This window comes from Symphalangus syndactylus, chromosome 20 (assembly GCF_028878055.3).
Source record: "Symphalangus syndactylus isolate Jambi chromosome 20, NHGRI_mSymSyn1-v2.1_pri, whole genome shotgun sequence".
In the NCBI taxonomy this organism is placed as follows: Eukaryota; Metazoa; Chordata; class Mammalia; order Primates; family Hylobatidae; genus Symphalangus; species Symphalangus syndactylus.
Genome location: NC_072442.2, coordinates 61,291,304 through 61,359,908, shown reverse-complemented (window position 1 = coordinate 61,359,908; position 68,605 = coordinate 61,291,304). Strand labels below are relative to the sequence as shown.

General features: G+C 48.4%; 4 protein-coding genes and 2 long non-coding RNA genes across 15 annotated transcripts; 4 read left to right on the top strand and 2 right to left on the bottom strand.

The window, feature by feature from the left end:
• Positions 1–32,433: 32,433 nt before the first annotated feature.
• On the bottom strand, positions 32,434–49,835 carry LOC129470768 (uncharacterized). The gene is made up of 3 exons (XR_010118270.1): positions 49,717–49,835; positions 47,329–47,422; positions 32,434–32,840 (listed from the first exon to the last, which is right to left on the bottom strand). It is a non-coding gene; the product is annotated as an uncharacterized lncRNA (long non-coding RNA).
• On the top strand, positions 33,776–48,835 carry ALOX12 (arachidonate 12-lipoxygenase, 12S type). Its single transcript, XM_055258912.2, has 14 exons — positions 33,776–34,074; positions 34,646–34,847; positions 36,330–36,411; positions 36,524–36,646; positions 36,762–36,865; positions 37,115–37,275; positions 38,142–38,285; positions 39,413–39,622; positions 42,521–42,607; positions 43,094–43,263; positions 43,707–43,828; positions 47,280–47,380; positions 47,489–47,659; positions 47,777–48,835. The coding sequence occupies exons 1-14, from the start codon at positions 33,940–33,942 to the stop codon at positions 47,954–47,956; spliced, it is 1,992 nt and encodes a 663-aa protein (XP_055114887.2). The 5' UTR covers positions 33,776–33,939; the 3' UTR covers positions 47,957–48,835.
• A 68-nt stretch (positions 49,836–49,903) lies between the features above and the next one.
• RNASEK (ribonuclease K) lies at positions 49,904–52,043 on the top strand. Of its 3 annotated transcripts, none has more exons than XM_055258918.2 (3): positions 49,904–50,278; positions 51,176–51,252; positions 51,656–52,043. In XM_055258918.2, the coding sequence occupies exons 1-3, from the start codon at positions 50,093–50,095 to the stop codon at positions 51,795–51,797; spliced, it is 405 nt and encodes a 134-aa protein (XP_055114893.1). In that variant the 5' UTR covers positions 49,904–50,092; the 3' UTR covers positions 51,798–52,043. The 3 variants fall into 3 exon arrangements, with proteins under 3 accessions (XP_055114893.1, XP_055114891.1, XP_055114892.1); XM_055258916.2 differs by having other exon boundaries at positions 49,906–50,282; XM_055258917.2 differs by lacking the exon at positions 49,904–50,278 and adding an exon at positions 50,635–51,045.
• Positions 52,044–52,146: 103 nt separating this feature from the next.
• Positions 52,147–55,035, top strand: C20H17orf49 (chromosome 20 C17orf49 homolog). Of its 7 annotated transcripts, none has more exons than XM_055258920.2 (6): positions 52,167–52,389; positions 52,573–52,667; positions 53,286–53,387; positions 54,007–54,197; positions 54,423–54,527; positions 54,774–55,035. In XM_055258920.2, the coding sequence occupies exons 1-6, from the start codon at positions 52,369–52,371 to the stop codon at positions 54,776–54,778; spliced, it is 519 nt and encodes a 172-aa protein (XP_055114895.1). In that variant the 5' UTR covers positions 52,167–52,368; the 3' UTR covers positions 54,779–55,035. The 7 variants fall into 7 exon arrangements, with proteins under 7 accessions (XP_063485637.1, XP_055114897.1, XP_055114895.1 ...); XM_055258919.2 differs by having other exon boundaries at positions 52,180–52,389; positions 54,770–55,035; XM_063629566.1 differs by having other exon boundaries at positions 52,226–52,389; positions 54,423–54,677; positions 54,770–55,035.
• On the bottom strand, positions 53,330–57,194 carry LOC129470769 (uncharacterized). 2 transcript variants are annotated; one of them, XR_008653310.2, is made up of 3 exons: positions 56,893–57,194; positions 54,582–54,902; positions 53,330–53,843 (listed from the first exon to the last, which is right to left on the bottom strand). It is a non-coding gene; the product is annotated as an uncharacterized lncRNA (long non-coding RNA). The 2 variants fall into 2 exon arrangements; XR_008653309.2 differs by having other exon boundaries at positions 53,330–53,526; positions 56,893–57,191.
• A 3,353-nt stretch (positions 57,195–60,547) lies between these two features.
• On the top strand, positions 60,548–68,402 carry BCL6B (BCL6B transcription repressor). Its single transcript, XM_055257776.2, has 9 exons — positions 60,548–60,597; positions 61,164–61,354; positions 61,587–61,808; positions 61,905–62,270; positions 62,591–62,715; positions 64,272–64,436; positions 64,520–64,650; positions 64,765–64,902; positions 65,322–68,402. Exons 2-9 carry the CDS (start codon positions 61,176–61,178, stop codon positions 65,436–65,438), a joined length of 1,443 nt encoding a protein of 480 aa, XP_055113751.2. The 5' UTR covers positions 60,548–60,597; positions 61,164–61,175; the 3' UTR covers positions 65,439–68,402.
• The last annotated feature ends 203 nt before the right edge of the window (positions 68,403–68,605 follow it).

The following is a 68,605-nucleotide window of genomic DNA, read 5'->3' as shown; positions in this document are numbered from 1 at the left end:
AGCCAGGGCAGTCTGCTTTTTTTGAGGAGGTCCCTCAGCTGCAATGCAGGTGGAGCATGAACATATGACACTGCATCCACCACAAGCAGCTTTCCAGAGACTCGGAGAATGCTTGCAATATACACTGGGCTTCTGTTGTCCCTTGCTGCCTATCTGTAGGTAATAAATCCACTGTATTTAATTTGTTGCGTATGAGTATGTTCAGTCTTACTGGACTCAGGGAAGTTGGTAACCAGTGCACAGTAAACCTATTCCACAAAATCCCATGTCCGTGAATAGGAAAAATCAATATTGTCAAAATGTCTCTACTACCCAAAGCGATCTAAAGATTCGCTGCAACCCCTTTCAAAATTCCAATGGCATTTTTCACTGAAATAGAAAAAAAAAATCCTAAAACTTGTATTGAGCTACAAAAGACCTCTAATATCTAAAGAAATTGTGAGCAAAAACAAAAGAGCTGAACATAAGCATTAAAAAAATGAAATTAGACCTTATTTATACCATACACAAAAGTCAACTCAAAATGGATTAAAGACTTAAATGTAAGACCTGAAATCATAAAAATGTTATAAGAAAACATACAGGAACGCTCTATGACATTGGTTTTGACAATAATTTGGGGAGGGTCCATCAAAATCCATATCCATTTTTAGATAAGATACCAAAAGCACAAGCAACAACAGCAAAAATAAATAGGATTGTATCAAACTAAAAAGTTTCTACACAGCAAAGAAAACAATCAACAAAATGAAAAGGCAACCACAGAATGGGAGAAGACATTTGCATACCATGTATCTGATAAGGGGTTAACATTCCAAATGTATAAGGAACTCATACAACTCAACAGCAAAAAAAAAAAAAAAAAAAAAAACCTGATTTTTAAAGTGGGCAAAATACCTGAGTAAACATTTTTCCAAAGGAGACATACAAATGCCCAACAGGTATATAAAAAGGTGCTGAACATCAGTCATCATCAAGGAAATGCAAGTCAAAATCACAGTGAGACATAATCTCATGCCTGTTAGCATGAGTATTGTCAAAAATTCAAAAATAACAAGTGTCGGTGAGGATGTGGAGAAAAGGGAACTCCTATATATTGTTGGTGGAAATATATATTGGTACAACTCTTAGGGAAAATAGTGTGATGGTTCCTCAAAAAATTAAAAATAGAACTATCATATGATTCAGCAACTCACTTCTGGGTATATATCTGAAGGAAACAAATCAGTGTCTCTGGATGTGTGCACTCCCACAATCACTGCAGCATTCCTTGCAATATTCAAGGTGTGAAAACAAATGTCCACTGATGGATGAATAGACAACAAAATTGTGGTATATATATATATATGATGGGATACTATTCAGCATTTTTAAAAATGAAATGATTCCATTTGTGATCATCGTATGGACCTAGAGGGCACTAAGTTAAATAAGGCAAGCACAGAAAGACAAGTATGGTAAGACCTCACCTATATGTGAAATCTAAAATGGTCAAATTCAGGCTGAGTGCGGTGGCTCACGCCTGTAATCCCAACACTCTGGGAGAACAAGGCGGGCTAATTACCTGAGGTCAGGAGTTCGAGACCAGCCTGGCCAACATGGTGAAACCCAGTCTCTACTAAAAATACAAAAATTAACTGGGCATGGTGGCGGGCACCTGTAATCCCAGCTACTTGGGAGGCTGAGACAGGAGAATCGCTTGAACCCAGGAGGCGGAGGTTGCAGTGAGCCAAGATCGCGCCATTGCGCTCCAACCTGGGCAACAGAGTGAGACTCAGTCTAAAAAACAAAAACAAGGGATTCAAGGAGGGGGAAATGGGGAAGTGGTAATTACAGAGCACAAACCTTCAGTTATGCAAGATAAGTAAGTTCTGGCAATCTACTATATGGTGTACTGCTTGTAGCTAACCATATTGTATTTCGCTAACTTCAAATTGCTAAAAAAGTAGATTTTATGTTAAGCGTTCTTGCAAAAAGAAAAAAAAGGTGCCACACATCATCATCATTATCACAGAAGGGGACAGGAGGAAACTTTGGGAGATGACAATGGGTTTGGTGGTAGTGTTGGTTTCACAGGTATATATTTATTTGCAAATTCACTGAGATGTATACGTTAAATATGAATAGCTTTTTATGTCAATCATACCTCAGTAAAAGTGGTTTTAAACTTTTTTTTAAGACTTCAGTATTAACTTCTCATTGAAAACTCCCCCCGACCCTTCCAATCTCTGTGCTCCTAGGCTTCAGTCAGGATTCTTACACATTTTATTTGTGTTTTCACTGCAAGGCTTCTTTTCCCAGTAGACAGTGGGTCATAATAATAATAGTATTATCATACATTAATCCAGGGCTTACTAGTTACTAATCTGATCATTTCACTTATATTGACCTTTAATTTTCACAAAAATCATTCAGTGTAGGTACTTTTTTTCACAATTTACAAATAAGAAACTGAGGCACAAAGGAGATGAAATAACTTTCCCAAGATGACACATCTAGTAATAACAGAGACAGAATTGCAAACACAGGTGGCCTGGATCCGCGGTCTGTGCTCTCAACAACTATTCTACACACAACAGCTTCTCCACACAAAGTGCCGGGTGCTTGGCTGCAACCTCTGCCTAACGTCATTTTAAGGTTTGCCAAGTGTATTTGTCTAAAGAATGCATTTTAAGTTGTAATAAATCGATGAAAAGTCAACAAGGATTCAAGATAAGTACTACATGGCTGAATTTTATGAGGAAAAAAGAATGAAAAACTATAGAAAGAAGGGAAAGAGAGAGGGAAGGAAGAAGGGAAAAGAAGGATAGAGGGATAGAGAGAGGAAGATAGAAAGAAAAAAAACTGGTTTCAAAGTCACCAGAAATGACCGAAATTGAAAAAATTATACAAAATACTGAGAAACGTTAACACATAAATAAATAATAAAGAAGTACACCATGCCCATGGAGCAGAAGACTCAATATAGTTGAGACACCGATTTTCAGCCAAGCATGGTGGCTCATGCCTGTAATCTCAGCACTTTGGGAGGCCGAGGCGGGCGGATCACCTGAGATCAGGAGTTCAAGACCAGCCTGGCCAACATGGTGAAACCCCGTCTCTACAAAAATACAAAAATTAGCCAGGCATGATGGTGGGTGCCTGTAATCCCAGCTACTCCAGAGGCTGAGGTGGAAGAACTGCTTGAACCCGGGAGGTGGAGGTTGCAGTGAGCTGAGATCACACCATTGCACTCTAGCCTGGGAAACAGAGCAAGACTGCATCACAAAAAAAAAAGAAAAAAAAAGATATAGATTCTCCCTAGATTGATCTAGGCATCAGTAAAAATCAAAACTTCAGACAGCTATTTTATAGAAGGGGACAAGCAGAATCTCAAGCTTAAATGGAAAAGCAAAAGATGTAGAACATCCAAAATAATCTAGAAAAATAAGAACAAAGTTGGAAGACTGATACTATCTGACTTTCAAGACTTAGCTAACTATAAAGCTAGCTCAGTAATAGATATTAATATATGAAACAGTAATATATATTATTAGCAAGAGTGTTGGCATCAGGATAGACATATAGATCAATGGGACAGAGTCCAGAAATAGACCTACATGTATATAATCAATTGATTTTCAACAAAGGTATCAAGATAATAGAGGATAATCTTCACAAAAGGTGCTGGAATAATCAGATATCCATATGCAAAACAATGGAGCTCAACTTTATCTCACACCACATAAAAATAATTCAAAATAAATAATAAACCTCAGTATACGAATTGAAGCTATAAAACTTTTTTTTTTTCGGAGACAGAGTCTCACCCTCTCGCTCAGGCTGGAGTGCAACGGTGTGATCTCGACTCACTGCAACCTCCACCTCCTGGGTTCAAATGATTCTCCTCCCTCAGCCTCCCGAGTAGCTAGGATTACAGGCACCTGCCATCGTGCCCAGCTAATTTTTGTATTTTTAGTAGAGACGGGGGTTTCACCATGTTGGCCAGGCTGGTCTCAAACTCCCGACCTCGTGATCTGCCCACCTTGGCCTCCCAAAGCTATAAAACTTTTAGACAGAAAACACAGGAGAGAAATGTTGTGACTTTGGCTCAAGCAAAGTTTTCTTAAATAAGACACAAAAATACAAGCTACAAAAGAAAAAAAGAACAAACTTCATCAAAATTTAAAACTTGTTGTCTTCAAAAGACACAGTTAAGACAATGAAAATTTCAAGTCCAACAAAGCTTCCTTTTTAAAAAGACTACAAAAATGCAAGGCACAGACTGAGAGAAAAAGATTTGTAAAACAATTATCTAATGAAAGATTGTATTCAGAATATATAAAGAACTTCTACAACTTCATAACAAGAAGGCAACCCAATTAAAAAAAAGAGGCCAAATTTGTTAACAGACACTTCACTGAATAAGACATATGAATAGCAAATACATACATGAAAAGATGGTCAACATCATCAGTCACCAGAGAAATGCAAATTAAAACTAGAATGACTAAAACTTAAAAGACTATTAAAACCAAACATTGGTGAGGTTGTAGAGCAACTGGAACATTGCTGGTAGGAAAGTAAAATGGTACAACTCCTGTGAAAAACAGTTTGACAATTTCTCATAAAGTTACACACACAATTACCATGACTCAGCAATTCCACTCCTAGGTGTTTACCCAAGAGAAGTGAAAACAGTCCACACAAAGACCAGACAACATATATTCATAACAGCATTAAATTACGTTCAAAGCAGCACTGTTTCCTAAAGCCAAAAGCTGGAAATAATCCAAATGTTCGTCAACAGGTTGATGAAATGGATGATCAAATTGTGACATTTCTATACAATGAAATATTGCTCAGCTATAAAAAGGAATGAACTTAAGATTAAATAGAGGCACTTCTTCCTATACTTCCCACTAAGTATAGCTAAAACCATGGATATTATAGATAAAACAAACACTAAAAGGCTCTTGAAGGTGGAGAGAAGACAGAACAGTTGGAAGCCTTGGGACCTCGGGAATGGCATGGCAGTGAGTTCCCTGGGTTTTCTTTTCTTCCTCATGTATCTGGAACTGGATGGTGGAGAAACCACTGGAAAGACCAATGGGCACAAACCAAAAACAAATCCCCAAGAAAGCCTGGTCTCTCTGGCCAAAAGACCAGGAAAGGACTAATTTGGCAAGACAGAAAACTTTTAGACAAAAATCACACCATCCTGGCCAAACATCATGCAAAGAACCACAACCCTGTTGCCATCCCATTAGCAAATGCTGAGTGGCAGCCTGGATTTCTACCCTTACCTGGCTGGGACAAGGCACACTTAAAATTCCCCTGCTGGGCCAGGCGTGGTGGCTTACGCCTGTAATCCCAGCACTTTGGGAGGCTGAGGGGGGTGGATCACTTGAGGTCAGGAGTTCAAGACCAGCCTGGCCAACATGGTGAAACCCCGTCTCTACTAAAAGTACAAAAAAATTAACCGAGCTAATTTTTTACGGGTTGTAATCCCAGCTACAAAGGAGGCTGAGGCAGCAGAATCGCTTGAACTTGGAAGGCGGAGGTTTCAGCGAGCTGAGATTACGCTACTGCACTCCAGCCTGGGTGACAGACTGAGACTTTGTCTCAAAAAAGAAGTTTCAGTGAGCAATTATAAACACACTTGAAACAAACAGAAAATGAAAATATCAGCTGAGAAATAAAAAATTTAGGCCAGGCGCGGTGGCTCACGCTTGTAATCCCAGCACTTTGGGAGGCCGAGACGGGCAGATCACGAGGTCAGGAGATCGAGACCACGGTGAAACCCCGTCTCTACTAAAAATACAAAAAATTAGCTGAGCGTGGTGGCAGGCGCCTGTAGTCCCAGCTACTCGGAGAGGCTGAGGCAGGAGAATGGCGTGAACCCGGGAGGCAGAGCTTGCAGTGAGCCGAGATCGCGCCACTGCACTCCAGCGTGGGTGACAGAGCAAGACTCCATCTCAAAAAAAAAATAAAAATAAAAATAAAAAATAAAAAATTTAAAAAGAACCAAATGGAAATTTTAGAACTGGAAAATAGAATAACTAAGATAAAAAGCTCAGTGTATGGGCTTAATAGCAGAATGGGGAAACAAAGGAAAAATTAATGAAATGCAAGACAGAATAGAAATTATCCAATCTGAACAACAGAAAGAAAATAGGCAGAAAAAAAATAAAATAAAATAAAAAGAATCTCAGGGACCTGAGGAGTTACAACAGAGGATCCAGCAATCACATCACTTTAGTCACAAAAGGAAAGGAAACGGGGTGGAGCTGAAAAAATATTCAAAAAAAAAAATAGATGAAATTTCCCCAAATTTGGCAAAAGATCTAAACCTACCTTAGCAAACCCCAAACAGAGTAAACTCAAAGAAATCTATGCCAAAGACACATCATAATCAAATTTCTGAAAACTAAAGACAAAGAAAAAAATTCTGAAAACAATGGGAGAGACAGACAACATTATACCTTCAGGAAGAAACAATTTGAGTGACAGCAGATTTCTCATCAGCAATCACGGAGGCCAGAAGGAAGTACAACAGCCTTTTTTAAATACAGTCACACATCACTTAACCACAGGGATACATTCTGAGATGTACATCACTCTGAGAAATGCATCACTAGCCAATTTCAGCATTGTGCATACATTATTGAGTGCACTTAAACCTACATGGTATAACCCACTACACACCTAGACTATATAGTATAGTCCATTGCTCAAAAAACCTGCACAGCATGTTACTATACTGAATATTGTAGGCAATTGCAACACAATTGTAAGTATTTGTGTATCTCAACACAGAAAAGGTACAGTAAAAGTATGGTGTTAAAGATTCAAAATGGCACACCTGTACAGGGCACTGACCACGAATGGAATGTGCAAAACTGGAAGTTGCTGCAGGTGGGTCAGTGAGTGAGTGGTGAGGGAACGTGAAGACCTAGGGCATTGCTGGACACTCCTGTAGACTTTATAAACATTGTACATCTCCCCTACTAAATTTATCTTTAAAAACTTCTTTCGGCCAGGCACGGTGGCTCACACCGTAATCCCAGCACTTTGGGAGCCCGAGGCGGGCAGATCACGAGGTCAGGAGTTCGAGACCAGCCTGACCAACATGCTGAAACCCCGCCTCTACTAAAAATACAAAAATTAGCTGGGCGTGGTGGTGCGCACCTGTAATCCCAGCTACTCAGAGGCTGAGGCAGGAGAATCACTTGAACCCGGGAGGCGGAGATTGCAGTGAGTCGAGATCGCGCCACTGCACTCCAGCCTGGGTGACAGAGTGAGACTCTGTCTCAAAAAAAAAAAAAAAAAAAAACTTCTTTCTTCAATAATAAATTAACTTTAGCTTACTATAACTTTTTACTTTATAAACTCTTTAATTCTTTTTAACTTTTTGACTCATTTGTAGTAATGCTTAGCTTAAAACACAAACATATTTTACACTTGTACGAATTTTTTCTTTATATCCTAATTTCAAAAGCTTTTTTCTATTTAAAATTTCTTTTTACTTTTATTTATTTATTTATTTATTTAGTTTTGAGACAGAGTCTCACTCTGTCGCCCAGGCTTGAGTGCAGTGGCGCGATCTCGGCTCACCACAACCTCCGCCTCCCAGGGTCAAGCGATTCTCCTGCCTCAGCCTCCCAAGTAGCTGGGATTACAGGCGCCCTCCACCACACCCAGCTCATTTTTGTATTTTTAGTAGAGACAGGGTTTTACCATGTTGGCCAGGCTGGTCTCAAACTCCTGACTTCAGGTGATCCACAAGCCCTGGCCTCCCAAAGTCCTGGGATTACAGGAGTGAGCTACTGCATCCACTGCACCCAGCCCTTTTTTTTTTTTTTTTTTTTCAATTTTTATTTTAGATTTGGGGATACATATGCAGGTTTCTTTCTTTTTTTTTTTTTTTTTTTTTTGAGACGGAGTCTCACTGTCGCCCAGGCTGGAGTGCAGTGGCGCGATCTCAGCTCACTGCAAGCTCTGCCTCCCGGGTTCACACCATTCTCCTGCCTCAGCCTCCCGAGTAGCTGGACTACAGGCGCCCGCCAACACACCTGGCTACTTTTTTTTTGTATTTTTAGTAGAAACGGGGTTTCACCATGTTAGCCAGGATGGTCTCGATCTCCTGACCTCGTGATCCACCCGCCTCGGCCTCCCAAAGTGCTTTTTTTTTTTTTTTTTTTGAGACAGAGTCTGGCTCTGTCGCCAGGCTGGAGTGCAGTTGCCCATTCTCAGCCTCAGCTCAATGCAACCTCCGCCTCCCGGGTTCAATCAATTCTGCTGCCTCAGCCTCCTGAGTACCTGAGATTACAGGCGACTGTCACCATGCCCGGCTAATTTTTGTATTTTTAGTAGAGACGGGGTTTCACCATGTTGGCCAGGCTAGTCTCGAACTAGTGACCTCAGGTGATCCACCTGCCTTGGCCTCTGAAAGTGTTGGGATTACAGGTATGAGCCACCGCACCCAGCCTACATATGCAGGTTTCTTACAAAGGTAGATTATATGATGCTGAGGTTTGGAGTATAATTGAACCCGTAGCATAGTACCAAATAGGTAGTTTTTCAACCCCTGCCCCGTGCCCTCCCTCCCCACTCTTGTATTCCCCAGTGTCTATTGTTCCTGGTTTTATGTCCATGTGCACCCAATGTTTAGCTCCCACTTGTGAGAACATGTAGTATTTGGCTTTCTGTTTATGCATGAGTTTGCTTTGGATAATGCTCCACCTGTATCCATGTTGCTGCAAAGGACATGATTTTGTTCTTTTGATGGCTGCACAGTATTCCATGGTATAGATGTACCATGTTTTCCTTATCCAGTCCACCATTGATGGGCACCTGGGTTGATTCCACGTCTTTGCTATTGTGAATGGTGCTGCGATGAATGTATGGATGCATGTTTTATTGCTGGAATGATTTATTGTCCTTTGGGTATATAACCAGTAATAGAGTGGCTGGGTGAAATGGTTGCTTAACTCTTAGTTTTTTGAGAAATCTCCAAACTGCTCTCCACAGGGCCTGAACTGATTTACATTCCCCCAACAGTGTACGAGCATTCCTTTTTCACTGCAGCCCCACCAACATCTGTTATTTTTTTTGCTTTTTAACGAAGCCCATTCTGACTGGTGTGAGATGGTATCTCATTGCGGTTTTGATTTGCATTTCCCTAATCATTAGTGATTATGAGCATTTTTTTCATATGTTTGTTGGCTGCTTTTATATTGTCTTTTGAGAAATGTCTGTTCATGACCTTTGTCCGCTTTTTAATGGGGTTATTTGGTTTTTGCTTGTTGGTTTAAGTTCCTTATAAATTCTGGATATTAGGCCTTTTTTGGATGCATGGTTTGCAAATATTTTCTCCCATTCTGTAGGTTTTCTGTTTACTCTGTTGATGGCTTCTCTTGCTGTGCAAAAGCTTTTTAATCAGGTCCCACTTGTCAGTTTTTATTTTTCTTGCAATTATTTTTGAGGAAGTAGCCATAAGTTATTTGCCAAGGCCAATGTCGAGAAGATTATTTCATTTTCTTCTAGGGTTTTTATAGTTTAAGGTCTCACATTTAAGTCTTTAATCCGTCTTGAGTTAATTTTTATTTATGGTGATAGGTAGGAGTCCAGTTTCAATCTTCTGCATATGGATAGCCAGTTATCCCAGCACCATTTATTGAATGGGAAGTCCTTTTCCCACTGCTTGTTTTTGTTGGCTGTGTCGAAGATCAGACAGTTGTATGTGCAGGCTTATTTCTGAGTTCTCTATTCTGTTCCATTGGTCTATGTCTCTGTTTTTGTACCACTAACCACTACCATGTTGCTTTGGTTACTGTAGTCTTATAGTATAGTTTGAAATAAACTGGTGTGATGCCTCTGGCTTTGTTCTTTTTGCTTAGGATTGCTTTGGCTATTTGGGCTTTGTTGTTGTTCCATACGAATTTTAGAAATTTTTTTTCTAATTCCATGAAGAATGACATTGGTAGTTTGATAGGAATAGCACTGAATCTGTAAATTGCTTTGGGCAGTATAGCCATTTTAATGATATTGATTCTTCCAAACCATGAGCATGTTTTTCCATTTATTTGTGTCATCTATAATTTATTTCAGGAGTGTTTTGTAGCTCTCCTTATAGAGATCTTTCCCTTTCTTGGTTAGCTGTATTTCTATGTATTTCATTTTCTTTGTGGCTGTTGGAAACGGATTGTGCTCTTGACTTGACTTTCAATCTAGATTCCAGATGTTATTGGTGTATGGAAATGCAACTGACTTTTGTACACTGATTTTGTATCCTGAGACCTTGCTAAAATCATTTATCAGATCTAGCAGGCTTTTGGCAGATTCTTTAGGGCTTTCTAAGTATAAAATCATATTGTCAGTGAAGAGACATAGTTTAACTTCTTCTTTTCCTATTTGGATGCCTTTTATTTCTTTCTCTTGCCTGACTGCTGTGGCCAGGACTTCTAATACATTATGTTGAATAGGAGTTGTGAGAGTGGGCATCCTTGCCTTGCTCCAATTCTCAAGAGAAATTTCTTCCAGCTTTTGCCCATTCAGTATGATGTTGGCTGTGGGTTTGTCATCGATGGCTTGTATTATTTTGAGGTATATTCCTTCAATGCCTAGTTTGCTGAGGGTTTTTATCAGGAAGGAATGTTAGATTTTATCGAAAACTTTTTCTGCATCTATTGAGATGACCATATGAGTTTTGTTTTTAATTTTGTCTATGTGGTGAATCACATTTATTGATTTGTGCATATTGAACCAACCTTGCATCCCAGGAATAAAGCCTACCTGATCATGGTGAATTAACCTTTTGATGTGCTGTTAGATTCCGTTTGCTGGTATTTTGTTGAGGATTTTTGTATCTGTGCTCATCAGGAATATTGACCTAAAGTTTTCTTTTTTCATTGTGTCTCTGCCAGATTTTGGGATCACGATGATGCTGGCTTTGTAGAATAAGTTAGAGAGGAGTCCCTTCTCCGTGATTTTGGGGAATATTTTCAGTAGAATTGGTAACAGCTCTTCTTTGTACACCTGATAGAATTTGGCTGTGAATCCATATGGTCTGGGGGTTTTTTGGTTGGTAGGTTTTTTTTAATTACTGATTCCATTTCAGAACTCATTATTGGTCTGTTCAGGGTTTTAATTTCTTCCTGGTTTGATCTCGGAAGGTTGTGTATTTCCAAGAATTTACCCATTTCTTCTAGATTTTCTAGTTTGTGTGCACAGAGGTGTTCATAATAGTCTCTGGAGGTCTTTTGTATTTCTGTGGGGTCAGCTGTAATGTCATCTTTGTAATTTCTGATTGTGCTTATTTGAATCTTCTTTCTTTTTCTTTGTTAATCTAGCTAGCAGTTTATTAATCTTGTTTATCCTTTCAAAGAACCAACTTTTGGTTTCATTGATCGTTTGTATGGATTTTATGCTTTTCTATTTCATTCAGTTCTGCTCTGATTTTGGCTATTTCTTTCCTTCTGCTAGCTTTGGCGTTAGTTTTTTCTTGTTTTTCTAGTTCCTTTAGGTATAACGATAGATTGTTTGTTTGAGATCTTCCTAACTTCTTGATGTGTTTAGTGCTATAAACCTTCCTCTTAACACTGCTTTGGTTCTTTCTTTCTTCCTTCCTTTCTTTCTTCCTTTCTTTCTCTCTTTCTCTTTCTCTCTCTCTCTCTCCTTCCTTCCTTCCTTCCTTCTTTCCTTCCTTCCTTCTTCCTTCCTTCCTTCCTTTCTTTCTTTTCCTTTCTTTCTTCTGAGACGGAATTTCACTCTGCCACCCAGGCTGGAGTGCAGTGGCACGACCTCAGCTCACTGCAACCTCTGTCTCCCGGGTTCAAGCAATTCTCCTACCTCAGTCTCCCAGGTACCTGGAATTACAGATGCACACCACCACGCCTGGCTAATTTTTGTATTTTTAGTAGAGACAGGGTCTCACCATGCTGGCCAAGCTGGTCTCGAACTCTGGACCTCAAATGATCCACCCGCCTTGGCCTCCCAAAGTGCTAGGATTACAGGCATGAGCCACTGCACCCGACCTTAACGCTGCTTTTGCTGTATCCCAGAGATTTTGGTATGTTGTGTCTCTGCTTTCATTAATTCCAAACAATTTTTTGATTTCTGCCTTAATTTTGTTGTGTGCCTAAAAGACATTCAGGAGCAAGTTGTTTAATTTGCATATAATTGTGTGGTTTTGATCTTCTTGGTAATTTTTTTCTTTTTAAACTTTTTTTGTTAAAAACTGGCCAGGCACAGTGGCTCACTTCTGTAATCTCGGTTACTGAGGAGGCTAAGGCAGGAGGATCACTTGAGGCCAGGAGTTCAAAACCAGCCTGGGCAACATAGTGGGACCCCATCTCTACAAAAAAACGACAAAAGATGTACATGGGACCTCTTAGTCCTATCTTTGCAATTTCCTATGAATCTAGAATGATTTCAAAATAAAAAAGGTTTTAAAAATGAATGAGCTACATACGCCCCTCAGAAATGAGATATTTTGTATATGATTAATTTTAGAAAGATTTTGAAGCTGGAGTTTGTCCATGTGATTTAAGATCAATGTATAGTATGTGTATATGCAAATATCTATATTTGCAATTTTCAAATTATAATTTCCTATTACAATAGTCTTTATTTATATCTATTAAAGTATTGCCTTGCCATGTGGTTTGTTAAGTTTTTTTTTTTTTTTTTTTGAGACAGAGTCTCAGTCTGTCACCCAGGCTGGAATGCAGTGGCGCGATCTCGGCTCACTGCAACCTCTGCCTCCCGGGTTCAAGTGATTCTCCTGCCTCAGCCTCCTGAGTAGCTGGGATTACAGGTGTGCACCACCATGCCCAGCTAATTTTTGTATTTTTAGTAGAGACGGGGTTTCACCATGTTGGTCAGTCTGGTCTCCAACTCCTGACTGTGTGATCCACCCTCCTTGGCCTCCCAAAGTGCTGGGATTACAGGCGTGAGCCACCGTGCCCAGTCGAGAATTTTTTTTAGGTAATGAATTACTGATAGCCACAATAAAGTGAATAAATTACAAAGACATGATGCTGAGTGGATAAAGCCAGATACAGAAGAGTATATTACATATAATTCTATTTATATACAACTTTGGAAAAGACAAATCTGTAGTGACAGAAAGCAGACCAGCTGTTTCCTGGGGCCAGGGAGACTGACTGGTACGAGCACAAAAGAACATTTAAGGTAATGAAAATGTTCCCTAGTGATGGATACACAGGTGTGTACATTTGCTGAAACTTGGAAACGTACATTTGAAATGAATACATTGAGCTATACCTCAAATACACTTGATTTAAAATCCCTTCACAAAACATTAGAAAGATAATCAAACTATATCATTTTATGAAAAAAAGAATAAAATAATTTAAGATACAGTAAAATATTTAACTGTATATTTTTTGTTATAAAATATGGCATATTTGGCCATTTGGGTTTAAGATGATTGAGAAAGTCCAGTCCAATTGTAAGACATGTCCTACACATATGCAAAAGCCTTATAACATTGATACTTTGTATAAAACAAAGTCATATATTGTGCATCCTCATATTATCCTCAAAATCTGATAGGAGGAAGCTTAAAGGCCTATTTTCACTGATCAATCACTTCACTGGCTGTGCAGAAGTGTATCCCACCATAAACCAGAAAGCAACCACAGTTGTAGAGATATAATGAGAGGGAAATGCTGCTTCAGTCGAGGAGTTTCTTGATATACCCTACTAGATTACAGGAGACTGAGATCCAGCTACTACTTGAAATATTTTACTTAGCCATTATACAAGAGTACAGGGTCACCACAAATAACCCCAAAGAGAACCCCAAACCTTAAAATTTTCAAACAAATTTCAAAACGTTGGTGATAAATTCTCTGTACTAGCTTTGCAATTTTCCTGTAAATCTAAATCTAAAACCATTCTAAAATTTAAAGTTTATTTTTTAAAGCTATTGTTTTATAAAATAAATCACGGAATATTTTTTAATGTTGGTAACACCATGGCATGAGCTGGTGGTGTGACATTTCTGAATCACACATCAGTGGAATCTTGATGTCATCGATTTTACACGTTACTTTTTGAGGTTAGGTGGAGACTGCAAGTCCTCACAGATTAATGCTGTAAAGTAGATTTATGAAAGGGAGACTTTAAAAACCCCACCCAAGACACACTCCCAAAAAAAGTATTGCTGCCGCTTGCAAAACACCTCCAGATACCAGAAACCACTGAAAAGATAATAAATATTACTATGAAATTAACACAAACTAGAGCCAAGCGTGGTGGCTCGTGCCTGTAATCCCAGCACTTTGGGAGGCCAAGGTGGGTGGATCACCTGAGGTCAGGAGTTCGAGGCCAGCCTGGCCAACAAGGTGAAACCCTGTCTCTACTAAAAATACAAAAATTAGTCAGCCGTGTTGGTGGGCGCCTGTAATCCCAGCTACTCAGGAGGCTGAGGCAGGAGAATCACTTGAACCTGGAAAGCGGAGGTTGCAGTGAGCCGAGATCACGCCATTGTACTCCAGCCTGAGCGACAGAGCAAGACTCCATTTCAAAAAAAAAAAAAAAAAACATTAACACAAACTAGCTGGCCAGCGATAAGGTGATCTCTACAGAATGACAGAGAAATTTGGAAGATTATCTCTGTAAAAATACAAGTTGAATAGGAGATGCCAAATCAAGGTGGCTGACTTTAAAGGACCTCCTCTAGGTGCTGGTGGACAGAACTGTTGATATGACTTGAATATCCGGCCCCTCCAAATCTCATGTTGAAATGTGACCCCCGGTGTTGGAGGTGGGCCTAGTGGGAGGTGTTTGGGTCATAGGCACAGATCCCTAGTGAATGGCTTGGTGCCATCCTTGAAGTAATGAGTGGTAATGAGTTCATACAAGATCTGGTTGTTTCGAAGCGTGTGATACCTTCTCACTCACTCTCTCTTGCTTGCTCTCTTGCCATATGACATGCCTGCTCTCCCTTTGCCTTCCAACACGATTGGAAGCTTCCTGAAGCCCTCACCAAAAGCAGAAGCTGGCACTATGCTTCTCATACAGCCTGCAGAACTGTGAGCCAAATAAACCTCTTTTGTTTATAAATTACCCAGCCTCAGGTATTCCCTAATAGCAATGCAAAGCAGACTAATGCTAACACAACTGTCTTCTATCCCTCCTAAGTTTAATGGGCAGGAACCAAGATAATAATAATAAAATAATAATAATAATAAATTCTCCAGAAAACAAAAGGGGATGACTACTTCCAACTACATGAAGAATTTTAAAATAATATTAAATAGTGAGTCAACGTGAAACTATAAGTCCAGTCACTACGCAGTCTTCTCATACCTAAATGCAGTGACCTTTACCTGGCTGACTCACCCATAGAAATATGAAAAAAAACCTAGGAGAAGCCAACTTCTCACCCCTGAGGGGTGAAGGTCCCAGTAATTTCGAGAAAATATCTCCACTAAAAGGACCCAGGTGGCTGGGCGTGGTGGCTCACGCCTGTAATCCCAGCACTTTGGGAGGGTGAGGCGGGCGGATCACCTGAGGTCAGGAGTTCAAACCAGCCTGACCAACATGGAGAAACCCCATCTCTACTAAAAATACAAAAAAAATTTAGCCAGGCATGGTGGTGCATGCCTGTAATCCCAGCTACTCGGGAGGCTGAGGCAGGAGAATCACTTGAACCTGGGAGGTGGAGGGTGCAGTGAGCTGAGATCTCACCATTGCACTCTAGCCTGGGCAACAAGAGCATAACTCTGTCTCAAAAAAAAAAAAAAAAAAAAGGACACAGGTATGAGGATAGCAAGAAATTCACTCCACACGCAAACTCACTTGCACAAATCCTGGACTGCCAGGAAGAACGCCACTCACAGGCTGATACGTTGTTTGAAGTCACTAGTTTTTTAGCCCCAGTCTACAGTTGCCCAGGTGCTCCAGCCTAGAGACTGTACCTCTGCTTCACCTCTGGCATTACTCAGGACTCTTTTGTCTACATGTAACAGAAAGTGAATTCAAAGTGGCTTTTTAAAATAGGCATTTTTAGGCCAGCACAGTGGCTCACACCTGTAATCCCAGCAGTCTGGGAGGCCAAGGTGGGCAGATCACCTGAGGTCAGGTGTTTGAGACCAACCTGGCCAACATGGCGAAACCCTGTCTCTACTAAAAATACAAAATTAGCCGGGCATGGTGGCACATGCCTATAATCCCAGCTACTCAGGAGGCTGAGGCAGGGGAATCACCTGAACCCGGGAGGCGGAGGTTGCAGTGAGCCGAGATTGCGCCATTGCACTCCAGCCTGGGCAAGAAGAGTGAAACTCCGTCTCAGAAAAATAAAAAATACAAAAATAAAATAAAATAGGCATTCTTGTCTCACCTAAGTCGGAGAGAAATAGAAAAGAAACAATAAAAATAAAAGGAATTTATTGGTTCCTATAACATAAAAGGTCAGGGTTAGTCTGACCTCAGGCATAGCTGGATCAAGGGGTTCAAAGAACATCATAAGGACGAAGGCTCACTCTCTTGCTCCCTCTCCGTGACCTCAATTTGCTTTCCTGTCTGTTGGCTTTATTCTCTGATAGGCTTTCTCCAAGAGGGTCACTGGAGTCAACAGGCCCATAGTCTACCAGCTTGGCAGCCAACATGGAAACACAAAGATTTCATTCTATTTCCATCAAAGCCCCAGAAAAAGCCTCGTTAGCTCTGATTAGCCCATCTTGGACCATATGTCCATCTTTGAACCAATCACTGTCCAAGAAGATGTGATACTCTCATTGACCAGTGTTCAATGGGGACCTGCTCTCCTAGCAGTAGACTAGCAGAAAAATAGCAGGACACCCTGAGATTCACCAGAAATATCGTATGTGAGTAAAAGCAACAACAGCCAAAGAGAACAGGACTCTCTGGCTGACTGAGCAGGTTTTCAGGCTTTGTTCTTCCAAAGATAATAAGAAGTGCTAACCCATAAAACTTAACAAGCCTCTCTAAGGAGTCTGGAGTCGTTATGAGTTATTATATGTAAAAAGCACTTAGAAAAATGTCTGGCCCATAGTAAGTACTGTAGAACTGTTAGCGAACATCACGGAAGAAGGATCCTGGAGAAGGGAAAAGAACATATCCTAGTAGTCAGGGTGGAGACACAGAATCATTTAAATATTAAAAGGAGTGCAACCTAATTCTGTAACAAACTGGTGAAGCAGGATATATGAGTTAAACTACTTTTTGCTTCTTTGATTCATAATTTGAGAATGACAGAACTGTTTTAAAATAAATCTTTTCCGTCACCGACACAAGGGGATTTGATATAAAATAAAACGTCTGGCCAGGTGCGGTGGCTCATGCCTGTAATCCCAGCACTTTGGGAGGCTGAGGCGGAAGGATTCCTTGAGTCCAGGAGTTGGAGACCAGCCTGGGTAACATAGGTTGACCCTGTCTCTACAAAAATAAGAAAATTAGCTGAGTGTGGTGACGCCTGCCTATGGTTTCAGCTACTTGGGAGACTAAGCCAGGAAGATCACTTGGGGCCAGGAGATTGAGGCTGCAATGAGCTATGATCACATCACCACACTCCAGCTTAGATGACAGAGTGAGACCCTGTCTCAAAATAAAAAAAGGAGAAGAAGAACAAAATATCCAATACTGGTTATAAGATGATGAACTAATAGATACTGCAGTCTACCCTTCTACACCAAAAACCACAGAAACAATAGAAGCATATTATAAATAAATTAATAATTACGTTCAAAAACCAGAAATGCTTGCTGGACTGGGGAGAGAGAACATGCTAAAAGACAGAAATCATACTGAGGTAGGAGGCAGGTGGGACTTGTCTCCAGACCAGATTGGAAACTGACTGAAGTCCGGGTGTGGTGACTCACGCCTGTAATCCCAGCACTTTGGGAGGCCAAGGCAGGCGGATCACCTGAGGTCAGGAGTTCGAGACCAGCCTGGCCAATATGGTGAAACCCTGTCTCTACTAAAAATACAAAAATGAGCCAGGCATGGTGGTGCACGCCTGTAATCCCAGCTACTCAGGAGGCTGAGGGAGGAGAATCGCTTGAATCCAAGAAGCAGAGGTCGCAGTGAGCCAAGATCGCGCCACTGCACTCCAGTCTGAGCGACAGAGCCAGACTCCATCTCAAAAAGAAAAAAGAAAAAACAAAACTGATCGAAACCAGAAGAGGCGCTGAAAGAACCTCTCACTGCCCATCACCATAAGACACTCCTATCAGCACCATGACAATGTACCATTGCCACAGCAACACCCGAAGTTACTGCCCATTTCCTAGCTATTCCTGAGTAACCTCCCCCTTAATTAGCAAGTCACTAAAAGTGGGCATAAATATGGCTGCACACCACCCTGCACTGTCCTCTTGGACTGCCTCCGGTGTAGCCCTGCTCCCCGGAAGCAGTCACAGAGCTGTGACACAGCTGCCTCCTCAGTAAAGCTGCTTTCTTCCAGCACTGGCTTGCTCTTGAATTCTTTCCTGAGCAAAGCCAATATCCTGCCCTTCATCAGTACTAGATTAGATGGAAAGAGGGAACTGTAGCCTACAGTACCTGCAGGAATACATAGAAGACTTCTCCCTCAGGAGGAAGCCAAAGCATGCCCTGAGGTGTGGTAACCACAGGAAGCACTCCACAGGGAGTATAGAGCCCTCACACCCAGCACACACGCCTCCCGTACACCTCACGAGCAGCCCAACCCACCCACTCCCAACTTGCAGTGAAAATAAGTATCTATCGGCCGGGCGCGGTGGCTCACGTCTGTAATCCCAGTACTTTGCGGGGCCAAGGAGGGCGGATCACGAGGTCAAGAGATAGAGACCATCCTGGCTAACACGGTGAAACCCCATCTCTACTAAAAAATACAAAAAATTAGCCAGGCGTGGTGGCAGGCGCCTGTAGTCCCAGCTACTCGGGAGGCTGAGGCAGGAGAATGGCGTGAACCTGGGAGGCGGAAATTGCAGTGAGCTGAGATGGCGTCACTGCACTCCAGCCTGGGCGACAGAGCAAGACTCCGTCTCAAAAAAAAAAAAAAAAAAAAAAAAAAAAAAAGAAAGAAAATAAATACCTATCAACCCATCGCCTAGGTATTATGCCCAGCAATGCATTTGCTCTTTTTCCTAATGCTCTTCCCCCAACCTCCGCCCTCTCCTGACAGGCCCCAGTGTGTGTTGTTCCCATCCCTGTGTCCACATGTTCTCATTGTTGAGCTCCCACTTACAAGTGACAACATGCGATGTTTGGTTTTCTCTTCCTGAGTTAGTTTGCTGAGGATAATGGTTTCCAGCTTCATCTGTGTCCCTGCAAAGGACATGATCTTGTTCCTTTTTATGGCTGCATAGTATTCCATGGTGTATATACCACATTTTCTTTATGCAGTCTATCATTGATGGGCATTTGGGTTGACTCCATGTCTTTGCAAATGTGAACAGTGCTGCAATGAACATATGTGTGTATGTATCTTTATAGCAGAATGATGTATATTCCTTTGGGAATATACTCAGTAATGGGATTGGTGAGTCACATGGTATTTCTGGTTCTAAACCTTTGAAGAATCACCACACTGTCCTCCACAATGGTTTAACTAATTCACATTCCCACCACCAGTGTAAAAGCATTCCTATTTCTCCGCAACCTCACCAGCATTTGTTCTTAACTTTTAAATAATCACCATTCTGACATGGCACACATTTACCCATGTAACAAACCTGCACATCCTGCACATGTACCCCAGAACTCAAATGATTTAATTTTTTTATAAAAAACTGGGGATCTTGGAAGTTGGAAGGTCTCCCCACTAGATAAGGGGGGCTACTGTACCAATAACTCCTGAAGGTAGGGGTACACATGAGGCTGAACACAGTAGAATGGATTGAAAGTCTATATAAAGGCCAGGCGCCGTGGCTCACACTTGTAATCCCAGCACTTTGGGAGGCCGGTGGATCGCCTGAGGTCAGGAGTTTGAGACCAGCCTGGCCAACACGGTGAAACCCCATCTCTACTTAAAATACAAAAAATTAGCTGGGCGTGGTGGTACGCACCTGTAATCCCAGCTACTTGGGAGGCGGAGGCAGGAGAATTGCTTGAATCCAAGAGTCGGAGGTTGCAGTGAGCAGAGATCGTGCCATTGCACTCCGGACTGGGGGACAAGAGCAAGACTTCGTCTCAAAAAGACAAACAAACAAAAGAAAGTCCATATAAAAAGCAAATGGCCCCCATATTCCTTTATCATCCACTAAGTCCAGCAATTCTCCCTCCTCTCCAGCAGAAGACTAGAAGTTTATCATCTGATGGGGCAGAGGGACGCTGGACTTGGGACATCAGGTAAATGTGCCCTGTGGAACAAAAGAAAATGTAACAAAAGCAACACACTGAATGGTGACTCCCCAGTCCTCTTCAAATACTGCCAATAATGCTGATGGCTGGGCATCTACACCCCAAACGGGAAGTTAGAAGGTTGCTCTCCGAAGAAACCAAGCATCCCAATAGAAAAGACCTACAAATTCTGACCGTGGGAGGAACCGTATCAATAACCAACTGACCAGATCTCTGCTCATTACATTGAAAAACCCCACCAACAGTCCTGATTATCTTTTTTAGTGCCTCGCTCTTAAATAAAGTCAAGGATCAGGGGCCGGGCACAGTGGCTCGTGCCTGTAATCTCAGCACTTTGGGAGTCCGAGGCGGGTGGATCATTTGAGGTCAGGAGTTCGAGACCAGCCTGGCCAACATGGTGAAACCCCGTCTCTACTAAAAATACAAAATTAGCTGGGCGTGGTGGCACACGCTTGTAATCCCAGCTACTCGGGAGGCTGAGGCAGGATAATTGCTTGAACTCAGGGGGCAGAGGTTGCAGTGAGCCGAGATTGCACCCCTGCACTCTAGCCTGGCAACAGAGCCAGTCTCAAAAAAAAAAAAAAAAGTCAAGGATCAACAGATATTTAAAAAGAGGGACTCAGTAAAAACAGGAATAATGAAGAAACAGATTTTTTAAACTAGATTTACTATGTTCAGAAATACTAGAGAAGATTAGCATCCTTGAAACAAGAGCAGGATGTTTTTTGAAAGCAACAATCAAAGAACAAGACAGAAAAGGTTCAATAGCAAAAAAATGTTTTAATTCAATAGAAGAGGTGGACATCTCCAAGAAAGTGGTTAAAAAAGAGAGAGAGAGAGAGAGGTGGAGATTAGAAGAGACGATGACAATATAAGAAGTTCTTTTGTTGTTGTTGTTTTTAATGAAGTCTCTTTCTGTCGCCCAGGCTGAAGTGCGGTGGCACCATCTCAGCTCACTGCAACCTCCGCCTCCTGAGTTCAAGCGATTCTCCTGCCTCAGCCTCCCAAGCAGCTGGGATTACGGGGACCTACCACCACGCCTGGCTAATTTTTGTAGTTTTTAGTAGAGACGGGGTTTCACCATCTTGGCCAGGCTGATTTTGAACTCCTGACCTCATGATCCACCTGCCTTGGCCTCCCAAAGTGCTGGGATTACAGGTGTGAGCCACCAGGCCCGGCCAGTATAGAAACTATTAATCAGATGTTTAAGTCACTGTATTTGGGGGAGGTTTGTTACAGAGCTTAGCCTATACCTTCACTAACAAATATACCTTCAAAACTTTGAGGGAAGTTTATTTCCCATCCAGGATTCTAGTCTTAGGCAAATTACCAGTGAAGTTTAAGTTGAAGAGAGACAGTTCCAAACATGCAAGATGTCAAAAAATGTACCTCTTAAACACTCCTTCTCAGAAAATGACTGGAACAAAGACTGATGCCACGTGCATGTGTATGTAAGCTAAGTGCACAATAAACAGATATATGCCCAGGCACATGGGCTCACACCTATAATCCCAACACTGTGGGAGGCCAAGGTAGGAGGATCACTTGAGGCCAGGAGTTCAAGACCAGCCTGAGCAACATAGGGTGACTTTGCCTCTACAAAAAATAAAAATAAAAAAATAATTAGCCTGGCATGGTGGTGAGAGCCTGTAGTGCCAGCAACTCAGGAGGCTGAAGTGGGAGGATCAGGTGAGCCTAGGATTTCAAGGCCATTAATGAGGAAACTAAAGAAGGAATAAATGAAGTGTATCCCTTCATTTGTTAAAGAGATAAATAAGATCTACTACTTAGGGTTTTGTGGGATTAAATTGAACACATGACTTTTCTTGCTTCCATCAAAATCATTCACACACACAGAGGCACACACACAGCCCTGATTGTAGCCAATTGTTCTTGAGGGTAGGAAGACAATGTATGAATCTTAAGAGAGTTAATCTGCATTTTTCAGTTTACAGACACTGGTGGAGAAGACAGTGAAACCGGAGAACTTGACCTTGGAAAATCATTCATTTATGTTAAGAAGTAGATGGCCCATTATTATTTACAAAATACCTTGAAGAGCCATTTTGGTTTTGGAAAGAGGGCTGGCAGAGCAGAGCTCGGAAAGGAGATGAAACAATGAGAGATATGTTGTTTTACATAATAAAAAAATACAGACTTTCCCCGACTATACCAAACAGAACCAAGATAAAGTAAGATTTTCCACAACAAGGCACTCAGGGATGGCGATGGAGGCGCTGTGGATCAAGTCAGCCAGAGAGAAATTGCTGGGGGCTGGAACGGTTACAAAATAATGTTAAGAATATAGCCAGGTGTGATGCCACACCCCTGTGATCCCAGCTACTTGGGAAGCTGAGGCAGGAAGATGGCTTGAGGCCAGGATTTCAAGGCCAGCCTGGGCAACATGGCGAGATGCTGTCTCTGGAAAGAAAAGAAAACAGAAAAGAAAAGAAAAGAAAAGAATGTTAGGAAGATAGATGGCTAATATTAAGCTTTACAGCTGATCCTGTCCTTATTTAAAATTCTAATAGTTTGTTCATTATGGATTTCTTCCATTCATTTTGGTGTTTTAAATATTGCATTAAAGTGTTATTTATTTTGAGCACTGAGTTTTTGGTGCCCCCTTAAATGTGGCACTCAAGGAGAGTGCCTCGCTGGTTTCACCCTGGTCCCTGCCCTTCTAAACCTTCAGGAAAAGTCTGTGACATGGAGCAGCTCTGTGTTAATGATAGCTGCCAAATAGGGTTCAGCTCAGGGTGGAGCAAAGACACCATCAGCAGCAGGCAAGACATGAAAATTCTCTATCAATCAGTGAGAGCGATTTGAACCATGGAGGATTACAAGGTAAACCTTAGAGCAAAGAGAAAAATAAACAGAGCATGGAATAGTGACGGGGTGTTGCCAGGGATCCCAGAAAAGGGGTGAAGTTTTGCTGCCCCCCATGCCCACTGTTGGACCCTACACCTCAACTGTTCTTTTAGCTGAGCTTCTTCCAGATAGAATGAGAAATGCAAAATACTCTGGCTGGTCTTCCAGCTGGGTCCTGAAAGGAGAGTCCGAGGGTTGGGTGTTGGGTCCCTGAAGAATAGTCTAGCAGTGGGGGCTTGAAGGGGGGTGCCAGGATGGGCCTCCCAACCTCTTTACGGAAATGTTAGAGGCTGGGCGCAGTGATTCACGCCTGTAATCCCAGCACTTTGGGAGGCTGAGGCAGGTGGATCATTTGAGGTCAGGAGTTTGAGACCAGCCTGGCCAACATGGTGAAATCCCGTCTCTACTAAAAATATAAAAATTAGCTGGGCATGGTTGTGCATGCCCGTAATCCCAGCTACTCAGGAGGCTGAGGCAGAAGAATCGCTTGAGCCTGGGAGACGAAGGTTGCGGTGAGCCAAGATCGCACCACTGCACTCTAGCCTGGGTGACACAGTGAGACCCTGTCTCAAAAAAAAAAAAAAAAAAAAAAATAGAAATGACGAGTAGAGCTAGCTCCAGAATAAGTGAAATGCAAGATGTTCAGAGATGCCATTCAGCGCACAGTATGTGTAGGAGGGCTGTTTTGACATCTTGTTTGCTTAAAATACAAATTGATAACAAATAAGAATGGTGCTCGTGTTCATACCTGCTCCACCACTGATGTCTGGGGAGATAAGAACAAGGAAGGGGCTCCTGTCAGCCTCTGCCAGGCAAAGCCTCAGGGTACCTGTTCCACCCCTTGATGTTCTGATGAGTCCAGTGTTTTATTTTTCCAGTGTCAGCAATCAAGCAGTGAGTACTACCAGAGAAATCACACCCTCGACTGGGCACGGTGGCTCATGCCTATAATCCCAGCACTTTGGGAGGCTGAGGCGGGCAGATCACCTGAGGTCGGGAGTTTGAGACCAGCCTGACCAACATGGGGAAACCCCATCTCTACTAAAAATACAAAATTAGCCGAGCTTGGTGGCACATGCCTGTAACCCCAGCTACTCGGGGGCCTGAGGCAGAAGAATCGCTTGAACCCGGGAGCTGGAGGTTGCAGTGAGCCAAGATCACACCACTGCACTCCAGCCTGGGCTCAAAACTCTGTCTCAAAAAAACAAAAAAAAGAAGAAAGAAAGAAAGAAATCACACCCTTGAACAAACAGGTAAATTCATGATCACAATTTTCACCTAGTATCTCAGCCATTCCAAGCATTCCTATCCCAGCCCCTCATTCAGCTCTCTCTCTTGCGCCCTCAGAGTCTATTCAAACTTTCTCCACTCTCCTTCTATCTCTGAAATGCCCCTACAACCCCCTTGACCCTCAGAAGCCAGATCCTCGCCAACCACTTCACAGAGAAAATGCAATTCATGGGGTATTTCCCCACACGTCATTTTCAAGTTGATTTGCTGCCAATTCCATTTGTTTTGCTTTGTTTCCTATTACGAAGGAAGAATTTCTCTTACTTCAGGCCATGTTCCTCTACTGTTTTCCATCATTGCCCCCTTATGGAGCCTTTATGACTTTTTTTTTTTTTTTTTTTTTTTTTGAGACAGAGTTTCACTCTTGTTACCTGGGCTGGAATGCAATGGCACAATCTCAGCTCACTGCAACCTCCGCCTCCCGGATTCAAGTGATTCTCCTGCCTCAGCCTCCCAAGTAGCTGGGATTACAGGCATGCACCACCACGCCCGACGAATTTTGTATTTTCAGTAGAGACGGGGTTTCTCCATGTTGGCCAGGCTGGTCTCGAACTCCCGACCTCAGGTGATCTGCCCGCCTCAGCCTCCCAAAGTGCTGGGAATTACAGGTGTGAGCCACCACGCCTGGCCCTAAAACATTTTTTCCTAATTGCTCCCACTCCTGCTACCTTGTGAAATTTTAACCCCTTAATATATGTTTGTGTACCCTTTCGAGGGCCACGAATCATTGCAATATCTAAGATGTGGTTGCCCACTCTGAGAATGCATGATCTTTCTACGGCCATAGCACCCTGAACACATCCAATCTCATCGGATCTCAGAAGCTAAGCAGCCCCAGGCCTGGTTAGTGCTTGGATGGGAAAATGCAGATGTAAGGCCTGTTCCTCCACGCATTCTCCAGATTTTATCTCCTCTCTGGGGGTCTTCCCCTCATCACTTACACCCAAGGCCTCCAGCATCTTAACCTGTCCCTCTCTAGCTCTACTGGCTACCCATCTCCAGCTCTAACCTTCTGTCTGTTCCCTTCACAGCCCTATTTCTCAAAAGGCATGCTACACTCCAAAATGCACGCTGCCTCCATCTCTCCACTGAATCTATTCTCTGTAATATCACAAACACACTCTGTGTGCCCACATACACACATATTCTTTCACCCAGCATTCCCTCGTAAGAGCACATTAGCAGCCCTTGCCTAGGACACAGCAATACTGAATGATGTGTTTCACCAGAACTGTTTATAACCAGCCGAAGCCTTTTTCCAAACTTTACTGAGGTATGACTGACAAATAAAAGTTGGCTATTTTAGGGTGTATGACGTGATGTTTACTATACGTCTACATTTTGAAATGATTGCCACAATCAAGCTAATTAATATATTCATCACCTCACAGTTACCTTTTTTCCATTGTGCTGAGAATACTTCAGCAAATTTCCAGTATACATTATTAATAACTATAGTCACTGCTATGGTTTGGACATGTTTTTTTTTTTGTTTGTCCCCATCAAATGTCATGTTGAAATTTAATCCCCAACTGGGAGCGGTGGCTCACGCCTGTAATCCCAGCACTTTGGGAGGCCGAGGTGGGCAGGTTGCTTGAGTCAAGGCATTAGAGACCAGCCTCGGCAACATGGTGAGACCCTGTCTCTACAAAAAAAAAAAAAAAAAGAAAGAAAAATTAGCCAGGCATGGTGGGACACACCTGTAGTCTCAGCTACTAGAGAGGCTGAGGTGGGAGGATCGCTTGAGCCTGGGGAGTCGAGGCTGCAGTGACCTCAGACTGCACCACTGCACTCCAGCCTGGGCAACAGAGTGAGACCCTATCTCAAAAACAAAAACAAAAAAAAGGAAATGTAATCCCCAATGTAGCAGTGTTGGGACGTGGGGCCTAGTGAGAGGTGTTTGGGTCATGGGGGTGGATCCCTCATGAATGACTTGGTACCCTTCTCACAGTAGTGAGTTCTCACTCTCATGAGCCTGGATTAATTCTCAGGGAAATGAATTCATTCCCATGAGGGTGTGTTGTTATAAAGCCAGGGTGCCCCTTGGGTTTGATTCCTCTTTCCAGGTGCTCATTTCCCCTTTGACCTTTGCCACCATGTTTCAACTCATCACAAAAGCCTTCACCGGCCAGGCACAGAGGCTCATGCCTGTAATCCCAGCACTTTGGGAGGCCAAGGTGGGTGGATCATGAGGTCAAGAGATCGAGACCATCCTGGCCAATATGGTGAAACCTGGTATCTATTAAAAATATGAAAATTAGCTGGACGTGGTGGCACTCGCCTGTAATCCCAGCTACTCGGGAGGCTGAGGCAGAAGAATCACTTGAACCCAGCAGGTGGAGATGGCAGAGAGCCGAGATGGCGCCACTGCACTCCAGCCTGGTGACAGAGCAAGACTCCATCTCAAAAAAAAAAAAAAAAAAAAAGGAGTGAGATAGCCTTATTACTGATATGGAGAAAGTTTTAGTGGTCCGGATAGAAGATTAAACCATCCACAACATTCCCTTAAACCAAGCCTAATCCAGAACAAGGCTCGAACTTTCTTCAAATCTGTTAAGGGTGAGAGAGGTAAGGAAGCTGCAGGAAGCTAGCAGAGCTGGCTTATGAGGTTTAAGGAAAGTAGCCATCTCCATAACATAAAAGGGCAAGGTGAAGCAGCAAGTGCTGATGGAGAAGCTGCAGCAAGTTATCCAGAAGATCCAGCTAAGATCATTGAAGAAGGTGGCAACACTAAACAACGGATTTTCATTGTAGTTTAAAGTCATATATTGGAAGAAGATACCATCTAAGGACTTTCATAGCTAGAGAGGAGAAGTCAATACTTGCCTTCAAAACTTCAAAAGGAGGCTGGATGTGGTGGCTCACACCTGTAATCCCAGCACTTTGGGAGGCCGAGGCGGGTGGATCACAAGGTCAAGAGTTCGAGACCAGCCTGGCCAACATGGTGAAACCCCATCTCTACTAAAAATTAAAAAATTAGCTGGGCATGGTGGTACATGCCTGTAGTCCCAGCTGCCCAGGAGGCTGAGGCAAGAGAATCGCTTGAACCCAGGAGGTGGAGGTTGCAGTGAGCCAAGATCGTGCCACTGCACTCCAGCCTGAGTGACAGAGCGAGACTCTGTCTCAAAAACAACATGAAAATAACTTCAAAGGGCAAGGTGACTCTCATGAGAAGCTAATGCAGCTGGTGACTTTAAGCTGAAGCCAGTGCCTATTTATCATTCTGAAAAGCCTAGGGCCCTTGAGAATTTGGCTAAATCTCCTCTGCCTGTGTCTTCACATGGAACAACAAAGCCTGGATGACACATCTGCTTACATCATGATTTACTAAGTATTTTAAACCCACTGTTCATACCTACTGCTCACAAAAAGATGCCTTTCAAAAATGACTGCTCATTGAGAATGCACCTGGTCACCCAAGAGCTCTGATGGAGATGTACAGGGAGATTAATGCTGTTTTCTTGACTGCTAACACATCATTCATTCTGCGGCCCACGGATCAGGAGTAATTTTGACCTTTCACTGTAATTATTTTAAAAAACAGGGCCAAGGCGGGCGTATCACGTGAGGTCAGGAGTTTGAGACCAGCCTGGCCATCATGGTGAAACCCCGTCTCTACTAAAAATACAAAAATTAGCTGGGCGTGGTGGCAGACACCTGTAATCCCAGCTACTCGGGAGGCTGAAGCAGGAGAATCGCTTGACCCCAGGAGGAGGAGGCTGCAGTGAGCTGAGATCACGCCACTGCACTCCAGCCTGAGCGACACAGCAAGACTCTGTCTAAAAAAAAATAAATAAAAATAAACAGGGGCCCAGACATGGTGGCTCATTCCTGTAATCCCAGTGCTTTAGGAGGTCAAGGCAGGAGGATCACTTGAGCCCAGGTATTCAAAACAAGCTGAATAACATAATAACATAGTGCAACCTCATCTCTCTACAAAAAAATTAAAAATTAGCCAATGCAGTGGTGTGCACCTGCAGTCCTAGCTACTCAGGAGGCTGAGCCAGGAGGCCCACTCGAACCCAGGAGCTCAGGGTTGCACTGAGCTATGATCACACCACTGTACTCTAGCCTGGGCAACAGAGACTCTGGCTCTAAAATTTAAAAAATAATAATAATAAAGTAACAAAGAAACAAATAGATCTCATAAGGCTATATAGCTGCCATAGATAGATCTGGGCAAAATGAACTGAAAACCTTCTAGAAAGGAGTCACCGTTTAGAGGCCATTAAGAAAATTCATGATTGAGGCCAGGCGCTGTGGCTCATGCCTGTAATCCTAGCACTTTGGGAGGGTGAGGCAGGCAGATCACTTGAGGTCAGGAGATCGAGACCAGCCTGGCCAACATGGTGAAACCCCGTCTCTTTTTTCCCCCCCAAGACGGAGTCTCACCGAGTGGCCCAGGCTGGAGTGCAGTGGCGTGATCTTGGCTCACTGCAACTTCCACCTCCCGGGTTAAAGCAATTCTCCTGCCTCAGCCTCCCAAGTAGCTGGGATTACAGGCGCCCACCACCACGCCCAGCTAATTTTTGTATTTTTTAGTAGAGACAAGGTTTCACCATGTTGGCCTGGCTGGTCTTGAACTCCTGACCTCAGGTGATCCGCCTGCCTCAGCCTCCCAAAGTGCTGGGATTACAGGCTTGAGCCACCGCACCAGGCCTGAAACACCATCTCTACTAAAAATACAAAAATTAGCCAGGCCTGGTGGCGGGCACCTGTAATCTCAACTACTCGGGAGGCTGAGGCAGGAGAATCGCTTGAACCCGGAGGTGGAGGTTGTAGTGAGCCAAGATCACGCCACTGCACTCCAGCCTGGGCAATAGAGCAAGACCCAGTCTTAAAAAAAAGAAAAAGAAGCAAGAAAATTCATGACTCAATGGAGGAAGCCAAAATATCAACATAACAGGAGTTTGGAAGAAGTTGATTCCAACCCTTATGGATGACTATGAGGGGTTCAAGACTTCTTGGAGAAACTAACTGCAGATGTGGTAGAAATTGAAAGAGAACTAGAATTAGAAGTGGAGCCTGGGCTGGGCACGGTGGCTCATGCCTGTAATCCCAGCACTTTGGGAGGCCAAGGAGGGCGGATCACCTGAGGTCAGGCGTTCGAGACCAGCCTGGCCAACAGGACGAAACCCCATCTCTACTGAAAGTATAAAAATTTGCCGGGCATGGTGGCGGGTGCCTATAATCCCAGCTACTCAGGAGGCTGAGGCAGGAGAATCACTTGAACCTGGGAGGCAGAGATCGCAGTGAGCCGAGATCGCGCCACTGCACTCCAGCCTGGGCAACAGAGCACGATTCTGTCTTGAAAAAAAAAAAAAAGAAGGTAAGTTGTTCTGCAAAGAGACTTAATGGGAATGTGGGAGTTGGCTACTGGCACAGACAGCAGGGAATTGGGAGTTTGAAAGAAGAAAATTTACATTTGGCATACATGTGTGCCCACGTGGCCTTTCCTACTGCAAAGGGCGCTGACAAAATCAAGACCCTGATCCTTCCTGTGGCATACGTAAGAACAAAATGGTAGTTGTTAGGGACAAATTAAAAAAAAAAAAAAAAAAAAAAAAAAAAAAAAAATTTAAAAATAAAATGGCCAAGTGTGGTGGCTCACCCCTGTAATCCCAGCACTTTGGGAAGGAGGCCAAGGCTGGCAGATCACTTGAGCCCAAGAGTTTGAGACCAGCTTGGGCAACATGGCAAAACCCCATCTCTACAAAAAATACAAAAATTAGTCGGGCATGTTGGCATGGGCCTGTAATCCCAGCTACTGGGGAGGCTGAGGCAGTATAATCACCTGAACCTGGGAGATCAAGGCTGCAGTGAGCCTGATGGCACCTTTGCACTCCAGTCTGGGTGACGGAGTGAGACCCTGTCTCAAAAAAAAAAAAACAAAAAGGCTCCTAGTCAGTTTGGGCTACTATAACAAAACACTGGCCAGGCGCAGTGGCTCACGCCTGTAATCTCAGAACTTTGGGAGGCCAAGGGGGGGCGGGAATCACCTGAGGTCAGGAGTTCAAGACCAGCCTAGCCAACATGGTAAAACCCCATCTCTACCAAAAATATAAAAAATTAGCCAGGCATGGTGGTGCGTGCCTGTAATCCCAGCTACTCAGGAGACTGAGACAGGAGAATCGCTTGAACCTGGGATGTGGAGATTGCAGTGAGCCAAGGTAGTGCCATTGCACTCCAGTCTGGGCAACAGAGCAAGACTCTATCTCAAAAAAAAAAAAAAATTAAAGGCTTTGTTCTCCCTGTTGAAAGTAAGGGAAGAGACTTCTCCACCCTCTCTTTTCTTAGAAAATTTGCTTTAGAAAACTTGTAAATTCTTTTTTTTTTTTTGAGACGAAGTCTCGCTCTTGTTGCCCAGGCTGGAGTATAGTGGCACAATCTCGGCTCACTGCAACCTCTGCCTCCGGGGTTCAAGCAATTCTCCTGCCTCAGCCTCCCGAGTAGGTGGGCTTACAGGCATCCTCCAACACGCCTGGCTAATTTTTTGTATTTTTAGTAGAGATGGGGTTTCCCCATGTTGGCCAGACTGGTCTCAAACTCCTGACCTCAGGTGATCCACCCACCTCAGCCTCCCAAAGTGCTGGGATTACAGGCATGAGCCACCGCACCCAGCCAGAAAACTTGTAAGTTATTTTCTGTCTCTTCAAAATGTGTATAAATATTTTTAGAAGCCACACAGCCTCTTGCCAGCTTTACTACCCAGGAATGTCTTTCACAAAGACCCAGGAGCCATCTCCTTGAAATGTAAACACCAAGAAAGATGGAGCCTTCATTTCCCAGTTTCTGTGGGAAGGTAGGACTAACTTAGATAGACACTTTGCTTGAGCTGCAAAACTATCTGCTGTCATAAAAATCTGAAAAGCTGGCTGGGCATGGTGGCTCACGCCTGTAATCTCAGCACTTTGGGAAGCTGAAGTGGGTGGATCACCTGAGGTCAGGAGTTTAAGACCAGCCTGGCCAACATGGCAAAACCTCATCTCTACTAAAAATACAAAAACTAGCCAGGCTTGGTGGTGCACACCTGTAATCCCAGCTACTCAGGAAGCTGAGGCAAGAGAATCGCTTGAACCTGGGAAGTGGAGGTTGCGGTGAGCCGAGATCACGCCACTGCACTCCAGCCTGGGCAACAGAGCAAGACTCTATCTCAAAAAAAAAAGAGAAGTTTTTCTTCTGATTAAGCCAATTAGCTAACATAGATGGTCATCACAATTGCCAGGTGCCTCTAGACTGCACTATATGTGACAAATGGTGCTATCGAGTCCTCCTAAGGATTACTTATAGTTTATCTTGAGAACACGTATGTAATGGGCTGTATCTGCTTGGCTAGATAAAAGTGAGACTTCCTTCTGTCTTTGCAGTCTCTTAGCAAACTGCCTGGGGTGTGCATCACATTCTGGTTTAATGCTTACTCAATAATAAAACTGTTTTCTTTCTTCACTACTTTCGTGGAGAGGTTTTTTCTGGGTTGGGAGAAAATTTTGCTTCTAATTATATTCTCCCAACATAGCGCATGTGCTTAAAAGGGAAACAAAAGCAGGAGGGGGAAGGGTCTAGAGTGATAAGAGCTCTAGTGAGAGGCTAGGCCTAGAGAGGGACATGGAGAAATAGCATGTGGAGAGGAACGGTAGAGGAGCAGTGCTAACATTCACTTGTAAATAAGAAAATCATAGCAGCTAATACATAGAGGGACTACGTGCCAAGCACTGTTCTCACTGTTTAGCCATATTCACTCATTTAGCATGCACAGTAGCTTGAATCTGTTTTTTCAATTATTCATTCCCTCTCTGCACGTGGCCGCAGTAGAGTACACTAGAGTGGGCAGAAAAGGAGTCACAAAACAGCAGAGAAACTGTGCTTTTGGAAGTAGGTATGAGACAAACTCTTTTCTAGGCAAAAGTAGCCCATGAAAATGTGTGTGGAAAGGCCAGATCCTACTATTAGGCAGGATGGAAATTTGAGCCATTTTATTTGGATATTACAGAAAAGGGTGACCCCAGAAAACTGGAAGAACTGGGGACCAGCAAATGGCTGACCGGTAGTCCTGAGCACAGAGGATGTAGGCCAGAGTGGACCTAGAAGATAAGAAAGGGAATTGAATCCAGCAAGGGACTTTTTTTTTTTTTTTTTTTTTGAGATAGAGTCTGATCTGGAGGCTGGAAGGCGGGGCTACTCACTTACCTCTACCAACAACTAGGCCACCAAGTCATTTTTGAGGACTGGCTCAAGAAAGCAGATTTACCTTACACTGGCCTAGCCCAGGCCACCAGATACATCCACGGAGAGCTAAATGCATATAACCACTTGGATCAAGATGCAGACAGGGACCCGTGCAGCAGGCTTCATCTGACTGATTCCTGGACGGGAGAGAAAGCCTGAGCTCCGAATCATCCTTCAATGTTTACAAAGGCCCTAAATAGCAGTGGGCTCATTGCTGTTCCTGGATTTCCAGGAGACCTGAGACCCACGAAGGAGCAGGAAGCAGCCTGGGGGTAAAAAATTAACCTGGAACCTACTGGAGCGGAAGGGGCTGCACTCACCTGGAAAGGACAAAGCTCGTGGGAATTGCCCATGTAGGCCAGGTCCCTAAGCAATTCCATCCCGCACCCTAACACCCCGACTGGTGTTCCTGGGTCCCTAACATTGTCTGTACCCGCTATGGAGGTTGGACAAAATGAGTTTTTCACTGCCCTGCCTCAGGCCTCGCTCAAAGGTCTGGCCCATGATATACTTGGTGTACATTGGGACCCCAGCGCCCACATATTTGAAACGGGGTGGGGAGCAGGTGTTGAGCTGCTACATTTCCAGGTTCTAGGTAGCCTGGGGAACCCCTGGTCGTTGATGGAAGCACAGCGTTCAAGGGCGGTAGAGCTCAGGTACTGGAGGACAGACACATTGGCCGCGCCGGGTCTAGCTGCGGGACATCCCCAGACCCCAGCACAGCCTCCCAGGCCGACCTTCCAGAAGCCGGCCCACTGCCTTCCCCGGGTCCCAGCCCAGAAAAGCGGAGACTTTCCCCTCCGTTTGGAAGATAGACTCATCCCCTACTTCCTCCTAGCTCCCCAGAAGACCTGGAGACCTCGGGAAGTGTCTTCATCCACGTTCGCTCCAACCCGGGGGCTCAGGCCCACCTCGATCCCACCTTCCCGGGAGGTCCAGGAAGGCCCCGCCGCACCCACCCCGTTGGCTTCACCCTGGCTCGGGCCCGTTTATCATCCTGCAGCTACGCTCCAACCAGGAGGCACAGCCAGTCCCCGCAGGCGGCTCTACCGCTCGGCTCGCAGGTTTGGGCTAGTCTGGGGCGGGGACTTGGGAGCGCCTAAAACTTGCGAGGAGGGCGGGGCCGTAGACCCGTCCTTTAAAGGTTGGAACTGGCCCCGAGGCGCCGGCAGCCCTGGGCGGTTTCGGGAATCGCGCACGACCCGGCTCCCCTCGCCTAAGCTGCTGGGGGGCGCCATGGGCCGCTACCGCATCCGCGTGGCCACCGGGGCCTGGCTCTTCTCCGGGTCGTACAACCGTGTGCAGCTTTGGCTGGTCGGGGCGCGCGGGGAGGCGGAGCTGGAGCTGCAGCTGCGGCCTGCGCGGGGCGAGGTCAGCGCGGGGAGCGAGGGGGGCGGGGGCAGCAGGGACCCCGGGCCCGGGCCGAGCTGGGCTCACGGCGGGAGGGCGGGAGGCTGGGGGCGAGGTGACAGCGCGACCTCGCGGACTGGGACTTCCACGAAGTTGGGACGAGAGGGGCAAGATCAGGGACGGCGTCCGGAGCTGGGATCCCGGGCTGGGCTCAACCCCATCTCCCTTCCCCGCCCCTGGTCCCGGCAGCCTCCATCCAGCTCCTTCTCCCAGTGACCCAGAGCCCATGCAAGTATGAGGCCAGAGGTCAGACGTGAAGCTCCTCCAAGCACCCGCGCGGGGAGAACTCAGTTAATGGGACCCACGCGGGCGATGCTGCTCCAGCATCAGCTCCAGGCGCTGCGGGCCCTAGTCCTCCACCTGACTCTGGGCGTCTGAGACCCAAAGAGCAGGTCGTGCGGGGGCGGGAAGGAGGCGATGCTGTCTTTGGAGGCCCTGAGAAACTGAGGTTGCACAGGAGCGCGGTTCCGTCCTCGAAACGGCCTCGGTCGGGTCCCTCCTACTAAGTCTGGCCTGGGTCCGGCCTGCACAGGAGGAGGAGTTTGATCATGACGTTGCAGAGGACTTGGGGCTCCTGCAGTTCGTGAGGCTGCGCAAACACCACTGGCTGGTGGAGGACGCGTGGTTCTGCGACCGCATCACGGTGCAGGGCCCTGGAGCCTGCGTGGAGGCGGCCTTCCCGTGCTACCGCTGGGTGCAGGGCGAGGACATCCTGAGCCTGCCCGAGGGCACCGGTGAGCAGGCGGCGTCGGGGAAGGAGGCACAAGGTCCCGGGAACTGCTGCGGGGCTAGGAGGACAGAGTTAAGGACGGTCGGAGCAGACTTAAGAGGATGTATGGGCCCAGGGCCGGTGAAGTGTAGGGATCCCAGCGTGCTGGACAGAAAACGGGAAGGAGTTATGGATTTCCAAAGTTTTACACAGGCCAAGAGAGGCTGCGTGTGAGGCTGGAGGCAGGGAGTAAGTGATCTGGAGATCCCATCTTCCAAGAAGGCAAAGACAGAAAGTGGGAGTTGCAGCGATCCAGGAAAACAGAGAAGCAAAGTAAAAGTAGGAAGGAGATGTCAAGGTGACTCAGAAGACAGGTGAGGGGACCACATGGAACAGAACGGGGTGGGTGACCCATGAGAGCAGACAGTTAAGGGAAACAAACATAGGATGCTGGAGAGATGGTCTGGTTGGAATAACACCAAGACACCCATGAAAGACAAGAAGCACACTGGTCCGCAGGAGACAGGGAGGAATGAGGATGGCAAATAGTGAATTTTTTTTTTTTTTTTTTTGAGACGGAGTCTTGCTCTGTTGCCCAGGCTGGAGTGCAGTGGCGCGATCTCGGCTCACTGCAACCTCCACCTCCCGGGTTCATGCCATTCTCCTGCCTCAGCCTCCTGAGTAGCTGGGACTACAGGCGCCCGCCACCACGCCCAGCTAATTTTTTATATTTTTTTTAATAGAGACGGAGTTTCACCGTACTAGCCAGGATGGTCTTGATCTCCTGACCTCGTGATCCGCCTGCCTCGGCCTCCCAAAGTGCTGGGATTACAGGCTTGAGCCACCACGCCCGGCCCAAATAGTGCATTTTTAACCATGGGTAACGAGTAAAAGAGAGATGAATCCAGAGACGAGTGAGGGCAGTAGGGATGGAACATCAAATCTGTGACTTTGAGACAGGTGAGTGTAAATGCAGAAAAGACCCAGAATAAGTCAATAGATACAGATTATGATGGTAAATCCAGAAAGATGAGGTTAAAAAAAAAAAAAAAGCAAATGTAGAATATTTTGAGGACAGGTGAAGGCGTGGCAGGTGAGGTTTAAGACGTGAAATTAATCAAAGCAATCTGTAGTAGACAGTAGGTGTAGATGTATATGTGACTAAGATTTCATCACCTTAATTAAGGTGATTTTTTTCCAACCATAGATATTGATGAAGTAAGGCCAGGTAGGGGAAGATGAGTGAAGGAGCAAGAAATGGTGGCAAACAGGAGGTTTTTATCTACAGGCAAAGGATGAGGGCTGAAATAAGAGAAAGCAGGAGTGCAAAGTTGGCAAAGATGGGATAAACGTGTCTGGGGGATAATCAAATGAGGCAAAGCCAGAGATAAAAGCAACAGTGCATGGCTGAAAACATGGAATACGGCTAACCACAGGGAGATGAGGACAAGAGGCGGGCATAGGACCAGACAGAGCCGTGAGGCCAATTGTCCTGATGTCGCCCCAGCCCGCCTGCCAGGAGACAATGCCTTGGACATGTTCCAGAAGCATCGAGAGAAGGAACTGAAAGACAGACAGCAGATCTACTGGTGACCACCCACCCCTTAAACTAACCCTGCCACCACTGTCCCACCCCTTCCCTGCCCCTGCCCCCATCATTGACCATGACATCCTTCCTGAAGCTTTGTCCCCAACTCCTAGCTGGGCCACCTGGAAGGAAGGGTTACCCCTGACCATCGCTGCAGACCGTAAGGATGATCTCCCTCCAAATATGAGATTCCATGAGAAGAAGAGGCTGGACTTTGAATGGACACTGAAGGCAGGGTGAGAAAACGGCTAGACCTCGGAGTGAAATAAGGGCTGGGAGGGCCAAGAATGATGGTAGATGGTGCAGGACTGAGTGATCAGCTGATGAGTTAAGCCTCAATACCTGTCCTAGGGCTCTGGAGATGGCCCTCAAACGTGTTTACACCCTCCTGAGCTCCTGGAACTGCCTAGAAGACTTTGATCAGATCTTCTGGGGCCAGAAGAGTGCCCTGGCTGGTCAGTGGTTCCCCCAGGTCTCCATAATCCCTTAATGGCCCCTCTGGATGACTCATCACACTCCACAGTGCCCTATAACTCTTTGCAAGAAGAGACCTTATCATATCTGGTCAACTCAGAGAGGCCTTGAGAATGAAAATGCAGAAGCTGGGTTCAGGGTGGGTCATATACCTGAACCCCTGGGGTAGACTTTGGAGAAGGGATATGCAGGCTATGGTACATATATCCTCCTTCCACCGCCCACCACAGAGAAGGTTCACCAGTGCTGGCAGGATGATGAGGTGTTCGGCTACCAGTTCCTCAATGGTGTCAACCCCATGCTGTTGAGACGCTCGACCTCTCTGCCCTCCAGGCTAGTGCTGCCTTCAGGGATGGAAGAGCTTCGGGCTGAACTGGAGAAAGAACTTCAGGTACCTCTCCTTCCCCTGCCTGGCACTGTTATCTCCTTAGTAGTGTGGTGAGAACGGACAGAGAGAATCCAAACTGAGTCAGAGGAAGGCTGCAGTACTGCATTGCCCCTTGGTGCAGTCCTGTGCTGGAAAAATACAGAAATAAAAGATGTAGGAGAAGAAACGATGAGGAGCTCCCAGCAGGAAAGGGAAAATAGAATGGATCCCAGCACACAGAGGGGCTGGAGATGTTAGCAGGAAGTGGCATTGCCTGGCTGCAGTGTTCTGGACTCTAGTGTTCATGGGTAGGGAGAAAAGTGAGGCAGTGCCATCAGGTGGGGAGAATCGGGGAGGCTTTCTAGAAAAAGAAAGCGGGGTTTGGAAGCGATGGACTGTACTGAGGACAAGCCTAGGCCAAATGGGTGCGTGTGCATGTGTGTGCTGTATGCGGTGGCAGGGGTGGCTAGGAGAAGCTCTCTGGAAATATTTGGCAGAGGAGGTGAGATTTGAATAGGGAATGAAAGAGCATTTGCTGAGCTGATAGGAGCCAAAACCAGAGCGCAAACCATTCGAGAATGATCAGAAAGGGGCCTGGCCATTTGACAGGTGGTCAGTTTACAATGCCTGTGATGCCAACTGGATTGAGCAGGCCTGGTTCCAAACCCAGATCTGCCACCACATCCACGCACAAGACGTCTACCCTCACCAGACTGTTTCTTCACTTTAAGATGAGAGGAACTGGACCAAGGGCTCTAGTTCTCCCAACAGGACTCCGGTACTGACCCAGGAGAATGGCAAGAAGCTAGACTAAATCTCTTGCCCTTTGCCCTGGTCCCCTGGGGGTAGACTTTGAACTCTAAAAATGGATACATCCCTCCTGTCCCCAGAATGGTTCCCTGTTTGAAGCTGACTTCATCCTTCTGGATGGAATTCCAGCCAACGTGATCCGAGGAGAGAAGCAGTACCTGGCTGCCCCCCTCGTCATGCTGAAGATGGAGCCCAGTGGGAAGCTGCTGCCCATGGTCATCCAGGTAAGAGCCGGCCCTGGGCCTCTCCCGCGACGTTGCGCTCTGTTCACCTCAACCTCTGCTCCCAGGAACCCAGCCCCCGGCTCTTGGCTCCCAAACCCCATCCTCACTCAGTGAGACTTGTCTTCATGTCACTATTTGCCTGGACCCTCGTCTCCCCTGCCTCATCCAACTAGAGTTACTTGTTCAAGAGTCAAAATGGCCTCTTGGAGTTCTCATCCTGTATCCAGTGGTCCTCACACTTCAGTGTGCATCAGAATCCCCTGAAGTGCCTGTTGAAAAGCAGATTTCTGGATTCCGTGACCAGACTTTCTGATTCAGTATGTCTGGGGTGGGAACTGAGAGTTTGCGTTTTTATAAGTTCCGAAGTGGTGCTGACACTACCAGTTCGGGACTACACTTTCAGAATCGCTATCTCATCTCTCAGTGGCCTCTGACTCTGAACCCTCATCGTCTCTTGAATATCTTTTCTCTCGATATTTTTTTTTTTTTTTTTTGAGATAGAATCTCACTCTGTCACTCAGGCTGGAGTACAGTTGTGCGATCTTGGCTCACTGCAACCTGCGCCCCCTGGGTTCAAGTGATTCTCCCACCTCAGTCCCTCCAGTAGCTGGGACCACAGGCATGTGTCACCACGTGGGCCTGGCTAATTTTTGTATTTTTTGTAGAGATGGGGTTTCGCCATATTGCCCAGGCTGGTCTTGAACTTCTGGGCTGAAGTAATCTGCCTGCCTCGGCCTCCCAAAGTGCTGGGATTACAGGTGTCAGCCACCGCACCTGGCCTTCTCTCACTATTCTTAACACTCAGGAGACAAGAACTGTCAATAATCTTACATCTCCTACTTCTCCTTCACATTCCTCCACCATCTGAGCACCGACCCCAAAGCAGCAGGTTTCTCCCACACCACTGTTAGGGCCTCCTTCTGGACCCCCTTCTTCCAGTCCCTCCTGCCTTCCACCTGACATCAGGGCACTCCTGCTAGGGAGTGGCAGGCTGGGAGGGTTCACAGTCCTCCTGCTAGACTATAACCTCCTAGAAGGCAATAATCTTAGTCATCTCTGTTTCCCCAAGAATGCTGACTATAATGTCATATATGGAATGGGAGTTCAATAATTCTTCTTTCTCCCAGATTCAGCCTCCCAACCCCAGCTCTCCAACCCCAACACTGTTCCTGCCCTCAGACCCCCCACTTGCCTGGCTCCTGGCAAAGTCCTGGGTCCGAAATTCAGATTTCCAACTGCACGAGCTCCAGTATCACTTGCTGAACACTCATCTGGTGGCTGAGGTCATCGCTGTCGCCACCATGCGGTGCCTCCCAGGACTGCACCCCATCTTCAAGGTACGTACTAATCTATTAAATCACATATCCCTCAGACCCCAGAGAGAGGAACAGCCCAGTATCAAATGATATTGCAGCAGCAAAAACTCTTTGTAGCAATTTGTGAGTGAAGAGGAGACTGTCTCAATATCTTGAGATGTTGATTTTAATTAAGTTTATTAAGTTTAGTCACTTAACATTATATAGGAACCCTCTGAAATTCTCAGAGATCTGACATCTAGCAGTGCGCTCACAGTAGGGCTTGAACACTGTTAGTAAAACAAAAGCCGTATTCCTACCTTAGATTTAGTATTTAGCCAGAAAAACAAGTGATGCCCATAAGAACCAACCAGAGAACAGTATCTGGTACTACAGTTTGAAATCACAAGGGACAGCCTATAACAGTCTAGTATTGATGAAGAATGTTTCTCCCCAACTGAGGAGTCAGCTAAGTAGAAACAGATCAAAAGGCAAGGAAGAGCAGCCAGCAAGCCACTCATACCTGCCCAACAGTAAGGTGGATAGAGATGTACGTTAGCATGGTAATGACAGGAATGAAAAGGAAAGAATCTAAAACGTAGTGAAGGGAGGAAACGGTAGCTGCAGCGTGCCTGGGTGCAAGAGAGAGAAAAGCCAGAAGTCCAAGCTTCTGCCACACCTTTAAGTCCCTGGGGCGGGTGTGTTATACTGACCTAGAAATAGTGTGGTTTTAAGAGCTGGGTGTGGTGGTTCATGCCTGTAATCCCAGTGCTTTGGGTGGCCAAAGCAGTACGATTGCTTAAGACCAGGAGTTCAAGACCAGCCTGGGCAACACAGCAAGTCCCGGTCTCTAAATAAAAAAAAAAAAAAGAAATAAAGAAAGAAAAGAAAGAAAGACTGTAATTTTATAAAACAGTGAGTTCTGTATATATTGCTAGGGAGAAGGCAAAATAAGACCTGTGCTTGCTTAAGAAAATGTTCTTAAAATCTTGATGATACTTTATATACAGGGAACTTGGCAGAGGGAGCACAAAAATGATACAAGCTTACAAACCAGAGTAATTGTCAGAAACAGTAAAGTTAGAAGAAACCAGAGTCGGCAAAAATGAGATGTTTGGTTTTAGGTACATGGAGTTTGATGTACTGGCAAGATATGCAAGTAAGTCCTGGGTAAAAACAACTGAATTGTGTTTTCGCTGGGGGCCTCCACCCAGACCCCCCAAGCCTGGCCAGTATAGCTGTGCACCCTCTGGAGTTTTCCCCTTCGGTAACATAGACAAGATGGAGACCAGTCTGATGAATGGAATCTTGGATTTCATTCATTTCATGCTGTCTCCTGCTTCCCCATCCTCTGCTCCACACGAACAAGTGAAGCCTCTATTCACACTTACAATTCCTTTTCCTAGTTCAGTCCTGTCCATGTCTCCACTCACCACAGCAATGCCACCCCCCGGCAGACAGCTGACTTGCTGGCAGATGCACACGAGGGTCAAGCCTGCAGATGTCTTCACAGTGGCTATGCAGGCTCTGGCTTTGGATTGCTGGGGTCTTAGTCCTGAACCCCAGCCTCAATAATTTCCAGATGTCCTCGCATGTTCCATCGTGAGGTTGTTAAAGGTTAAAATGACTTAATGGTGTGACACAAGCTAAATGCTACGAAAAACCTTAGTTCTTGCAAAAAATTTTTTTTCCAGAGACAAGTTCTCACTCTGTCACCCAGGCTGGAGTGCAGTGGCGTAATCATAACTCACTGCAGCTTCAAACTCCTGGGCTGAAGCGATCCTCTAACCTCAGCCTTCAGAGTAGCTGGGACTACAGGTGTGCACCACCATGCCTGGCTAACTTTTTTTATTTTTTGTAGAGACAGGGTTTCGCTATGTGGCCCAAGCTAGTCTCAAATTCCTGGGCTCAAGCGATCCTCCTGCCTCAGCCTCCCAAGTAACCTGGATTGCAGGCACACGCCGCCACACCCGGCTAGTTCTTGCAATGATTATTATTAGGGACTGTTTATCCTTAGGCATCCTTTCTCCTCATGTGGACTTTGGCCTTTCCGTGACATTCAGATCTTTCATGAATCTTCTGAAAAGCTTCAGGTTAATGTGAGCTGCTTTGACATCTTAACACCAAAGGTGTCACTGGGGTCACTGCCAGTGTCCAGCATCAACAATTCAGACACGCACCAAAACTGCTTGAAACCTGCATATTAACTATGTGGAAAGGAAGACAAACAGTCTGAGATAAAAAGAAACGCATGTAAGGACCAGGTGGCCTTTTTTTAATAGCTAAGGAAAAGCAGGAGAGGAGGGGCCCAAGAGTGGAGAAAGATTTGCTTAAACAGGTAGCTGAATATAGCTCTTCTAGTTCTGACTGAAAGTAATCTCCCCACCCGTCCCCTGAAGAAACCCCCAACTGTGAAACAACTAAAAGATGGAGATGCAGCTTTGATAATAAGCAGAGAGGCTAGTTTAAGAGAATGTGAATGACAGAGAAGGTAGCAAAGAAAATCAGAAGGGGCTGATTCATAAGACACTTATACTCAAGGTGGAAACACCGAAGCGGACAGCTACTATTCCAGGACTCTTGTGTGTAATGGACACTCTCCAACATCACTTAGGTGAGGATCACCACGGCCCCTGAGATAAGAGAGTCTATTACTGCCCCCTGTTGACAAATGAAGAGATTGCAGATTAAAAGGTTATTAACTTGGCCAAGTCTCAAAACAAGGAGTAAAGTGTAGGTTAAAATCCTGGTCAGTCTGGCTCCAGGACCCAACTTGCAGGGAAGTTGGAGAGCACAACAGTGAGTGATCAGAGCAGCAGGAGACCAGCCTGTCAAGGAAAGCATCAAGAGGAGAAGGCACCACGCTGGGTGCCAGGTCCTACCAGGAAGGACCCAAGCATGGTCTCCACCAGTCACGCCCTCCAATCTCCTCCTCTCCAGTTCCTGATCCCCCATATCCGCTACACCATGGAAATCAACACCCGGGCCCGGACCCAACTCATCTCAGATGGAGGAATTTTTGATAAGGTGAGGAGGGTACGGGGCATGGGACTGCCTCATCCATCTCTCCATGAGCTGCCACTTTCAGGATCCAAGACCAACTATGTGTGAATGTCCTCACTCTTAACCTATGAACCTGTCCCTTTTATACCCATGTCTTTTCTTTTTTTTTTTTTTTTTTTTGAGACAGAGTCTAGCTCTGTCGCCCAGGCTGGAGTGCAGTAGCACCATCTCGGCTCACTGCCACCTCCGCCTCCTGGGTTCAAGCGATTCTCCTGCCCTAGCCTCTCGAATAGCTGGGATTACAGGCACCCGCCACCACGCCCAGCTAATTTTTGTATTTTTAGTAGAGATGGGGTTTCACTGTGTTGGCCAGACTGGTCTCGAACTCCTGACCTCATGATCTACCCATGTCTTAATAGCTGAAAATCCCACATCTGCCCCACTTTATGGAAGATGTGATGGTTCTCCAGCCCTGTTTCCCCCTCTAAGACCTGTGATCTCCTGTCCCAGGCAGTGAGCACAGGTGGAGGGGGCCATGTGCAGTTGCTCCGTCGGGCGACGGCTCAGCTGACCTACTGCTCCCTCTGTCCTCCTGACGACCTGGCTGACCGGGGCCTGCTGGAACTCCCAGGTGCTCTCTATGCCCGTGATGCCTTACGGCTCTGGGAGATCATTGCCAGGTGAGTAAGGAGGAGCTGAGAAATGGGGGGGGCTCTGGCCTGAGGCCAGCATGGGGCAAAAGCAAGAAGGTCCAGACAGGAGAAGCAGAGAACTCAATCCTGGGGAGAGATGAGGAAAAGTGAGGACACAGTGGGTGGCTCTGAAAATGAGGAGACTGGGATGGGGCAGAGAGAGGAGGTGAGGGGAGCTGTAGGGGGAGACTGGGGGAGGTGTCTGGAAAAATCAGGATTTTCTGAGGATGTATGACAGCAACCGTGAGAATTCCTAGAACTAAGAACCCACATCTTCCATGAGATGCTAGTGTGTTTAGAGGGCTGAGGATGTCCCGAAGGCAAGGTGTCTTCCCAGATACCGTGGAAGCATTGGGCAGATGCCACAGAAAGAGGAATAGAGGTCAGAGGCCGGGGCCTTCTGCCCTCAAGTGCCTTTTCCCCCTGGGCAGGTATGTGGAGGGGATCGTCCACCTCTTCTACCAAAGGGATGACGTAGTGAAGGGGGACCCTGAGCTGCAGGCCTGGTGTCGGGAGATCACGGAGGTGGGGCTGTGCCAGGCCCAGGACCGAGGTAAGATCCGTTCTAGAGACAGAAGAAGCTCCTGGGAGACTCTGCCAGGGCCCCTTCCCAGCCCCGCCCTTCTGGGGACAGGACCCCAGCCTCTCATCACGCCTCCCTTCCTCCCTCCACACGGTTTGAAAGCATGTGTATCCCATTCCCACCTCCTCAGACTCGGACAATTCTAGAGACCCAAGGACTGTCCTCCTCAGAGACCCTGACCATCAACCCCTAGTCCCACCACACCCCAGTCACAGATGCCCCTGAACTGCCATATCCTGGGGCCCACCAGGCCACAGCCGCAGCTGGGAGGGGTCTGCACAGTCCCTGCTGGGCTCATATTCTCTCCTGACGGTTCCGCTTTCCTAACTGAGGATGTAAATGGGAAGATTTTCCCTCCAAAGCCCGTAAGGACCCACCCTGGCTTTCCCTCCCTCTCTTCCTGCCTGCCACTGTCCAGCATGCCCAGAGGGTCCAGGAGTACTGCATGCTTGCTACAGTGCAAGGTCAGCTCTTGATGCAAGCTCAATGTATAGACATGCTTTGCCTCAAACCCAAACTCAGCACCCTGATCCTTGGGGCTCAGGTTTCTTTGGCTAATCCAACCCTCCCACCCTAACCACCCCTTGGCCAAAATCTAGCCACGACCTTTAGTCAACTCTCGTTCCCCACATTTGAACCTCTGAGGAAGAAAAAGCCTTTGCTGAGCTCTTAGGTTGAATCACACAGGCACCAGCCTGCACTACTGTCACTCATCCTTCGGCCCCTTCCCCTCACACTTCAGACCTAGGCCTTGAATGCCATCCTCTGCCTCTGTGGGACAACTACAGACATTTACTGGGGAGCCCTTATGGCCAATCCTGGGAATGTGGCAAACATCCTTACCCTGGAGGGAGCCTCTCCCTGGGGAATCTGCACCACCCTACCCTTCCAGGACCAAACTCTCTCTAGCTCTTCTCAGTACAGTCCCTTAGGCTCCTAGCAGTTTGGGCTACTACAACAAAACATTTGCTGGGTGCAGTGGCTCACGCCTGTAATCCCAGCACTTTGGGAGGCTGAGGTGGGTGGATCACGAGGTCAGGAGTTTGAGACCAGCCTGGCCAACATAGTGAAACCCCCGTCTCTACTAAAAATACAAAAATTAGCCAGGCGTGGTGGCACGCACCTGTAATCCCAGCTACTCGGGAGGCTGAGGCAGGAGAATCGCTTGAACTTGGGAGGCAGAGGTTGCAGTGAGCCGGATCACGCCATTGCACTCTAGCCTGGGCAACAGAGCGAAACTCCATCTCAAAAAAAACAAAAACAAAAACAAAACCACACACCATAGACTAGGTGGCTTATAAACAACAGAAATGTATTCCTCACAGTTCTGGAGGCTGGAAGTTCAAGATCAGGTTCTGGTGAGAGCCCTCTTCCAGGCTGCCCACAGCCGATTTCTCCCTGTATCCTCACATAGCAGAAAGATAGCAAGCTAGCACTCTGTCCTCTGCTCATAAAGGTATTAAACCCATTCAGGCCGGGCGCGGTGGCTCAAGCCTGTAATCCCAGCACTTTGGGAGGCCGAGGCGGGCGGATCACGAGGTCAGGAGATCGAGACTATCCTGGCTAACACGGTGAAACCCCGTCTCTACTAAAAATACAAAAAATTAGCCGGGCATGTTGGCGGGCGCCTGTAGTCCCGGCTACTCGGGAGGCTGAGGCAGGAAAATGGCGTGAACCTGGGAGGCAGAACTTGCAGTGAGCCGAGATCGCGCCACTGCACTCCAGCCTGGGGGACAGAGCGAGACTCCATCCAAAATAAATAAATAAATAAATAAACCCATTCAGGAGGGCTGCACCCTCATGCCCTAATGTGGGGCTCCACCTCCAAATACCATCACAATGGGATTAGATTTCAATATAAAAATTTTTTGGAGCCAAAGACATTCAGTTCATGACACATGTTAACTTTAACCTCCACTAACTGCCCTCCCCCTTGTTCTCTTTCAGTTCTCATAGCTCACTTTTGTCTAGTTTTCCCAACAGACATTTTAGAGGCTAAAATTAAAAATGCCATGAGATTAACAGTCAGGAAACTGAGTTCAAGGTCAGCCTCTGCCTTTTCCCAACTATGCAGTCCTGACAGTTTATTCTCTATGGGCTTTCATTTTCTTACCTATGAGAGTAATTATATTTACTCCACTTAACTGATAAGATTATCGGGTCTCCCAGCATTTTAGGAGGCCGAGGCGGGCAGATCACCTGAGGCCAGGAGTTCGAGACCAGCCTAGCCAACACGGTGAAACCCCATCTCTACTAAAAATACAAAAATTAGCCGGGCAAGGTGGTGGGAGCCTGTAATCCCAGCTACTTGGGAGGCTGAGGCAGGAGAATCACTTGAACCTGAGAGGCGGAGGTTACAGTGAGCCGAGATTGTGCCGCTGCACTCCAGCCTGGGCAACAGAGCAAGACTCCGTCTCAAAAAAAAAAAGATTATTAGGTCTCTGAGCCCCCATATCCACTGTAAGATGAGTGGCCTGAGATAACCTTTGTGGGAGCCCCTCTTAGCTGTGACACTGGAAATCCATGACTTATTCCCCACCTTATAACACAGACACTTGTAATTCTGTCTGGGAATAGAAGTACGCATCCCTAAATTATTTATTTATTTTGTAATATTTAAATAGAGACAGGCTCTTGCTCTGTCACCTGACTACCAGCAATCCTCCTGCCTTGGCCTCCCAAAGTGCTGGGATTACAGGCATGAGTCACTGACCACGCATCCCTCAATTCTTGTTTTTTTTTTGTTTTTTTTTTTGAGACAGAGTCTCGCTCTGTCGCCCAGGCTGGAGTGCAGTGGCGCGATCTCGGCTCACTGCAAGCTCCACCTCCTGGGTTCACGCCATTCTCCTGCCCCAGCCTCCCGAGTACCTGGGACTACAGGTGCCCGCCACCACACCTGGCTAACTTTTCGTATTTTTAGTAGAGACGGGGTTTCACCGTGTTAGCCAGGATGGTCTCAATCTCCTGACCTTGTGATCCGCCCATCTCGGCCTCCCAAAGTGCTGGGATTATAGGCGTGAGCCACTGCGCCTGGCCGCATCCCTCAATTCTTAACCACTTTTTGAGGCAAGGGATATTTGGTCACTCAGAACTTTTCAGCCCCCAATCCTTCCATAACAATAATTATTACTTATTGAGCATTTATTACAGACCAGGTGATTTTGATACATCATCTCATATATAACGTAGGTATCGTCCATATTTTACAGGTGAAAAAACGGAGGTTCAAAGAGGTTAAGCTGGCGTATGGTAACTAAGTGTAAGTGATTGAGCCAGGACTTAAACCCATGTCTGATGCAAATACGTCTAAATAAAATGAACAAATACTCATCAATTCTAAAATATGGGCATCCCAAAACAACAGCCTTTGTTCCTCTCCTCTTACGCTGTAGCTTCTAACTCCTATTCCTTTCCTGCCCAGGTTTCCCTGTCTCCTTCCAGTCCCAGAGTCAACTCTGCCATTTCCTCACCATGTGCATCTTCACATGCACTGCCCAGCATGCCGCCATCAACCAGGGCCAGGTATGGACAGCTGAAAGCCCAGGTCCCTGAAGCCAAGGTGACCTGAGGGAGAGATGGGAGTTCAAACCCTAAGTACCAGGGTTCTAGGCTTCCAGTTTCTTCCTCCAGCTGGACTGGTATGCCTGGGTCCCTAATGCCCCGTGCACAATGCGGATGCCCCCACCCACCACCAAGGAAGATGTGACGATGGCCACAGTGATGGGGTCCCTACCTGATGTCCGGCAGGCCTGTCTTCAAATGGCCATCTCATGGCATCTGAGTCGCCGCCAGCCGGACATGGTGAGAGGGGACTCTCGGGAGAGGGAAATGACAGTTGGAAAGGAAACATCAGAGTGAGGGGCTGGGCTCTAGGTGCATTTGTCTTTAGAAACTGACTAATCCTTTGTTCTGTCTCAGGTGCCTCTGGGGCATCACAAAGAAAAATATTTCTCAGGCCCCAAGCCCAAAGCTGTGCTAAACCAATTCCGAACAGATTTGGAAAAGCTGGAAAAGGAGATTACAGCCCGGAATGAGCAACTTGACTGGCCCTATGAATATCTGAAGCCCAGCTGCATAGAGAACAGTGTCACCATCTGAGCCCTAGAGTGACTCTACCTACAAGATTTCACATCAGCTTTAGGACTGACATTTCTATCTTGAATTTCATGCTTTCCTAAAGTCTCTGCTGCTAAGGCTCTATTTTCTCCCCCAGTTAAACCCCCTACATTAGTATCCCACTAGCCCAGGGGAGCAGTAAACTTTCTCTGCAAAGACTAGATCCTTTTTTACCCTTTGCAGGCCACATAGTCACTGTCTCAACTACTCAGCTCTCCTGCTGCAGCATGAAGGCAGCCATAGACAACATGGAAATGAGTGTGACTATGTTCCAATAAAACTTTATGGACACTGAGATATGAATGTTACATCACAAAATAGTCTTCTTTTGGTTTATTCAACCATTTAAATGCAAAAAAGATCCACAAACAAATATGCTTTGTTTGAGACATGCACAGCCAGGCTACAGACTGGATTTGGCCCTTGAACCCTGCACTAGCCTGAGGCCCTGACCCTACTTCCAAAACATCCAAGATCATGGAGCAGGGGGATTTCTTAGAAAAATCAACTTACCTCAGCTAACTCTCCATTCCCAGGAACTAACCTTCATGCCTGGTGGCCAATGTACGAATTCCTGACTCGGTTCTTTGGCAATTTCCTTCCACCCATATTTCTCCTATTCACCCATGTACCCCAAAAGTCCCTGAATGATGTTTTGGGGGCTGAATAAAAACCACTGCCCCAAAATGGCTTCTTTCTCCAAACAGTCCCAGATGACAGGCACATAATTCATGTCTCAAGGCTACTTTTCCAGCCCCTTTAATACTCTGGGATCTATGTGTTTCCCACATTCCAAGTTATCTTTCACATGCCTTTTAAGAACAATATGCACAAAATAAATGGACAAGAACTACAAAGTTATTCTAGCCAATGATAGTGTTTATTTGTTAGGTCCTGGGGTCTCAAGGTCAAATGATCCCTCTCAATTATTCTGAGGTCACTGTCCTCACTAGAGTGGGTACAACTTGCTCGGTGCAAAATTGTGTTCTTCAAACATCCCTATTTTTTTTTTTTTTTTTTTTTTTGAGAAGTAGTCTCTATCGCCCAGGCTGGAATGCAGCGGCGCCATCTCAGCTCACTGCAACCTTCGCCTCCCGGGTTCAAGCGATTATCCCGCCTCTGCATCCCGAGTGGCTGGGATCACAAGCTCATGCCACCACACCCGGCTAATTTTTGTAATTTTTAGTAGAGACGGGGTTTCGCCATGTTGACCAGGCTGGTCTCGAACTCCCGACCTCAGGTGATCCGCCCGCCTCGATATTCCTATTTCTAAATAATTATTACAGATCTGTAACTCACCAGTTAAGCATACAAACAGCTTTTTTGGAGGGGATGACCTATTTATATTTTAAAATCTTATATCCTACCTTATTCAAGAGACCTATCAGTTCTCCTAGTTTAAAGTAGAGAAGCAAAGTGACATTTTTGTGTACATTTAACAGGACTGCTTACCTTCACTGCCTGCTCAGTCGGCTTTCCCTGGACTTCTCCTAACCGCCCATTTTTCCTGGATTTGGCATCGAGAGTTACAGTATTTCAAGTGTGATGATAAAATGTTACTTAGGAGAAACAGTTCCAATACCAAGAACCTTCAGCAATTTTAAAGCGTTTTAAAGCCACAAAACCATGCCTGATCCCCAAAAGGGGGTCCTAAATCCTTTATACTGTCAGAATCTCAATTTTAAAAGGGAGTAGAGAAGAGACAGAAACGCTCTCTGTTGGTGAAAATCTGTCTTACTTACCATTTCCCCAACACAGGAGAGACTAAGGAATTTCAGGTAAAAATCAGACGGTTTCAATCCTCCGATACTAAGAGCCCATCGCCCCAGTTCCCAGGAGCTCCGCCAGTTAGACTTTTTCCCCTAAGGCCTCGCTAAGCGTAGTTCCTCGTCACGTGACGTGACAGACTTGGTCACGTGACATGCCAGCTCCTTCCATTCCCGTGTGCGGGGGGAGGGGGACCAACAAACCGGAGGCCCTCGCTCTTCCAATACTCACGCCCCAGCTACAGAGATCAAGACGGGTTTCCCCGGGAGCAGCTTCGGTTTCAGACACCGCCGTCTCCCGCGAAAGTCCTGAGAGGACGCCAGCCTTGTCGGCCTGCCGCCCCCGGGTGGGATGGTTGAGGCCGGGGCCACGCCCCCTCTGCAGCCCTGCGAGGGCATCCTGGGCTTTCTCCCACCGCTTTCCGAGCCCGCTTGCACCTCGGCGATCCCCGACTCCCTTCTTCATGGCGTCGCTCCTGTGCTGTGGGCCGAAGCTGGCCGCCTGCGGCATCGTCCTCAGCGCCTGGGGAGTGATCATGTTGGTGAGGGGACTCCCCGGCAAGGATCAGAGAGGGTCTGAGGGGCTCCGGGCTGGGAGGCGAGGAAACTCTGGGCCGCAGGCAGGCCGGAGGGGCTGGGGATCTACAGGCCCCGGAGGAGACAGACTGAAATTGAAAAATGGGAACTGTTCGAGACCAGCCTAACCAACATGGTGAAACCCCGTCTCTAATAAAAATACAAAAATTAGCCGGGCATGGTGGTGGGAGCCTGTAATCCCAGCCTCTTGGGAGGCTGAGGCAGGAGAATCGCTTGAACCCGGGAGGCGGAGGGTGCAGTGAGCCGAGATCGCGCCACTGCACTCCAGCCTGGGTGACAGAGCGAGACTCCGTCCCCCAAAGAAAAAGAAAAAAGGGAACTGGAGCGAAGGGCCCTGGAATGGGAGGAGCCAGGGCTGGTAAATGTGGAGACCCCTCAAGGTAGGAGAAACAAGAGCGGGGTTCCTGAGAGATGCTTGAGTTGAATGGAGGACATGGGAGGAAAAGAGAGTGCTTGTTCCAGAAATGGGTAGCTGGGCCTTGTTTTCCCAGTAATCCACCCACCGCCACTTCAAGAAGAAATGATATGAAGAAGTGCCAGTTCTCCCTCCCCTCTTCCGCACTGTCCCGTGATGATGACGCCTCCAGGGAGGACGATAATCTGGGTTCCCGGGAGAGATGGCTTGGTCACTATTCCCACCCTTGCCTCGGCCACTTGTCTCAATGTCACCACCTCACGCCCTGTTCCAGGTGGCTGAGTCCGAATCCAGTAACCACCACCTCGTTTTGGTTAATCTCAGGCTCGGGTGTTGTAGCAACATTGGAAATGGGAGGGGTTTACGAAGTGAACATGAGGTCAGGTGCCTGAATTCAACAGTCTACCCATTCCCCTTTCCCAGATAATGCTCGGAATATTTTTCAATGTCCATTCCGCTGTGTTGATTGAGGACGTTCCCTTCACGGAGAAAGATTTTGAGTAAGTATTCGGGTGGGGGAGGCGAGCTGGGAGCAGGTGGGAGGTGGCGAGGCCTAGGGTCAGAATTACCTCTGGGAGGCCGGGTGCTTAGGGCCCCTAGGTTAGAGGACTTGGAGAGGAGAGCGGCTTTCTTGAGAATGTCGTTAGGAGCCAGGGAGTCAGACCTCAGCGGCCATCCCAAACCCACCACTTTAGGTGTGGCCTCTAGGTATTTTACTTTTCTGTGCCTCTCAGTCCACCTCTGCAAAATGGCTGCTAGGACAGATCTCACCCCATAGGATGGTCAAGAAGATTGAATAAAGTAATATACGTAACAGCGCCTAGACAGGTGTCGGGCACGTAGTGCTCAGAAAATGTTGGCTCCTGTTAATGTTTGACCCCTTTGCTTCATTCCCACCCCCAGGAATGGCCCCCAGAACATATACAACCTTTACGAGCAAGTCAGCTACAACTGTTTCATCGCTGCGGGCCTTTACCTCCTCCTCGGAGGCTTCTCTTTCTGCCAAGTTCGGCTCAATAAGCGCAAGGAATACATGGTGCGCTAGGGCCCCGGCTCGTTTCCCCGCTCCAGCCCCTCCTCTATTTAAAGACTCCCTGCACCGCGTCACCCGGGTCGCGTCCCACCCTTGCCGGCGCCCTCTGCGGGACTGGGTTTCCCGGGCAAGAGACTGAATCCCTTCTCCCATCTCTGGCATCCGGCCCCCGTGGAGAGGGCTGAGGCTGGGGGGCTGTTCCGTCTCTCCACCCTTCGCTGTGTCCCGTATCTCAATAAAGAGAATCTGCTCTCTTAAGCCCTGTGTCTGTGCCTGAGTGGGGGCGAGCACGGGGCTGAGACTAGAGGTCTGCCTCCGCCTGGGGAGTCCCGATCCCTGAGCGGAAGTGGAGTGAAGTGTGGCGCGGAAGTGAGGCGAAGGCTTTCCCCATCGCCTGGGCGCGCCGAGCGGTCTAAGCGACTGCGTCTGATGAGGCGGGGAGCCGCCAGGTTGAGCCTATCCGCTGCGGGGAGGGCGGGACTTCCTGCGCGGGGGCCCGAACCGCTCCGTCTCCCTGCTCTCCGTGGTCCCGGATCGCGTGTAGCGGCAGCGGCGGCGTCTCCGTGAGGAGGCGCGCGGGGCCATGACGTCAGCGTCCACAAAGGTTCGACCTCCCTCGCGGACAGCGCTCCCTGGCGGCCACGGGAGGGCGGGCCCCCCACTTGGCTCGCGGCTCTTCCGCCCCGGGCGGGGGGCGGGCGGGAGTCGAGCCTGGGGTGGGGCTAGGGGCTCCGGGCGGGACGGGGAGGGCGGGCGCCGGCCCCCCGTGACGCTGCCCCGCCCCCAGGTCGGAGAGATCTTCTCGGCGGCCGGCGCCGCCTTCACGAAGCTTGGGGAGCTGACGATGCAGCTGCATCCCGTGGCCGACTCTTCCCCTGCGGGGTACGTGAGCCCGGACTGGGACGTGGACGCTGAGAGCGGGCGCTTGGACTCGGTCACAGACACGGACCCTCTCTAGCACAGGGACAGACGTTAGTTTCCCTTTGTGCCTGGCACAGCACAGAGTAGGTGTTAATAAATGATCGTTGAATGAGGGAATGAATGACAGATAAAAATACAGACAGGCCCATAGCCCAGACTCCTATTTCACAGTTCTCCCTGCTGCGAACGGGCCGACCACAAACCACCGCCACTCCCAACCACCCCAGTTCATGGAATTCCCCCAGACGGCTGCAGGCTGTGTTGGTGGGTCTGTTTGAAAAGCCCTTCTTGGCGAGTTGGTTTCAGTGTGCTGTGTACAGCAGCCGTTTAACGTTTTGATGGTGGAAAGGGGTGTCTAAGGTGGAGGTGGTTGTGATTTCTTGTGATTGGGGTCCTCCCGGTTCCCGCAGGGCCTCAAGAGCTTTCCCCCTCCCCTTATGGAGGACCTCTTTATGCATCCGTGGAAGGGGTCCCAGAAATCGGAAGGAGGCGGCTGGTTGGCTATGGGATGCATAGCCTGTGGGCTGGCTCCACACCCCCCCTCCCATTTTTGCTATCCCCCCTCTCCCCTTCTGACAGTGCGAAGTGGACGGAGACGGAAATAGAGATGCTGAGGGCTGCTGTGAAGCGATTTGGGGACGATCTTAATCACATCAGCTGTGTCATCAAGGAACGGACAGTGTGAGGGAGGGTGGCTGCCAGAAAAGGGCGGGTGGGCAGCCGTCTTCCTCCTTACCCAAGGTTCCATCGTCCTCAGAACTCCTTTCCAGCTCAGCTGCTTCCCTACTTTGTCACTAGTTTTTTAGAATCCCCTTGAGGACTGAAAGAACAGAATTGTCACAGTTGGTCAGAAGTTCCTAAAATGCTGTGGTAATCCTTCCAAGAATGTGAGTTGAGGTTGCCTGAGATGCTGTTATTGTATTTGATGATGGAAGTCCCCTGGTTATTTGTATAAATTTTTGAGGACCCCACTGCAGTGTTTCCAGGCATGTGGTGATCCTGAACTAGTTGATCAATAAATCTCAATCCACCTGTTAATCACCAAGCTTTACCTGATGTCTCTCCCGGAAGAGAATTAGGAGATGGGCCTTTCCCACTACTCAGTTCAGGGACTCCACTCTCCGCACTCCATCCACCCTGAGTGAGTGTAAAACTTCGGGAAAGTGAGAACCCTACCGATGGGTTGGGGCCCCGACCTGGATTCTTATGAAGGGACTCCCAGAACCCCTTCCCCTCCCGTCCCCTCTTCTGTTAGTCTCTCTGATGACTCCTTTCCTAACCTCTTCTCTCTTTTCTTCAGGGCTCAGATAAAGGCCACTGTGAAACGCAAGGTATATGAAGATTCTGGCATCCCCCTTCCAGCTGAGTCACCCAAGAAAGGGCCCAAGAAGGTGGCATCTGGTGTCTTGTCACCTCCTCCAGCTGCCCCTCCTCCCAGCAGCTCCAGTGTCCCTGAGGCCGGGGGTCCCCCCGTAAAGAAACAGAAGGCTGGTGAGGGCTGTGGAGTTGCTGCCTAGGGGTTAAAGGTCCCATCTGAGGTTCAGTGAAGAGAATTGGGCCCGGGTCAAAGAAGGGTCAATCTCTCTTCCTGTCCCTGTGGAGGTTCCCAGAGAGAGACAGAGGGGAGGGGAGGGGAGGCACGAAGCTTTGGGAAGCTTGGGGCTGGGGGAGAGGCTGTCAGGGGAACCTAGAACCTAGCTTATGCCCCCTTCCCAGATGTGACACTCAGTGCTCTGAACGACTCCGACGCCAACAGTGACCTGGTGGATATTGAAGGGCTAGGAGAAACTCCTCCAGCTAAGAAACTGAGCTTCGACCAGGGTAGGAGTCCTCCTCCTCCCACACAGCTGACGGGGTTGGGGAGAAAGGGCTCACCTGGATGGCAGGGCACGGTCTCCGCAGGGGCCCCTCCCTTGTATAGGGGTTTCAGAAGAGAAGGTGCTCTCATACACAGCGCAGGACATTGCATCAGTACGTAGCAGGGTGTTTCAGGGAGTTGGGAGTGGCCTTGGAAGCACACTGGGGGCTCGCTCCATCTCGGCCCATTTTACTTCCTGTTCCAGACAGCCTGACCCTGGATTCTGGCCTTCTCATGACCTCTGCTGATCCTCCTCTCCTCTCCTGCTGAGCCTTCCACCTCTGACCTCTCACTGTTCATTGCTGGACCTGTGGATCTCCTGGGACTCCGAGCAAGGCCTGCACGAGAGAGGGCTGAAAGGCTGCTGGGGCTGCCACCTTGCTATTCCCGCATAAGCATCTGCCCCCAAACCCCTTTGACCTTCATCTGATGGACATTTTTATACAGAAAACAATAAAGATTTCCCTCTCAGCTTCGTGCTGTCTGCTTAACATTATTAGCAAGAGAGGCCTGTTCCCTCTTCTCTCCTCGGCCCGTGGGGGCTCAGCCCTTCCTTGGTAGTTTTCACCACCCTGCCTGGAGCAGCACAGCCAATATTGGCAGACTCGCTTCCCTGTGCCAATATTTCTGTGCTGCTAGAGCCAGGGAAGCTGGGTGTGGGCAACAAAGACTCCACTTTGTTCTCTTGAGGCAGAACTTACTCCCAGGGTCTCTGGCCCTCAGTATTCTTGAAACTGCCCTGGAGATTTTAGAGGGGTGCTTACATACCCCACCCTCTCCTTCCCCACCTGGCAAGAAGTTTGTCACAAGGCCCCAGATGTTTTTTGTGTCACTTCTCCAGGATGGCCTCCCAGGGCCAAGCCTCGGCGGTGCCTCCCCCACCCTCGCTCTAACACCACAGTGTGGTTTGGACGTGGCCACAGTGCCGTACAAACCACAGTGTGCTGCTGGGGCGGGAGCAGGACCGGGGTGGGTTGAGAGGAAGAGAGCACACAGCAGTGCCGGGAAGACCCCAGCACCACCTCCAGGAGCGGGGGGATAGAGAAGCCTTAAAAGGCAAACATGGCCCCCAAAAACGTTTGGGAGGAACCAGGGACGGGCTGAGCAGGCAACTGGAAGGCGAGGGACCATGGGGATGAGCTCACAGTGTAGTAAGATTGGACCATCTTCCCTCTGTAGGAACTCAGCTCAGGGGATCCCTAGGGTGGGGTCAGAGGCAGAAGAAATTGGGAATGACTGGAGGGGCCAACACACTGCCTCCTGTCTCAGCAAGGGCAGGGACCCAAGGCTTCCTGTGTCCGTCCTTCCTCTCCCTGGGTCAGAACCCAAGAGAAAAGCAAGGAGAGACAGAGGGCCAAGGCCAGCAGGGTTGGGAGTTGGCAGTCCAGAGGTGGTGGGGCCGGAACATGGTTGGGAGAGGGGGGCCGGAAGTCGCCCTGGGCCCTGGGCCTGCCACAAGATGGAGGCCAAAGGCAGGAAATGGAGACCAGGGGGAAGGGGAGCAGCAGAGCCCAGGAAGAGGGCCATCTGGACCTGGGGGGCCAGGTATTCAACCCCCAGTGCTGTTCCCACTCCCCAGGGCCCCTGAGGACCTGAGCTGGCCCCCACAGCAACCTCCATCGGCCCATGCACCAGGCCAGGGCAGGCGGGCCCACCCCAGAGAGCCACGTTTAAGCTGAGACAAACATGCCTCTCCCCACCCCCAACTCCAGGCCTTCCCTCAGCCCTTTTCTCCTGTCCAGGACTTGATTTTTTAAAAACACCCCTCAGAAAGCGAAATCCAAGGGCCAAAATCCCTTCTGCAAATCAAAATGTGACCCCCTAAAATCCAGAAGTTATCTTCCTATATCCCATCGCATCTTTTACCACCCCCTCTTCCGACACACCCCCCAAAACTCTTAGCAATCTGAAAGATCTAAGGTGGTGTATGTAAGCAGTCTTTTTAGGCCCCCGAAGATGCCAGACCCCTCCCGGACACCCCTATCTGTCCTCCATCAAATCTTGCCAAGACCTCCTGCTCCTCTACCACCCTCCATAGCCCCCAAACTAACAGTTGCCCCCAGCTCCCACCTCGGCAGAGCCTTTGTGGGGGGTGAAAGAGAAATTAAACACTATCCTAACGGCTGGGGATGTTGGGGGGCTCTCTGGTCTCAGCCTTTGGCTTCCGTCTGGGGGGCTGCAGTTTAGGGGTATAAGAGAAAGCCTCTCCAATCATCCCCCCAATTCCAAGACTGACAAAGCCAACCCCACCCCAGCACGCACCTCCAAACCTCCCCCCCAACCGCCACGTCTCTCCTGAAAACAGAGGACACTTCCCTCCCCACTTACCTCAGCTACTCTCCCCTGAGATCCTGGTCCCCTATTTTGAAAAGAGCAAAATTTGGGGTGCATCCCTCACATTTGGGGTGCAGGAGAAAGGAGCCGCCCCAGTCGCATCGCTGGCCTCCTTCCTCTCGGCTGGCTCAGGGACTGGGGAGTGCCCTGGGGAGGGGGCACCCCCACAAGAGAGCTCAGGAGGGGTTCCTCCACTCCCAGTCAGAATTGGGGACACCCCCCCAAAACCCGTCCCAGCCCATCCGTCTCCAACTCGGCGGGAGAGGCAGCTGCAATGCCCCAGTCAGATTCACCCAACACTACATTCCTCACCCCATCTAGAGGGGTCCCGGGGTCCCCAAAAAATCCCAAAAAAATCTAGGATGTTGGGAGGACGGTCCTGGACTAGATCCCCAAATTTGGGGTCCTTAGATACCCCCGTTTTTTCAGGAAAATTCCGTCTTTTGCCTGCCTCCCGCCAGCCCTGCTCTGTCCCGATGCCAATTTTGGAAGTCACTCCCTCCTTCCTCCTCCCCGTCTCTCCAGGCCCCCCCCACCGCTCGGGGGCTAGGGTCCAGGACACCTGGCTTCCAGACCGGGGGCAAGCACTCCTCAAAGGGCTAGGGGCCAGGAGGTCAAGCTCATTGCCCCTGTCTTAAGGAAGCAGGAAAGCCCGTTCCTCCCTTCCCCTCCCCCCTGGCTGGTCTCCGTGGTGGTTTAGGAAAGCCTGGAGGATTGGAATCTGCCATTGCTGTTGCACAGGCAGTTTTTTTTTCTTGGGTTGGGGGGGTGGGCGGTGGGAGGGAGAGAGGGGAGGAGAGCCGAAGAGAGAAGGGACCCAGGCGCGAAGAGCTGGCCTGGCTTACCCTGTAGCCCCGGCTGCCGTGGGGAACCCCTCCCCCCCATCTCACCCACACTCCCAGTCCTCTGTCTGCTTTCTGTTTGGGGCTCATCCTAGAAAATCAGGGTGCAAGAATCACCTCCTTGTACCCCACCAGCACCCCTCCTTGCCACAGTTCCAACAGCACTGCCCTGGTCAGGGGTGTCCACTTTGCCAAGGGACACCCCATTTTCCTCCAACTTCCCCCAAACTAAGGGGTGCTCCCTTAAGAAATTGGGATTCAGAGTCTGAAACCGCCTTTTCTCCCTCTCTTCTCCCTCAAGCCACATAATAATAAAAGGAGATACCACACCCTTTCCAAGTTTCTCCCTTCAAATCCTGGGCTTATTTGGGGGTTCAGTAAAGAAACTTCTAGAATCTGGGGTGAGAGGGCACTATTAGGCAACCAGGGTCCAAATTAAGTGAACTCCCAAATCAGTCTCACCTTATGATTATCCCTTAGCTTAACCAAAAGCATCCAGAGTGACAAAACACCCCCCAATAAGGACACCCCAGAACTTTAGTCTCCTGTCCTCGAGGCCCTCGTTTCTCCCCTGGGGAAAAAGTTTCTTGGGTATCCATGGATACACAGGAATACCCCACGTCTTTCCACTTTGTGGAACATGAGTTTCCACAAGACTCAAACATAAAAGTTTGCTCCTCCCTCCCAGGACCCCCAATCACAGAAAGCTTCGAACTTGCTCCCAACTTCCTATAATGTTCCACCTCAAACTAATTTTTAAAACTCCAAATTGAACTTATCCCCCAAATCTAATCTGAGCCTTGAAACTTAGATGGTACCCCAAAATAGACTGCACCCCCAAATCAGCATGAGTACTTTGGTTCTGCTGATAGTCCAAGATGACACAGGTGAGCACAATCTCCAAATTGTGGGTGTCAGAACCCCCAGAACTAATGTAGCTTCAAAGTCAGCCCCATACCTGAAACTTACCATATAGGCCTCAAAGGCTGAATGCAGCCACCGGTGCTCACAATCAAATCAACACCCCATAATAAACAGACACCCCACAACTGACCAAATAATACTCCATCCTGATGCCAAAGGGAGCCCCTAGTCTAATTCTCATCTCCAAGCTGGGCAGAGACTTAAATAACCCTCACATGTCAAAGCCACCTCATCGTCCTAAATTTCCCAGTTCCCAGTTTCTCAGCTGTTCTTTCATGCATTCAAATAAAGACACACTCCGGTCTGAAGGGGAGGGCCCCGGGCCTGATATCCAGCCCCGTGGACCACGGTCGGCCATTCCTGGCCAACCGTACACTCTCCCCAGCCCAAATCCGGGGAGCTTCTGCCTTGCAGCTGGATTCAGCTCTAGCACCCCTTCTCCAAATGAGCTTTGCCTTGCCTCCCCGCAATGTCTCCCGAAACAAAATATGAGGGTGTGATCCATGCCCATCTCTCAGATCACAGACTTCAAATTAGGGTGGTTAAGCCCTCTCCTGCCCTCTCTCCCTCCTCCTTGTTTTCCCTTCTCGTTTACCCCACCCCATTTTAATGTTCAATTAAAAGTCACCTCCAAAGACATCTGGGTAGCAGTGTCTAGCTTAATTCGAAAAGAAAACCCGGAGTTCCCAGGCTCAGGTCCTGCTTCTTTTCCCACCCACTCCCCAGGCTCCTAAAGCCCGCAATTTCTCACCTCGGGAAGGAACCCCAGCCTGAGGGGAAAGTCCCCTCGGTCTCCTAACTCTAGCTCCCTCCGCCCAGCCCTAGTCCCCTCCTGGAAGACAGAGGTGCAAAATAAACCCGCGCAAAGGGGAGGAAGCTAAAGGTTTCAGCCGCCCAGACCAAATGGATCCTGCGCCCGGGTCTGAGCGCACCCCGGGCCGGGTGGAGACGAGGGGCGAGGCGAGGCCAGTGCTCGGCCGCCCCCTCGTGGAAGGAGCCGCACATTGCCGAGCCTTGCCTACTTGCCGCGCTGGACCCCGGCGTCCCGCCAGCCTCCAAGCGTAGCCGACGGGCGGGTGCCCGAGGCCCTCGTGAGCTGGGATTGGGGGAAAGCGAGCGGGCTTTGGGCGGGAGTCCATCTCTCTGGATCCCTACAAGGACTCAGAAGAGAGTCGGGAGCGAGAGAGGCCGGACGCCTAGGTCTCCTGAGCGTCTCTCGCCCCTCCACCCCCACCTCGGGGCTTTCCCCACCTCCTCGAGGGGAAGCAGCTGGCGGAGCCGTCCGGTCGCAGGACAATGGAAGGAAACCAACTAGAAATCATATCCGCCCTCTCCGTACCCCGCCCGGCCAGAGCCCCCCTTTTTGTAGGCCTGGGTAGAGTAGCCTGTCATTCACACCACACCCTCCCCGTCTGAGACCCTACGGGAGCCCACTGTCGTCTGCCCAAACCTGCTGTCTCGTTGGGCTCCCCCTTTTCTCCCTTAACACAGTACAAGAGGGGGGGAGAGGGGGTTGCCGTATGCACTTTGTCCTGCAGCAAAGGTTGGCTCCTGGCAAACCCTCCCAAAAGCCAACACACCAATTTTCACTGGCCCAGGCCTTCCGACGACTCAGACTCCCGTATTTCCAACTTCGATAACCCTAACCTCCTCCCCAATTCCAATATCCCCGTCCTCGTGTCCCCTTGCAGTGACCCAAGACCCCCTACGTTACGACCACCCCTTGTTTCTGAGGTCCCGCCCTCGAGACGGAGACCCCGCCCTGGGCTCGCCATCTGGAGAGCGAGGGAGGAAGGAAGGATACAGACCCAGGCGTTCACCCCACCTCCACCCCCGCCCCCGACATCCCGGCCAGATAAAGGAGCCGAGGCCAAGAGGGGAGAGAGACCCCGCCCCCCTTAAGAAGAGAAGCCGCGGCCCCTGCAGGACGGGGGTAAGAACAAGAGACTGAGGGAGCCAGACTCCTGGGTCCCCCAAGAGGGTTGGAGCTTGTGTGGAGCTTGCCATCAGCAAGCCTGAGTCCCAGAAATTGGGCTAAACTAGGGATTTGGGACTAGATAGGAGTCGCAGAATTCCGTAGTTCGGGGAAGGGAGCCTCGGCTGGGATTTGGAGGTGTGTGGACGGCAGGCCGTGAGATCTCTAGGCAGGGTCGGACACCTGAGACACAGGCGGGCAGAGGGGAGTGGCGGTGCTGGAGGGGCACTGGGAATCGAACCCAGGGCGATGGGCGCGGGATTCCCCAAGCTCGCCAACGACGCCGCGGTGTGGAACCTTCAACTGGCTCCAAGCGCTGTGGGATCTGGAAGAGGCAAGGGAGCGAGGGTGTCGTAGAGGGCAGAATGAACAAGAAGAATTAGGAGGGAGGCTGCGTGTGCCGGGGCTAGGGGCTGGAGGTCCTGGCTCTAGCTGCACCTCGTCCTCGTAAGGAAAAGGCAAACAGAGGAGGGAAGGCGTCTTAGGACTGCCTGGATCCAGAGCACTTTCCACGGCCTCTACAGGCCTGTGTCGCTATGGGTTCCCCCGCCGCTCCGGAGGGAGCGCTGGGCTACGTCCGCGAGTTCACTCGCCACTCCTCCGACGTGCTGGGCAACCTCAACGAGCTGCGCCTGCGCGGGATCCTCACTGACGTCACGCTGCTGGTTGGCGGGCAACCCCTCAGAGCACACAAGGCAGTTCTCATCGCCTGCAGGTTCGAGGGGTGGGGCCTGGGGCGGGGCCAAATGGGAAAGGGGTGGGACCACAGGGCCGTTGAGAGGGAATCCGAAGCCAAGTCTTTCAGAAGCAGGAGGCGGAGCGTCCCAGAATTGGGGGCGGGGTGATGGTGAGGGGGCGGGACTTTTTCAGGGGGCGGGGCTTCCTGAAGCTGCGCGTGTCTCCCTTGGCTCCCCAGCCCCTAAAGGACCTATCTGCTCTCTCTCTAGTGGCTTCTTCTATTCAATTTTCCGGGGCCGTGCGGGAGTTGGGGTGGACGTGCTCTCTCTGCCCGGGGGTCCCGAAGCGAGAGGCTTCGCCCCTCTATTGGACTTCATGTACACTTCGCGCCTGCGCCTCTCTCCGGCCACTGCACCAGCAGTCCTTGCGGCCGCCACCTATTTGCAGATGGAGCACGTGGTCCAGGCATGCCACCGCTTCATCCAGGCCAGGTGAGGGACCCTGGCTCAGCGTTCGCTGTGGGTGAGGTGTTAAGGGCAAAGGCAGAGTTTAGGAAATGGCACTAACGTTCATCACACTTTCCCCAGCTATGAACCTCTGGGCATCTCCCTGCGCCCCCTGGAAGCAGAACCCCCAACACCCCCAACGGCTCCTCCACCAGGCAGTCCCAGGCGCTCCGAAGGACACCCAGACCCACCTACTGAATCTCGAAGCTGCAGTCAAGGCCCCCCCAGTCCAGCCAGCCCCGACCCCAAGGCCTGCAACTGGAAAAAATACAAGTACATTGTGCTAAACTCTCAGGCCTCCCAAGCAGGGAGCCTGGTGGGGGAGAGGAGTTCTGATCAACCTTGCCCCCAAGCCAGGCTCCCCAGTGGAGATGAGGCCTCCAGCAGCAGCAGCAGCAGCAGCAGCAGCAGCAGCGAAGAAGGACCCATTCCTGGTCCCCACAGCAGGTACAGAGTGTAGAACCTCAAGAATTTGTCAGAGCTGGCCTCAGCTAGAAGACAGAGTCATTGGGCCTTGATGGTCAGGAGGAAGGGAGATAGGGGGTGGGTTTCAGAGACACTAGCTCACCTTAAGGAGCTGGCCAGAGACCAGGTTTATTCAGCACGGTGGCACTTGGGCAGTCCAATGGATGTGGCTCATTGGTCAACAATATTGGCTCACCTCCAGAGGACAGGCCTTTGGCTCCAAATTTCCCAGGAGAGAACCCCCACCCCCCAACCATACAATCTCTTTTAACCCTTTCCTCTGGGCCTTGCCATCTGCCTAGGCTCTCTCCAACCGCTGCCACTGTGCAGTTCAAATGTGGGGCTCCAGCCAGTACCCCCAACCTCCTCACATCCCAGGCTCAAGACACCTCTGGATCACCCTCTGAGCGGGCTCGTCCACTACTGGGTAAGAGCCCCTCTTTCCTAGCTTTTCTCCGGTGACTGCTCCAGGCAAGTTTGTGCCAAAAAACCCTCCCAGAAAGGCCTATTCCAATGGTTCCTAAACTTTATTACAAATTAGAATCACCTAGGAAGCTTTTAAACTTCCACTGCCCAGGTCACACTCCATAGATTAAAATATCTGGACATGGGATGAGTCATCAGTATTTTTCTAAAGCTCTTCAAGTGCTTCCAAGGAGCAGCAAAGTTTGAGAATTTCTGGCCTATCTGAAAGGATCCCCTTTCAAAGCTGAATGGTCAGCCCAAAGCTTGTCAGGGCCTCTCTGGCAGGCTGTCATTCAGAGTGGTGCAAGTGAGGAGGAGATTTTAGCCAGGCATGGTGGCTCATGCCTGTAATGCCAGCACTTTGGGAGGCCAATGCAGGAGCATCACTTGAATCCAGGAGCTCAAGGCCAGCCTGGGCAACATAGTCAGACCTGGTCTCTACAAAAAATAAAAATAAAAATTAGCCAGGCATGGTGGTGCACGCCTGTAGTCCCAGCTACTCAGGAGGCTAAAGTGGAAGGATTGTTTGAATCCAGGAGGTGGAGATTGCAGTGAGCCGAGATCACACTACTGCACTCCAGCATAGGCAACACAGCAAGACTCTATCTCAAAAAAAAAAAAAAAAAAAAGGAGGAGAAACAAAACTCCTCCCACTAGCAGGGGCCTCCACCTACCACCACTGCTTTTTTTTTCTTTTTTTTTTGAGATGGAGTCTCACTCTGTCGCCAGGCTGAAGTGCAGTGCCGCAATCTCAGCTCACTGCAACCTCCACATCCCAGGTTCAAGCGATTCTCCTGCCACAGCTTCCCGAGTAGCTGGGACTAGAGGCACGTGCCACCACACCCACCTAATTTTTGTATTTTTAGTAGAGACGGGCTTTCACCATGTTGGCCAGGATGGTCTCCATCTCTTGACCTTGCTATCCGACCGCCTCGGCCTCCCAAAATGCTGGGATTACAGGCGTGAGCTACCACGCCTGGCCCCCACCACTGCTATTGAAGAGGAGATTAGCTGAGTCAGACAGATGTGGAGTCAGATCTGGCTCATCTTACTATCTTCTTTTTTTTTTTTTTTTTTTTTGAGACGGAGTCTCGCACTCTCACCCAGGCTGGGGTACAGTGGCGCGATCTTGGCTCACTGCAAGCTCCGCCTCCCAGGTTCACGCCATTCTCCTGCCTCAGCCTCTCCGAGTAGCTGGGACTACAGGCGCCCGCCAACACGCCTGGCTAATTTTTTGTATTTTTAGTAGATACGGGGTTTCACCGTGGTCTCGATCTCCTGACCTCGTGATCCGCCCGCCTCGGCCTCCCAAAGTGCTGGGATTACAAGCGTGAGCCACCGCGCCCGGCCTCATCTTACTATCTTCTTACTTGGCCTTGAGCAAGTCAAACCAGCCCCAGAAGTCTTAACAATAAATTGGGCAAAAGAAAGCCTGCTACTGTGTGGTTTGAGGATTCAGTAGTACCTAGATAGCCCTCATTAATAACTATGGTTGCCGTTACCCACTCCCCTTCCCAGGAAGTGAATTTTTCAGCTGCCAGAACTGTGAGGCTGTGGCAGGGTGCTCATCGGGGCTGGACCCCTTGGTTCCTGGGGACGAAGACAAACCCTATAAGTGTCAGCTGTGCCGGTCTTCGTTCCGCTACAAGGGCAACCTGGCCAGTCACCGCACAGTGCACACAGGTAGGGGAGGAGAGGGCCCTGGCCTTCAAGCCCACAGCTGTCCTAGGGCAAAGTCCCTGACCTCCCATCTTCCCTGCCTCCAGGGGAAAAGCCTTACCACTGCTCAATCTGCGGAGCCCGTTTTAACCGGCCAGCAAACCTGAAAACGCACAGCCGCATCCATTCGGGAGAGAAGCCCTATAAGTGTGAGACGTGTGGCTCGCGCTTTGTACAGGTACGGAGCCAGCCTCCAAGTAGCTTCCCAGGCAAACCTGCAAGAGGTGGGGTGGGCCAGTAGGGAGGGTTCTGTACCTCCCAGAGACAGGACTTGACGTCTCCTCCCTCCCAGGTGGCACATCTGCGGGCGCACGTGCTGATCCACACGGGGGAGAAGCCCTATCCTTGCCCTACCTGCGGAACCCGCTTCCGCCACCTGCAGACCCTCAAGAGCCACGTTCGCATCCACACCGGAGAGAAGCCTTACCACGTGGGTACCCAACCTGGCCTGCCCAGTGCCTTAGAATTACCTCTCCTTTGCCTAGGGGTGGGCTCTGAGAGGTGCGGGCCTGGCTGTCCCTAGATGTCTTAGAAATGAGCGGCGGCCGGAAGAGTTCAAGCAAATAAGGGGTGGAGGCTGGGAGTCGGGATGGGCAGGTATAGAAGCGATGCTCCTGGGCTGAGCGCTGTTTTCTCAGAGACGAGCTAACAAGTGGGAAAACCTTTGCTAAATAAGGCGGGGCCTATCCCCTTAGCCACCCCTGAGGATTTGGGAGGATGTGAGAGTCAAAGAGCTGATCTTCCGCTGGATAGTTCCCTCCTGGGAGAGCTGGACAGCCCCCCCCCCGGCTCAACACCTAAAAGGTGATCGTGGATGGGGCAAGACCTGACTTGGCTGTCCTCCCACAGTGCGACCCCTGTGGCCTGCATTTCCGGCACAAGAGTCAACTGCGGCTGCATCTGCGCCAGAAACACGGAGCTGCTACCAACACCAAAGTGCACTACCACATCCTGGGGGGGCCCTAGCTGAGCGCAGGCCCAGACCCTGCTTGCTTCCTGCCGGTGGGAAAGCTGCAGGCCCACGCCTTGTTTCCCTATCAGGCTTGGGCATAGGGGTGTGCAAGGCCACTTTGGTATCAGAAATTGCCACCATCTTAATTTCTCACTGGGGAGAGCAGGGGTGGCAGATCCTGGCTAGATCTGCCTCTGTTTTGCTGGTCAAAACCTCTTCCCCACAAGCCAGATTGTTTCTGAGGAGAGAGCTAGCTAGGGGCTGGGAAAGGGGAGAGATTGGAGTCCTGGTCTCCCTAAGGGAATAGCCCTCCACCTGTGGCCCCCATTGCATTCAGTTTATCTGTAAATATAATTTATTGAGGCCTTTGAGTGGTACCAGGGCCTTCATTTGATTGCATTTCCCACTCCCCTCTTCCACAAGTGTGATTAAAAGGGACCAGAAACACAGAGGGTGAGATCACAGCTCTGCTGGCAGAGATTACTAGCCCGTGGCTCTCTCCTTTGGCTTGGGTATTTTATATTATTTCTGTCATAACTTTTATCTTTAGAATTGTTCTTTCTCCTGTTTGTTTGTTTGCTTGTTAGTTTGTTTAAAATGGAAAAAAGGGGTTCTCTGTGTCCTGCCCCTGTAATTCTAGGTCTGGAACCTTTATTTGTTCTAGGGCAGCTCTGGGAACATGTGGGATTGTGGAATTGGGTCAGGAACCGTCTCTGGTATTCTGGATGTTATAGGTTCTCTAGCAGTCTAGAAATGGATACAGACATTTCTCTGTTCTTCAAGGGTGATAGGAACCATTATGTTGAGCCCAAAATGGAGGTAATAATAAATGCCTCCTGGAGGCTGTGGGTGTGGGGGACTCTGTATCTGGATTCCGTATCACTCCAAGTGGAGGCTGGCAGCTTTTTCTGCAAGATGGTCCAGAATCTAAAATGTCCCATTAATCTGGTCACTTGGGTTTGGCTCTGCTGTATCCATCTATAATGGTAGAGACCCACCAGGGCTCAAGTGGAGTCCATCATCTTCCCACGGGGGCCTGTTCTTAGCACTGAGTTGATCGCTCCATGGGGGAGAGATCAGACATTCCTTATCAGAGATGACGTGACCTTTTCTGACTCTGCCCAGTCTCTATGAATGTTACGGCCTAGGGAAGAATCATGAAACTCTTTAGCTTGATTAGATGGTAAACAGTGTTAACCCATCCTTTACTACAGAGGCATCTGGGTTTGAATGTTACTTGGGGTTCTCTCTATTGAGTTGAGCCCCTTCTTCCTTTAGTGGGTTTTGGACATCTTCTGGCAAGTGTCCAGATGCCAGAACCTTCTTTGCCTCTAGAAGTGATGGTGCTTGGTAACCTTACCTTTCAAAGGCTGGGTCTGTGACCTGGTCTTCCCATCACTGCATTCCTGTCTGGAACCAGTGAATGCATTAGAACCTTCCATAGGAAAATAAAAGGGGCTGAGTTCCATTCTGGGTTTGCTGTAGTTTGGTTGGGATTATTGTTGGCATTACAGATGTAAAAGATTGACTAGCCCACAGGCCAAAGGCCTGTTCTAGTTGACCAAGTTTCAAGTAGGATTAAGAGGTTGGTTGAGGGGTGCAGTTTCTGGTGTAGGCCAGATAAGTAGAAAGTGAGGAACGGGGTTGCCTCTTGGCTGGGTGGAGTCTCTGAAATGTTAGAAGATGCCCTGAAGCCTTGCTTTATAGTTCTGCCCCTTGTTGCCCGGGGCCTATTTGATTATGGGACAAGGGTAGAAAGTAAGAAGCACTTTTGAATTTGTGGGGTAGAACTTCAACGATAAGTCAGTTCTAGTGGCTGTCGCCTGGGGACTAGTGAGAAAGCTACTCTTCTCCCTCTTCCCTCTTTCTCCCCATGGCCCCATTGCAGAATTAAAGAAGGGAAGGCGGAGGTGTCTCTAAGAAGGAACCATGATTTCTGTTTAGCAGATTGGATGGGCAGGTGGAGAATGCCTGGGGGTAGAAATGTTAGATCTTGCAAGATCAGATCCTTGGAATAAAGAAGCCTCTCTGTGCTGCCTGCTGTGTCCTGGGTTCTTGCCTTGGGGGACTCAGGGAGCGAGGAAGAAAGCTCTTCCTCCTGGATACCATCTTGGATTCTGTACCATTCCACTGTCCCTTCCCACCAGACATTTTAAATGGTCCTCGTTGTCCCCTTCCCTGCCCTTGCCTTCCTGCTCATTGTGTAGGAACCAGTGACTTCATGAAGTTTCTCCGGAGCCACCTGCATCCTGCTGCTCTGAAGTCACTTCCTGCCTGAGGTGTGGAGGCGGCAGGGAGAAACCAGGAAGCCACTAATAATATCAAGAGGCTGGAGCGTGCATCTGTGCTGGGGATCTTAATGCTCGGGACATGCCTCCATCACCAAGGGAAATGGATAGGACTTGGGTCCCCTAAAGACCACAGGGGCTGGAGGTGGCACTGAGAAGACTGAGTTAGAACTAACATGCCAGCCCACCCTCCCCCAGCAAGGGTATCTTGAATCTATCCAGGGTCCAGTGCATGCATCTCTCCCACCCTTTCCCCTGTCCTGTGTGTGCTGGGTGCAGAGGTCACTAATTCTGATGTTCCTTCCTCTGGGCCTTAAATTCCTCATCTGTGAAAAAGTCAGTTACCATGATCTCTGCAGCTACCTCCAACACTGAAAGTTTGTAGTTGTCTTGATCCGTTTTCTGTTGCTTATTATAGAATACCTGAATCTGGACAATTTATAAAGAAAAGGAATTTATTTCTTACAGTTACGGACACTGAAAATTTTGCCCAAGGTCAAGTGGCCACATCTGGTGGTCGTCTGGTTGGTGGGGGCTCTCTGCAGCACAGGAAACATTGCCAGTGTGCAAACATTGCCAGTTCAGGTCTCTCTTCCTCTTCTTACAAAGCCACCAGTTCCCCTCCCATGATAACCCATAATCTATGAATGGCAGAACCCTCAGGATCCGATCATCTTTTTTTTTTTGAGACAGAATCTCGCTCTGTCTCCCAGGCTGGAGTGCGGTGGTGCAATCTCAGCTCACTGCAAGCTCCGCCTCCCGGGTTCACACCATTCTCCTGCCTCAGCCTCCCAAGTAGGTGGGACTACAGGCGCCCACTACCACACCCAGCTAATTTTGTATTTTTAGTAGAGACGGGGTTTCACCGTGTTAGCCAGGATGGTCTCCATCTC

Excerpts from the sequence above, each read along its gene's own strand:
- ALOX12 (XM_055258912.2), top strand. The coding sequence starts at position 33,940 with ATGGGCCGCTACCGCATCCGCGTGGCCACCGGGGCCTGGCTCTTCTCC. Across the intron at positions 42,608-43,093 it reads ATGGAGGAATTTTTGATAAG|GCAGTGAGCACAGGTGGAGG; the intron begins GTGAGGAGGGTA and ends CTCCTGTCCCAG. Across the intron at positions 47,660-47,776 it reads GTCGCCGCCAGCCGGACATG|GTGCCTCTGGGGCATCACAA; the intron begins GTGAGAGGGGAC and ends GTTCTGTCTCAG.
- RNASEK (XM_055258917.2), top strand. The coding sequence starts at position 50,749 with ATGCTTGAGTTGAATGGAGGACATGGGAGGAAAAGAGAGTGCTTGTTC. Across the intron at positions 51,046-51,175 it reads GGTGGCTGAGTCCGAATCCA|ATAATGCTCGGAATATTTTT; the intron begins GTAACCACCACC and ends CCCCTTTCCCAG. Across the intron at positions 51,253-51,655 it reads TTCACGGAGAAAGATTTTGA|GAATGGCCCCCAGAACATAT; the intron begins GTAAGTATTCGG and ends TCCCACCCCCAG.
- C20H17orf49 (XM_063629566.1), top strand. The coding sequence starts at position 52,369 with ATGACGTCAGCGTCCACAAAG. Across the intron at positions 52,668-53,285 it reads GCCGACTCTTCCCCTGCGGG|TGCGAAGTGGACGGAGACGG; the intron begins GTACGTGAGCCC and ends CCCTTCTGACAG. Across the intron at positions 54,198-54,422 it reads CGTAAAGAAACAGAAGGCTG|ATGTGACACTCAGTGCTCTG; the intron begins GTGAGGGCTGTG and ends CCCCCTTCCCAG.
- BCL6B (XM_055257776.2), top strand. The coding sequence starts at position 61,176 with ATGGGTTCCCCCGCCGCTCCGGAGGGAGCGCTGGGCTACGTCCGCGAG. Across the intron at positions 61,355-61,586 it reads GCAGTTCTCATCGCCTGCAG|TGGCTTCTTCTATTCAATTT; the intron begins GTTCGAGGGGTG and ends CTCTCTCTCTAG. Across the intron at positions 64,651-64,764 it reads GTGGCTCGCGCTTTGTACAG|GTGGCACATCTGCGGGCGCA; the intron begins GTACGGAGCCAG and ends CCTCCCTCCCAG.